This window comes from Coffea arabica, chromosome 2c (genome assembly GCF_036785885.1).
Source record: "Coffea arabica cultivar ET-39 chromosome 2c, Coffea Arabica ET-39 HiFi, whole genome shotgun sequence".
Classification (NCBI taxonomy): Eukaryota; Viridiplantae; Streptophyta; class Magnoliopsida; order Gentianales; family Rubiaceae; genus Coffea; species Coffea arabica.
The window spans coordinates 40,144,294-40,216,382 of NC_092312.1; the positions used below are offsets into that span (position 1 = coordinate 40,144,294).

General features: G+C 38.3%; 1 protein-coding gene and 2 long non-coding RNA genes across 7 annotated transcripts; all 3 read right to left on the reverse strand.

Moving 5' to 3' along the window:
• Positions 1 to 5,555: 5,555 nt before the first annotated feature.
• On the reverse strand, positions 5,556 to 54,866 carry LOC140035335 (uncharacterized). Of its 4 annotated transcripts, none has more exons than XR_011839461.1 (3): positions 48,327 to 54,129; positions 6,485 to 6,545; positions 5,556 to 5,756 (listed from the first exon to the last, which is right to left on the reverse strand). It is a non-coding gene; the product is annotated as an uncharacterized lncRNA (long non-coding RNA). The 4 variants fall into 4 exon arrangements; XR_011839460.1 differs by lacking the exons at positions 5,556 to 5,756; positions 6,485 to 6,545 and adding exons at positions 28,180 to 28,591; positions 28,994 to 31,247 and having other exon boundaries at positions 48,327 to 54,141; XR_011839462.1 differs by lacking the exon at positions 6,485 to 6,545 and having other exon boundaries at positions 48,327 to 54,866.
• LOC140035334 (uncharacterized) lies at positions 35,966 to 42,731 on the reverse strand. Of its 2 annotated transcripts, none has more exons than XM_072075933.1 (2): positions 42,261 to 42,731; positions 35,966 to 38,839 (listed from the first exon to the last, which is right to left on the reverse strand). In XM_072075933.1, the coding sequence occupies exon 2, from the start codon at positions 37,710 to 37,712 to the stop codon at positions 36,345 to 36,347; it is 1,368 nt and encodes a 455-aa protein (XP_071932034.1). In that variant the 5' UTR covers positions 37,713 to 38,839; positions 42,261 to 42,731; the 3' UTR covers positions 35,966 to 36,344. The 2 variants fall into 2 exon arrangements, 1 of the variants encoding a protein (XP_071932034.1); XR_011839458.1 differs by lacking the exon at positions 35,966 to 38,839 and adding an exon at positions 39,820 to 40,097.
• An 8,012-nt stretch (positions 54,867 to 62,878) lies between the features above and the next one.
• On the reverse strand, positions 62,879 to 66,941 carry LOC140035336 (uncharacterized). The gene is made up of 2 exons (XR_011839463.1): positions 66,056 to 66,941; positions 62,879 to 65,868 (listed from the first exon to the last, which is right to left on the reverse strand). It is a non-coding gene; the product is annotated as an uncharacterized lncRNA (long non-coding RNA).
• Positions 66,942 to 72,089: the final 5,148 nt, after the last annotated feature.

The following is a 72,089-nucleotide window of genomic DNA, read 5'->3' on the forward strand; positions in this document are numbered from 1 at the left end:
GAGAGACCAATTAGTTTGAGTGACCTCTTTTAATTCCGAGCACTCTTATTTTATAGTTCGAATCACCAACAATCTAGTGTATGTCAAAATTTTAGGAAACATACACTGCTGAATTTTCAAATAGGAGGTTGAAAAATCTCAATTTAGTCTTATTTCTTAAAAATTCATCATGAAATCTCCAATGAGCACAATAAAGAATGAAATGTACATGATTATATACAAAACAATAATTGTCTAAAAAGTTTAAAACAAAATTTCTTATTCAATTATAATACAAATGAAAAGAGAAAACTTCTAAAGAGCTCCACATATACACACTTTTTGTCTACTTTTCTTTTGGAACAAAAATGTATTAACAAATCAAACAAATAAAATTTTTCTTTGCTTTGAAAAACAATTATGAAGTCTCTTAGAGGCTTTAGCCTAGCGTTTCCAGATAGACCCTTCATGTTTTCATTTTAGGGTCTGCCCAAGAATCAAATAATACTTGTAATTTTCAAGCTTTATTAGATCAAAATTGTTATCAGATATAGAAAAATATTTTTTTTCCTTATTAAGACATCTTTTATAAATGTAGGGGAGAGGGAAAAATAAAAGAAAAACATACCCAGAGTTAGTAAGCAAAATTGTAAAATCGGTATGCATGTCTTATGGGGGAGTCCTTTTATGCCAAGGGTTGGTTTAGAATGAAAACGCAATCCTCTGGGGTAGGCACTATACAATACATGATGAATTCGATCGACTGATTGAGTGAAAAATAATTTGAAAATTTGACTAATTGGAGTGAGAAGAGACATTTTTCCAACAAAACGAGGACCAAGTTCGAATGGATTGGTTACTTTGACTAACACATAAAGTGACATGTGAAAGAGCCATGTCTCAACTAGATTTTCAGTGAATCTTAGATCGAAACCCTAAAAGAGAATAAACGGGTCAAGTGGATCGGATAAAATTGATGATTTATTCAAGATTGACTAGATTACCTTTAAAAGGGTAAACTGGTCAAATTGAATTCAAGAAAACTTGATAATTTATTCAAAATTGACAGGATCACCCTAAAAATAGGTGGATTGGTCCAATGAATGAAATGGAATTAATGATTTATTCAAAAATGATTAGATTGTCCTAAAAATTGAATGAATTGATAAAATGGATTGGGATGAAATTGATGAATAAAATGGTCCAATGAAATTGATGGTTTATTCAAAAATTGATTGAATTGTCTACCTATTGCTAGTTTCAAAAAAATTATTGCGATGCATTAGTCTATGAGCCTGCTAAAATCAAGATTTGGCCTCAATATATTTATCGTCTTAACAATGAGGAATTATTTGTGAATTTTTTCAAGTTAATGTCCTTTAACCAAGGAATTTTTACCAATTTCGTTTAAAATGACCAAAAGATGATTGTTAGATGCTCATATTCTAATATGCAAAAATTGCTTTGCCATTTTCGAAAAGATCGGATCCTACCTTATCTCGTGCACTACCCCTTCGGATGTTACAGGAAATATAAACGTGCAAGTCTTATTAAATTATTTATCCGAGACACAGGACGGTTTATTCCTAAAACGGGATTCCCTAAATGGCATTCCCTTCTAAGGTAGATGCATGATGTCAGTTTATTAAAACAATAAAACATGCAATTATATCATGACAAAAAAGGACCCTTTGTATGCCAGGGTAGGCCTAGAATGATGTGAACCTACAAATGCAATACATTGAAATTTAAACGTGCAATAATCTATCTAAGAGGGTAGGTTCTAAAAGAAAATCATGTCAGATCTCTTATTTTCTAGCGTTGGTGAATGCAAAAGATAAGAAAACAAGAAAATATTAGTCCCACACATAATCACATAACACCGTTGGGTAATTAAATGATATAAAAAGCAAAAAAGATAAATAAGGAAAGAGGGTGAAGTCCCTCTCCTCGTGCCTAGTGTCCCTAATTCAAGATAAGATCGACTTTACTCTAAGGTATTTCTAATTTGGATGCATGAGGTTTGGCTCACTAATGCATCTAGACTCGATTAGGCTTCCGGCTCCCAAGCCTTTAGACAAAGAGGTGAAGGGTCATCAATCCTAAGGCCCTTGGCCGGTGGCTCGAGTGATCCCTTAGGCATCGCTATGGGTGCAGTGCACACCATCTGTCAACCTAATAAAATTGATCCTAATCCTACAGGGAGATGTGGGATAGCGCCCACAATAAAGAAAAAATAGGGTAAATCAAATTATGCATGCACGTATGAGGTGCTTTTCTTTTGAGGGGAGGGATTATACCATCAAATGCGGTCGACGGTTCTAAGGTGACCACCTCTTACCCAAACAATGCAAATGCGATACAATTAAAGTAAAGAAGTAAATAAACCATCTATTCATCACATACGCGGTGTGCGAGGAGTGATTAAGCGCGCGTGCAAATGCAAAAGACCCTAAAAAGAGGAAAATAGAAAAAAAAAACGAATGCAACAAAAACTTCCAAATGTGATAGATAAGAAGGTTAGAAAAAGAAAATGATTGACTAAATCAGATGCTCGGACTCTCAAAGTCCCCAGTGGAGTCGCCAACTGTCGCGCCCCATTTTTTATAATAAAGAAAAATGAATTTTTGGATTATTTTTGAATGAAAAATGAGTTTTTGATTTTTTTAGAAAATAAAAAATATGGGTCTAAATGAGACTTGAAAATGCGACGATTTGACCCAAAATATAGTTTAAAAAGGATTTTTTTGAATGGAAAATAGAGTCGGCACTTAGTATTGAGTTAAGATGTACCAAGTCACCTAAAAATAAATTTTAGATAAAATTATGGAAAATCCTTTTTAAACGACTCCTACGTCTACGAAAATCAGAGAAAGTGTTTGGGAGTCACATGTGAAGAAAGGGAAGGTAAGAATAAAAATCCGAGGCACCCTTTCGACTTAGCCAAAACTAGTTGCGTGATTTAGTAAAAAATTTTCTTATTTTAACCTAAAAATTTATCACATTTGGATGTACTATACAAATGCAAACCCTAAATCTAAGAGGGTATTGGGGGGCAAAATATCTCTTCAAAACTTAATAGGTGCCAATCATATTAATTGTGATGTCTAATAGGGACTCTTTGAAGATGTCACAAATAATGCAAAAATATCATACTCTAAGAAAAGAAAAAGAAAATAATAATATACAAATATACATGACCTAAAGGGATGCATCATAACGGGTACGGGAAACTAATGTTAGTGACTCAATTTTTCCTTTAATAGAGGAAATACGAGCGTGCTAAGGTTACAAAGCCAAACTCGTCCATATTCCATATCCATGGGGTTGTTTTCCTAATCTAATCAAGCAAGTGTACTAGCCTATCTAATGCTTAAATGAAATACAAGTCTAATGTCATGTTTCATATAAAGGAATAAGTAATATACATAAAAGGGAAAATATGGGGGAAGGGATAAACGTATAAGGAAGGATGTCATGCAAAAAATGATAAAATACCCTAAAAAGTGAAAAATATGCATGAGAATGTAATGTTGTCATACAAACATGATCTAGCGTAGGAGGTCCCTAAGAGTTTAGCATTGGACTAGCCCTATATCTACAAGTTCCTACTAGCATTGGACTAGTGGAGAAATGAGGGAAAAGGCCACGACTAGCGTTGGACTAGTGTGGAATTGAAAATCAAGGCCACAATTAGCATTGGACTAGTGTGGTGACGTCATGCATTCATTATAATTATATAAAACATAATAAAAACATATAAACACATAAGTCACATATAACACATAACACATTAGCACGATATCTAGATGTAAGGCCCTAAGAAAGCGGTAACACATATCACATAGGCATACAAATCACACAAAGCAAAATAAAACAAATAAATCCCTAACTATTACATTTGGGGGGGCCCTAACTACAATCTAAAAGGGAAAATAAAATGAATAAATAAATACCTAACTATTACAATTTTGGCATTTAAATGCCTTTTAAATGATCAAAATTGAAATAAAATGAATATACAAAAAATTGGAACAAATAAAGTGAATACATAAATAAATAAATAAAATGAAAAATATTCAAAGGAATCATGCAATTAAGCACATAAATCACATAAAGGCACATAGGGTCAAGTAAATCAGAAATAAGGGATAGAGTGTACCTCTCTTAAGTTGAGGTCCTAATAAAATGAAATTACTTATTTACCCTCCAAAAACAAAGAAAGGGTCAAGGCATCACGTTAATTAACAAACAATTATAAAAGATGAAAATGAATTGTGAAATTGAATCAATTAAATCATGTAAACAACCTACACTTAAGAAATAAAAACAATCAAGGATGTAATTGCAAAAATTAACAAAGTTTTAGGGGTTAAATTACAATTATCACAAAGGTTCGGGGTCACAATTAAAGAAAAATAAAGTTTAGGGACCTATTTATAATTAAATTAAGGACCCGATTGAAAGAAATTAAAAGTTTTTAGGGCCACGGTGAAAATACTCAAAAGTTAGAGGACTGGAATGAAATTTCGTCATCAAACTTCTTGACTTAACAAGCCATTTGCCCTTTTCTTTATTTGTTTGGGCCAAAAAACAGATGGGTAGCCTGATTGTTTTTACCAATTGAATCCAATTTTAAAACCCAATCACATTAATCAAAACCCAACCAAAAGTGTTAGATGTCAATCTCCTAAGCTCAAGTCAAAAACCCAAAATATAAGCCAACAACCCATTTCTAAAACCCAAACAAAATAGCCCAAATTTTTATACCAAAACCAAACCAAACAAAACTCAATCCAACCTTCCAACTATTTATACTAAACCCAACAATAAAAAAATCTACTAAAATTTATTGAAGACTGATTATACTCTAAGTTCCAGAAATTATTTGCTCAAAAATGGATTTGAAATATGAAAAAGAGGATTAGATCTCAATAGGGGTAGAAATGGTTCGATTGTAGAAGTATTCGGGCCATAGTGAAATTATGCAAAAGTTGAAGGACCAAAATGAAATTTCAAAAAGATCATACAAATCAGAATCGAAGCTTTCTTCTTCATTCTACATTCTGCAACTTCCAAACATGCAAGATTCAATAGCTTTACATGGCAAAACACCACACTATTGCAAGATACAAGAACTGCAAAAATGGACGAAATCAATTTCCAAAAGTTCATGGCCATTCTTCCTCTTGTGACGCCCCACTTCTCCCTAAGGCGAACCAAAGGGTATCTGCGAGATGCCTGCCCAACTCTCGCCAGGAATCACTACAATCCACAATTCAAAAGTTCGGAATACTTCACATAACTTCAATACATAATTAAAGTACTCCAAAATATCTCACACTTACAATTAATCGGCTCCCAAGCTTAATACAACCCAAAAGAATATTTACTACAGCCATATGCTATAATGCAATTTTAAATTTTCAAAGAAAGCTATCTAGTACCTGTGACGGCCCCACCTCCCCATGGGCGAACCAAAGGGTTCGGCGGACCGCCTGCCCAACTCTTGCCAGAACTCACTCAGGCACTCACTCATAGTTCAAGCAAAATAACGTGCATCCATAGAAAATGAATAACATATCCACTTCAACTTAATATATACATTGATGCTCAAATCCAGATACAAAGTTTCTACACACCAAAAAAAAACTTCAAAGTGTTTACATTTCGAGTACAATCAACCCTAGTCAGGTACTAGCGTGAGTACAAAAAACAAAACTCAAAACAACTAGACTACGTTAATCTGTACATGTCTCATGCCTCGCTCGTACCCCCTGTAAGGAAAATAAATGGCGTGGAATGAGCTAAAAGCCCAGTGAGGTTCCAAATAACAAATTGACCATTTTAAAAGTACGAATATCAACGTAGCAAGTCAATGAGCATCAAAAGTTCATAAGAGTGAACAATAACACTTCAAGTAGTAAATTTCAAAGTGAGCGAGTGTAAAAGTTTTCCAAAAGAATCAATAATCCAATAAGCAATAATCATTCCAAAACATAAGGATACGGATGGCTCTCAAGAGCCAAATTCCCAGTGCATCACCAGAGCTTGATCAAGGAATAGTTGACACTCCGTCAACCTTCAAGTAAGTAACCAATCCAGTAGAGCACCACTTACACTACTCTCCGTCCACCATTCACACCCCCTACTGGGCCCAAAATCCTCAGTAAACACGGGTGGTAATACTCAAGTACACCGATTAGTCGAGGAGATATCACTCCATTCGACAAAACAAGAGACCTAAGGTTTGTTACTCAATCGACCAAGCCCTGGCCGGCCCGACTTAAGTAACTCGCCACAGGGTTTCTGGAATTCCAAGAAGTGCGCACCTCATAAACAAGTATATCAAATCAATTGTAACAATAAACAAGTATATATCACGTAAGGGCAAGTGCGATAAAGTACACTCTCGCCCTAACAATTCACGTATATAACATGTAATCATATTGGTCACGTATCAAATACAAGTATCAAGTTCAATTCGGTATTTGAAAGCACTCACCAAAAGATATAGTGCCTTTATTGGTCACTTTCAAGTTGTGCTCCGAGTTCGGAGTCTAAATCTGCAATAAAACTCAATTTGAGAACTTTGAAACATGACTAAGATTCGAAACTTAGACGTTTCGTTCAATAAGAATCAAGAAATAGAAATTCACTTGGAGAATATTCGTGAAACACTCGCTCGCTTTTCAAACTATATATCTTTGTATTATTTATACTTGGAAATGCTATTTGAGTCGAAAGTACCAAGAAAATGTATTCCTAGTAGTCATGATTGTAATTCTCAAGGGTACAAGTTCGGCCAAATCCTCACTGATATATCTCGATAAAAGAAGATGCAAATATCCTAGATAGTTCAACTAATAATCGCTCTTAACCCTTACTCAAGTAGCAAGTACATTTCTCTAGTCCTCGAGCGGAAATTTGGGCAGCATGCCCTTTGTATTTTCCTATTTCCAGCCATTTATGGCTTCATTATTTCCTCAATCAACCCAAAGTTACACACAACACAAATTCATTTCAATAGCCGTTCCATAGGCTCAAGACAATACAAGGATAAAATTTAAACTAATAACAAGTGCGGAAATGAACTTAACAAAAGACAGATTTGACGGGTTTTTTGCGGAATGGACACATCTGAGGTTACGCTTATCGGATTGAAGTGCATCTTATACCATTTCGAAGCTAAGACGAAGGCCTACAATTTTAATGAAGATCATTTAGTCAAATTTCCAGTGTAACCCAGTCAAATTCCCAGTTCACCGAACCAGGTTCCAACAAATCGACTAATTAACCGTACTACATTTAAATGGTCATATCTCAGGCAACCAAAGTCCGTTTAAGCCGTTCTTTAAAGTGTTTAAAAGCTAAGATAGAATAATAAAACTTTCATGTTTTGGCAAATAGCTAAATCAGCATGGATCATAGTGAACAGATGCAGTCAACTAGATGAACTGTCTAAAACGGGTCACTGGAAATATCCTAGGGTAGCGAGGGTATTTTGGTCTTTACATAGGCTACATTGCTCCGATTGAGGTGAAATTTTGTAGGAACCTATAAAATGTCATTCTCTACAACTTTTATGTTTTATGGTAAGCCTAATTCGTCCTCTAACATGATGCAATAAAACCGGACAGAACAAGGCTGAAAATTTCCAGAAATCAGGAAATTTTGGGATTCAATGAAACTTTCTTCATTTCTTGCCTCAATCCACCACCACAACCTCCTATATAAGCTTAGATACAACATATATCCTCCATATAGCAAGTATAGGAAGAAATCATCAAACCCTAACTTACATATATCACCTTAAAAATCATCACAACAACTTGTATCACAACTAATCTAACCAAAACATGAATTATATAACATCTTAATCAAAAATAAAAGAACCAAAGCTATGGGTTAGACCTTATACCTCAACAAAAGAAGCTTGCAAGAGTAATACTTCAACTCCTCTTGAAATTTTTGGTTCCCCTAGCTTCCCAAAGTCACAACTCACAAATTAATCGGTTTAGAATTTTGTTTCCTCACTTGGATGGCTCAAACTCAAGATGAAATGGTGAAACTCTTGCTCTCTCTTTCCCTCTCTCTTGTCTCGGCCAACCAGCAGAAAAATGGAGTGAAAATGAAGCCAACAAGATGATAAGAAGGTTGGACTTGGCTTGGTCAAGGAGCCATAAGGGTGTGACACTTGTCACCACCAAAGCCAACAAAATGTTTTTTTCTTTCCTTGCATTTTTAGCCCTAAATTTCGGTCAAAACCAGCTGGAAATAAGGAGATATTTTGCTCAAATATTAATGATCTTGTATGGTAAGAAAGTGATGGTCAAGTGGTGCGTTCAATCGGTAGTGCATGGTACCCGTCAGTTCGTAACATTTTTCCGTAAATCACACGTACTAGGGTTTTTACTTCCTATTCACAAACATTTTATCATTGCTCCTAATCACACATTATTTCTCACCCAAAAGTCACTCTTAAGCACCAAATTTGATCCTCGCTCCGTACCGGATAATTATACTACAGATACACGTGAAAACCCTAACTTGCTCCAACTTGGAAACGAAAAGTGAAACCCTACTTTCTAGGTTCATTTGCACTTATTGTGGAATGATTGGGTAGTAGGGCTATAGTAAATGAATAATTCCCAAATAAAAGGGCATTTTTAAGAAAACGTGAGGGATTTTACAATTCCATAAATTGAATTTAGGGTTTCGATTGAAATATGAGAAATTTGAGAAAACGGTCAGTCACAAATGAAATTAGGGTTTTTATTAGACTTTATTTCTAGAATTTAGGGTTTCTAGTATGTAAAACAAAGCAATAAAATAAAGAAACCTTAATATTCCTTTTGAGGCTAACAAAAAATGGTCCTAAAAGTTAGGGTATCACAGTACTATTCACGAGCACTCTTGGTTTCGAACCCTGTTAAAGAAACAAAAAACGTGGGATGATCTACACAGCCCAATGAGCTTTCAAGACACTCTAGCAATTCTAATAAGTCAAGTAATTGAGTATATCGCATGTATGGTTCAGGGTTGCACGTTGACATATGAACATGAGACAATTATCATTCTACGAATAATTTGAGCATATCACAGGTATAGCATATTTGCATGAAACTGTTATCATTATATAAAATAAACACACATTGAAGGATAGGGTGTTTCATTGGAACTATGTCGGTCAACTGCACCTTATAACTTCCAGATCCCCATGATTTGTCTGGCCATCACCTTATCCCTCCAGTAGTAATACTCAAGTATACTGAAACGGTAGCCCAGGGTTCCAACCTACCCGACCGAACCTAGTCTTGGCTCAAGTAGGTCAGTAACCAAGGGCAGGGCCCAAGTTCAGCTCGAGCTTACAACGTACACAAGTAATCCAATAACTTGGTGAACGGCAAAATTTATTCTTTTGGTAGGTCGAGTGAGATAAAGTACATACTCCCCATAAAATGGTGGACAATTTCATATGAGCAATTACTAGCAACAATTAACACATAAACACATAAGCAATATTTGATAATTTCATGTGAACGTGTAATTTACGGTAATCAAGTAATCAACTACCAGGTAATCAAATAGATAGGAAAACGGTAAGTAATTACGGCAAACGGTTAACGATTGACAGTTAACGGTTAACGGTTGACGGTTAACGGTAGTAATCACGGTTGATTGGTAGACATTAGTCATTTTAATAGGCCGCCATTGGCCGTTTCTCACTTTTCCCACTTAAGAGTCGAGGAGGTTCAGTTCAACCGACTTATGCAGCCATAGCAGAATTAATCATTTAAACACTTCACGTAAATATACAATTCAAGTACTTCATGTCGAGTAATTGAAGTATATACACTTCAAGTATTTCATGTTGAGTAATTCAAGTAGTCACGTAAATATGCGCTTCAAGCATTTCATGTCGAGTAATTCAAGTATACCTTACTTAAATATGTATGAGTGTGGTAAATACTTAACATGTAGCACTTAACACTTGACAATCATGGAATAAGCATGTCATAGACTTATTCAAATTACGTACTCCTATATGGAACACTCACCTAGTCAAAACAAGTGAGTAAGTGCCAAAACAAGTGTTTAGGCGTCCGTTCCGAGTCTTTCTTGAAGGTCCCCTTGAGTGCTTGAACAAATAACCATCAATTATTATATACTATCACTTAGGACCCCTACTTATCAAAGAAAGTTGTACTAGTGTACAATCTAAGGAAAATTCATGAATTGAGCCTTAATTATTTATAATCGAGGCTCGGAAATGGGTTTAAAAACACAAGAGAAATCTTATTTTCGCCTTTGAAATCAAGTGTAAAATGGTCTAGCAATATCGGAGGAAAATGGAGAGTTTGAAACCCTCAATTTCCTTTAAGTTCGGAAATTTCAGATTCGATAAGCAAATTTTGAAAAATCAGATCTCACTCTCTGTGAGTCCAAAATTAGAAAACTTGATACCGTTGGAAACTACTTTCAAAGTGCTAAAAGTTTCTAGAAGACACTTTTCCATGATTCCAAACGGAAGGTATTCAAAATTTGTCTCAAAGTTACTGTTTTGGCTTGTGAGACAGTTTAGGGGTTGGTTTTCGGCAAAGTTTGGAAATTCAGCAAAATTCACACAATGTGAACCAGACTCTAAAATTTGGAACTCAATTAGACCCACAAACAAAGTTTAAAACATAACAATCAGAACAAGAATCGAAGTTTTGAGCACCAAGATATAGCAGCTCAAATTTGCTGAAAAATTGAAACTTTTAGGCAATTTCTAGGTTCAAATCACAAACTTTGGGACTTTGGTTAAGCATTAAAACAGACTCGGAATGGCACTGAATTAGGCAGTATTACACTACCATATAAGGGCTATTCCTCTGTTGAATTTCATCGAAAAATATGTATGGGAAGTCAGTTAACAAAGTCACGAAAGTTTCTAAATTTTCAAGGCAAAGCTGCCTTGTGCTACCATTTCCTTTTTCTAAATCATTTGGCTAATGAAATATTTTCAAACATAGTTCATTTGTGTATACAATGTCTAAGTAACATTCAAGATACATTTTCTTAGGTGATTAACACCAAGAATTTCGAAATAACAAGTCCCAAGTCAAGATTGGCCATTCAGCTAAGAGAAAAGGAAAAGTTTTCCAGATTCGAAGATCAATTTCGAGACATCATTTGCATATCAAAATGATCTTAGAATATCACCAAAATTTGCACAATTAAACCTCCATATGAGGACTACTCCTCTATCAAATTTTATTTGAAAATTCACACGGAAAGGTAGTTAACTAAACCATCAAAATTCAAGAAATTTCCAAAGGCAAAACTGTCTTTTAGCTCTTCTTTCCTTTTTAAACATTTTGTCCAATGCAGCCAACCCAAATCTGGTTTATTTGTGAAAAAAGTCTAAGGAACATCTAATATAAAGTTTGGTAGATATTGGACATCAAAGTTTCCAAAACAACAAGTCCCAAATCAAGTTAGGCCATTTAACTAGCCAAAAGGGGATTTTCAAGCAAAAATCCAGGTCTGTAATTTGGCCATATCTCACTCAATTCAACTTGGAATTGAGCGTAGTCGGTGGCATTGAAAACTTGATTCATAAGGTTACAATTTCTCAGAAGAAATTGTTTTTTAAAATCTGTCCACAACTAACTCATCTTTGAGCATCAAGTTGCAGCTCAAGACGTGGACTCCAGTGAACCAGCGAAACATGACAGTCATGTTCAAATGAGTGGTACGGTTCACTCAAGTGTAGTATGGATATGAATTTTATACCATTGGAAATCTGGGAATGTCTAGTTTCCAATGCCACAAAAGGCACTCGATTTCGATATTGGAGTAAAAAGTTATGGCCGTTTGAAAAACACTGCCAGGGCAGTGACGGGAAAATTTCCAGATTTGCCGAACTTCCGAAATCACAACGTTTGGCCAACCAAATCATGTTATTTTTCAATGAAACTTTCTGCACAATCCATATAACATGTATACATCATAAACAAGTCATTAGAATTTCAAAAATTTGCACTAAAGTGCACGAACATGGCAGGGGTAAAACTGTCACTTTTGTCCATTACACCTTCTTTGAGTTTCCTTTGATCAATATAATTTACATCCACTAATTTAAGCACTAAACCAATATTAATCACATCAAAACCCATAAAATCAATCCTCAAGTCATTGTGGGAGTTCATAGAGCTCACACACCAAAATCCAACATAAATAAATCTACCCACATGGATATATGAGTTCACAAGTGCAATATAACTTCCATAAACTAAAATTCAAGGGGTTGATCGTCATTACCTCCTTAGATGATCAAGATCAGAAAATTTTGGTCACTTTGAGCCGCAAGAAAACCGTGGAAATGAAGCTTTCTTCCTAGTGTAAGTGAATCTCCAAGTTGTTTGCAAGTTGTAGTTAAATTTTGGAGTGATTTGGGTGAGAAATGAGGGAGTTGTTGAAGAAGAATTTTTGTTGTCTTCTTCCTTGGGGTGATGCACGGTTGGTAGAGGAGAAAAGAAAGGTTGTTCCAGCTGCAAAAGCTTCTTGAGGAAGCTTAAGAATGTGTGGCTAAGAATACTCCAAAAGTCAACCAAGACTAGTGCGCGTACGTGCGCGTTTCGTACTCGTTTCCTCTCGGGTTTCTTTCATTAGTGCACTAAACCTCCAATGCACTTGTATTCATACTATTATTATTCACTCTTAATAGTCTAGAATAAATTCCTTAATTCTCCGATTAACCGCTCCGACTCGATATACGCGAATTTTCGATTTATACGCGCTACGGTGAAGCCTCTAAGAAATTCTTATAACGATAATACTACTAACTAATACTTGAGTACTTAAACATAAAAATACCTATTTTTAAGACTGATGTATAAGTTTCCAATTTTTCAAACTCACTGTATCCCCAAATCGATCACTGTCTCGAAAACGCGTATTCACTATTCTCACTAAACGAGCTTCCAAAAATTAATTTTCATAACAAGTCATTTTAAAAATACACGTAAGTTATAGTTCTATGTAATTGGGTCTAAAAAGGTTAGAAAATAATATTCGGACAAACAGGCAATTAAATATTTAAATAAACTCGTAACAGGAGTTTAAAATAAATAAATTTTGTGAGTCCTCACGACTTTTCTTAATTCACTATTGATCATTCTTACTTTTTCCAAAATTAGTACACCTTTAATTCAAATATAGTCTCGAAAAATGTGTACTTGTTGTTCCAAAATAAACGAGTTTTCGAAAAGTAACTTTTCTAACAAAATGCCTTAAAAATATAAGAGATGTGTTTTTCCATATAAATGAATTTTAAATAGTCGAATTAAATAATTAATTAAGCCAGTAAAATAAAATAAAATAAGAAAATTTTTGGATTCTCATAACCTCCCATCCTTAAAAGAATTTCATGCTCGAAATGCACACTTACGATAATATCGTACCCCTTATTTGTCAGGTTCACTAGATCTACCAAAATTCACTGCTTCTATAACTTGCACTAATAATTAAGTACTGATTTTTTCATAGGACTCCTACCCTCCAAACTATAGGGCAGCAATCACACTTTACTTGTACCACTCATGAAAATAGGGTTTTCACAAGAATAGTCAACTCCAGGGTCAATTAAAAGTCTAGTTAAATGATTCCATCTGGTGGTTCGAAACTCGAATAGGAAGATATATTTTCAATAGAAAACTAACTTTACCAAAATTTTTGACTCAATTTGTCCAAAAATCATTTACTGGCATTCGATCTCCAAAATTAACAATTTTAGAAATAACCGAATTTCTTTGGTCCCAAATGACCACTCAAATTTTTGTTCAAATCAAGTCAATCATAATATGTAAGACAAAAATGAGGTTGTTTTTTTTTATATATTTCGAATATGTATGTGGCAAAATACGATTCACAATTTCAAAATTAGTGTTAAAAGATACAAACCTTTCTTCATGGTCTGAAACTAAGTTTTCTTAGTAAGAAACTTCAGGTAATGTTTTTGCCACCGTCATTAATACATATTTCAAATTCCTCAAATACATTTAAGAAGATTAATCATGCGACTCAATGCATGGGTATTAAAGAGCATATACAATGAAATAACATATAACTGAAGGATGTTTCAAAAATTTCATCAAAGTTTCGAGTTAAGAATTGCGTTTGAATAAATATATATTCTAGAAAACGCTTTTAAGAGAGAAAGTGTTTTTTTTAAGTACAATAGATAAATAATGAGTTCAAGTCACTTCACAAATAACCAATGAAATACTTCGAAAGTTCAAACATTCATAAAAGGTTGAAACATGTCCACAGGACCAACCACAAGATACAGTAGAACAATTATTAAAATTGAACAGGGGAGAACCTCTCTAGGTACCCAACTAGATCAATCTTTTATATCACTCGTAAGTCTAATCTTTTCGTTCATTTCTGATTCATATCTATCACTAACAACCCATTGGATTACATAAGACCGGCCATCATTCTTTCTCAAGAGTGCGGGTTACCAAAACCCACACCACAACTCATTCATTGTCCTTGCCGAGCCATACTTAATATAAGTTTATAGGCGTAAGAAAAGGAATAATTAGGTATAGAAGAACTTAAAGCATATACAAGTTACAAATACATTTAGAATTAGGAGCATGATTCTTTATATATATCAAAAGTCATAATATGAATCAAGAGGTCACAAACAAACCAAGTAAAGTATATATCAAATCAAAGTCAATAAACAAAAATGAACAAGTGATTATCAAAAGTGCATCCATCTCTAAGGCACAAACTCTTAAGTTCTACTCCCATCGTCCCACTACGAAAGATCACAAGTAGTGCTTCACTAGATTAATTGAAACTAAATGATTCCCGTTTCCTAACATGTTCAACTTCAATTCCAACATAAGGATCTTGGGCTACGGTTTTCTCCGCGTCCTACTCTTAATTATTGTACTGTCATAACTAAACAATTATTGATTTCCTGTAACTATTCACGTAAAATATCGATTCATTCTTATTCCCCACAAATGGAGATCTCAAGTCCTTAGGATTGCCCTAAACTCTCAAGTATTCAGGTACAAGAATCCGAAATAAGATAATTCACAACTCAAGCCGGCCGGTCCCAAGCGTAAATCACCACTTTTGAGATTCTTACCCAACATACATATCAAATTTCCTCAAATATCAAGATAAAGGGTTATACCTATCACATTCATGATTTACAGTTTACATTTCCAGAAGAACACTTAAACTTTTACTTATTCACATCATAAGGACCATAACACCATTTGGCCCAAACTCACCCCACGCAGAGATCACGCGAAACGGCTCTGATTTTTATCCCTACAAATAGTCACTTAACTTTCAAACCAGTACCACAGTTCACCACCCTAAACTTTTAAGCTTAGGATACACTACAAGATCTAAAGCCTAAACTCTGATACCAACTGTGACGCCCCACTTCTCCCTAAGGCGAACCAAAGGGTATCCGCGAGACGCCTGCCCAACTCTCGCCAGGACTCACTACAATCCACAATTCAAAAGTTCGGAATACTTCAAATAACTTCAATACATAATTAAATTACTCCAAAATATCTCACACTTACAATTAATCAGCTCCCAAGTTTAATACAATCCAAAAGAATATTTACTACAGCTATCTGCTGTAATACAACTTTAAATTTTCAAAAGAAAGCTATCTAATACTATTCACGAGCACTCTTGGTCTCGAACCCTGTTAAAGAACAAAAAACGTGGGATGAGCTACATAGCCAAGTGAGGTTCCAAGACACTCTAGCAGTTCTAATAAATCAAATAATTGAGCATACGACATGTATGGTTCAGGGTTGCACGTTGACATATGAACATGAGACAATTATCATTCTACGAGTAATTTGAACATATCACAGGTATAGCATATTTGTGACAGCCCCACCTTCCCCTAAGGCGAACCAAAGGGGTTAGCGGACTGCCTGCCCAGCTCTCGCCAGGACTAACGGTGCAGTTTACGTCGGTCTATTATGTTCCGGAACATAACAATGCGCGCAAACAAGTCAAAAACACAAAATAAAAAAAAACAAAAATTGAAGCCGGAGTGAACAGTAGAAGACACGTCAGAATCCGGCCGGATTCTCGGCCGGATACAAGGCCGAGAGCAAAACCAAGAAATTCAATTTTCCCTCGCAATCCGGCCGGCAATCCGGCCAAGATTCCGGCCGGATTGTCTGGCCGGATACCGGCCAGTGAGCAACTGGCCGGATTTCCAAATTTTCACAGGCAATCCGGCCTTCAATCCGGCCAGTTTCTGGCCGGATTCCTGGCCGGATTTGGCACTGTTCATCTGCGGCAAAATTTTTTTCCGTTTTCGTTTGAAGTCGTCTCGATCTGAAAATTATCCGAATCACAGCCAAGCATATAAATACATTGGAAATCAACATTTACAAGCCAAACGGCGTACAAGCTATCCCATTAGTTCATACCAATACCATTAGGCCAACACAAGCCCTTCATTAAAGAAAGCTATACACTTAGGGTTATCACCCTCAAGGAGCTAAACAAAATTACATGTACAAGAGCTCAACTTGTCATCCAACTATCAAAATCCTTTCCAAAAGTTTTCATTTTCCTGTAAGGAAAACAAATGGCACGGTATGAACTAAAGCCCAGTGGTATACTACCCAATAAGCAATCACAGTCATATAAAATGAACTTTCATTTAAAGTGCACAAATAAGCAATGAAGCAAAACGGTAAAAGGATACGGTCGGCTCTCAAGAGCCCATTTCCACGCTTGAAATCTTGATCCAACCTCATTGACTCTCCGTCAATGTTAAAAGTACCAAACCGTAGACCACCCTTTACTTCCAATCCTTCCACCTAACATACCCCAACCGGGCCCGCACTTCATTTCAGTAGTTTTGGTAATACTCGAGTTTACCGGAACCAAGGGTCTCATTACCACAAGGTTCCCCAGTACAGTCCCCGTGGCAATTCAATCTTCACGACCAAGCCCTCGCCGGCTCGATTCGATTGACTACCAAACGGGGTTGAGCTCAGTAATGCAGTAAGGCCGTTGGACATCGTCCAAACGACATCAATTCAGTTTCCATGAAATGGAATCCACCAACCAATATATCAAGTTCAATAATGCAATAAAACGGTAGCCAATCAATGACAATATCAAAAGAGGTGAGGGCGGTCAAGTACACCCTCACCTTAATCAATTCCAATATGCAAGTAAGCCTTCAAGGCTTCACATAAGCATTTAGCAAAGCCACATAGTAACCATTTAGTGAGTAGTATACTCACCAAGTGAGAAAGTGGTGTTTCATACACCGTGGTCACCAGGACGTCGTGAGCTACCGTCACGCCCTAAAACATGTAACACATACAATGAGACTCGAGAACGAGTCACCAAACAATGCTAAACACAACCCCAATAGGGTTTCATACGCATAAATGAACACGATAGCAAACCAGAAATTAAAATTAGCAATAGTCTTGGCCCCGATTAGGAAAAACTGTTTTACACTTATTATGCGGTAATGGCGTCAATTTCACTACGGTTATCGGATGGGGGTGTAAGACCCACCGTTTCGAAGCCAAGGAACAGGGTTACAACATTGTAGAAGGTCATTCAATCCAGTTCCTAACACAACTAGGTCAAATATACGAAATACTATACCAGAATTCCCAAAACAGGTTTGCAAAACGCAGAAAACTGTAATCGGTATATCTCAGTCCATACAAGTCCAATTGCCGAAATTCCAAAGGCATATGTTAGCTAAGACATTCAGCTACATTTCATCAGAAGACACCAACTTCAAAATCCAAACCAATTCCAGTCAAAAAGGCCAATTACTATCGCAGTTTTCACATTCTGCTCCATGCAGAACAGCTACAGTAGAAACGGCATAACTCACTCCACACTCATCCAAATGACCTGAAATTTTACAGACACCTTAAACACATCAATACCTACAACTTTCATGTTTTGAGAAAAGTCCAATTCGGCCTCCAACCCAGTGATCTAAAACCGGACAGAAATGGGATTCTATGAACCCTAACTTTTCAATTTTCACACCAAATCCAAAATTGATTGCATTTTCCTATCCAATACACCTCATAGAGTCATTATCAACCATTACAATTCATCATACAAGGCCACAACATCCCATTCATATTAAACCAGAAAAATTCCCAATAAAATAAAAACTTCTCCAAAACTCCTCAAATCAAGAAACAAATCATATATTTCAACACCCATGCCACCATTAAGCACAAAATAACCATCATTAACTATAGGGGAGAGGTTGAAGCATCACTTACCAAGAAACAAGAGAGTGGAGGATGTTGGACACCTTAAACCTTCAAACAAAGTTCACCAAACAACTTACTAGCTCTAGAAGGAAGAATTTTATGGAGTGAAATGGATGGAAGCAAATGTTTTTGGTTGATTTGCACCAAGTAGAAGCTTGAAAATTGAAGAAATCTCCTTCCTTTCTTGCTCAAGGTGGCCGGCCAACAAGGAGAGAAAAATGGTGAATTTTGTGCCATTTTTTGGATATTTAACCTTTGGTCAAAAAAGTCAAAATTGTGAATAGTAATTCTTAAAAGGCATCCAATAGGAAAGTGACACTTGTCACCTCCATTAATGCCTTCTTATCTTTCTTTTCTCTCTCACATCAATCACTTCACACACTCTACTTATCACTTAACACCCGATAAATTTTACATAGTATCCGAAACTTAACCTTATTGGCCGAATTTTTCCGAACTTTTCGCACTAGTGGGTCCCACGTCCAATATATATTCTTAATTTTCTAAAAATTCTCCAATACTGGAAAAATCATCTAAAAACTATAATTGCTCATAAAATCTACCAGGAAAATATTTCTAAGCCCGAAAATGCAGAAAACATGCAATTAAGGGGAAATAAACCCTAGGGAAAATATTAGGGTTTTACGGGTTCTCACACTCTCCCCCCCTTAAAAGAATTTCGCCCTCGAAATTTCTCACCTTAATTCTCGAAAAGGTTTGGATATTTATCTCGCATTTCCTCTTCCATCTCCCAGGTAGCTTCCTCCACTCCGTGGTTTCTCCATAGCACTTTCACTAATGGAATCTTCTTGTTTCGGAGCTCTTTGACTTTTCGATCGAGTACTTGAACCGGTTTCTCTTCATAGGCAAGCGATTCATCTACTTCGATCTCTTCCGGTTGCAATACATGGGATGGATCAGGATGGTACTTCTTTAGCATCGAGACGTGGAATACATCATGGATTCGAGAAAGACTAGACGGTAGTTCCAATCGATACGCGACCGCTCCAACCCTCTGAAGGATCTTGTAGGGTCCGACGTACCGCGGTTGAAACTTCTTTCCTTTCCCCGCTGTAAGACTTCGTAAGGGTGTGATTTTGAGAAATACATGGTCTCCAATTTCAAATTCCAAATCTTTTCTTCGATTATCCGCGTAGCTCTTTTGTCGACTCTGAGCTGTTTGAAGTCGTTGCCGAATCAACTTGACCTTCTCCTGAGCCTCTTCCATCCATGGAATGGTTGCCGGGTCTAGCGCTTTCTTTTCACCAACTTCATCCCAGTAAATCGGTGAGCGGCACTTGCGTCCGTAAAGAGCCTCGTACGGAGCCATTTGAATCGACGAATGGAAGCTATTGTTGTACGCAAACTCTACTAAAGTCATGTGCTGACCCCAGTTGCCTCCAAAGTCCAGAATGCACGTTCGTAGCATGTCCTCGAGAGTTTGAATTGTCCGTTCTGACTGGCCATCCGTCTGAGGATGATAGGTAGTGCTCAAATTGAGTTTAGTCCCCAAGGTTTCTTGGAATTTCTGCCAAAATCGTGATACAAACCGTGGATCCCGATCGGAGACGATGCTCACAGGCACTCCGTGTAGTCTTACAACCTCATCCATGTACAGCCGAGCCAACTTGTCCATTGAATATTTCATGTTTACCGGCAAGAAATGGGCCGACTTGGTTAATCGATCAACGATCACCCAAACGGCATCGTGTCCCCTTTGCGTCCTCGGTAAACCGGAAACGAAGTCCATTGTGATGTTTTCCCACTTCCACTCGGGTATCTCCAAGGGTTGTAATAGACCCGATGGTTTTTTATGCTCTGCCTTCACTTGCTGGCAAATAAGACATTTCTGCACGTATTGAGCTATTTCCCTCTTCGTATTATCCCACCAATAGGTCCCTTTCAGGTCTTGATACATCTTGCTGCTACCCGGATGGATTGTATACTTGGACCGATGAGCTTCCTCCAGAATTTCCTCTTTCAACACCTCTTCCTTCGGTACTACGATTCGGTTCCGATACTTCAAATGACCCTCAGGACTCAAATTGAAGTCCGTTGTTTCTCCCTTTTCCAATTTCTCTCTCCACTTCCGTACCATCAAATCCTTGCTTTGCGCCTTTTTTATACGTTCCAGTAGAGTGGAGGTAACCCTAACATTGCCAAATATCACCTTATGGCTCCCTAGACAGGGTTTCCACTCACACACGGATTCTAGCAAATCCCACTCCTTAATCATTAGTCCCGCTACTTGCACCTTACGACTCAAGGCATCTGCTACCACATTTGCCTTTCCCGGATGGTAATTGATCGTACAGTCGTAATCTTCCAGAAATTCCATCCATCGCCGTTGCCTCATGTTCAGTTCCTTCTGGGAGAAAAGATATCTAAGGCTCTTGTGATCCGAATATACTTCGAAGGTCACCCCATATAGGTAGTGCCTCCACTTTTTCAGAGCAAACACAACTGCGGCCAGTTCCAGGTCGTGAGTCGGATAGTTCTGCTCGTGAAGCTTCAATTTCCTAGAAGCAAAAGCTATCACATTCCGGTTCTGCATCAAAACACATCCCAATCCCTCTCGCGACGCGTCCGCATATACTGCAAACCCGTCCACTCCATTTGGCAAGACCAGTACTGGAGCCATGGTCAATCTTTTCTTTAATTCCTGAAAACTCGTTTCGCATCGGCTGTTCCAGATAAACTGGCCATGCTTCTTTGTCAAGTCAGTTAAAGGTCCTGCTAGTTTGGAAAATTCCTTAATAAACCTTCGGTAGTATCCAGCTAGCCCTAGAAAGCTGCGAATCTCCGTGGGGGTTTCTAGCCTCTTCCAATTTGTCACGGCCTCAACCTTCGCCGGGTCCACCGAAATACCTTCGTGGGAGATCACGTGCCCTAGAAACGCTACTTTCTCCAACCAGAACTCGCATTTACTAAATTTGGCATACAGTTGATGTTCCCGTAACGTCTGCAGTACCACTCTCAAATGCTCCTCGTGCTCCTCGCGTGTCTTAGAGTAGACCAAAATGTCGTCAATAAACACCACGACAAATCGGTCCAGGTAGGGTTTGAAAACCCTATGCATTAGGTCCATGAAAGCGGCGGGAGCATTAGTCAGTCCAAAGGGCATAACAGCGAACTCGTAATGCCCGTATCTTGAATTGAAAGCAGTTTTCGGAATGTCCTCCTTCCTAATCAACAACTGGTAGTATCCCTGTCGGAGGTCCAACTTGGAGAAGACCACTGCTCCTTGCAACTGGTCGAACAATTCGTCGATGTGGGGCAGTGGATACTTATTCTTGATCGTTACATTATTTAGACCCCGATAGTCAATGCACATCCTCAAGGTTCCATCCTTTTTCTTCACAAATAGAACAGGAGCTCCCCAAGGAGACTCACTCTCGTGAATGAAACCGCACTCCAACAGATCTTGCAATTGCAACTTAAGCTCCTTAAGTTCTGCAGGCGCCATTCGGTAAGGGGTTTTTGAGATAGGTGCAGTTCCAGGTAAAAGGTCAATTCGAAATTCTATCTCTCTTTCCGGCGGTAGGGCTACTAACTCGTCAGGAAATACATCCGGAAATTCCCTCACTATGGTCACATCTTCTACCTTTAACTTATCCGTAGGGGTATTAATTAAGAAGGCCAAAAATCCTTGCGCCCCTCTACTTATCAATTTCCTAGCTCGAATGCCCGAAATGAGAGCAGATGAGGCTAACCTACCCCTTATATCTAACCTTAAGGTTGCCTCGCCAGGAATGCGAAATTCAACTATTTTCGTTTTACAGTCCAGTTGGGCGTTATATTTGGCTAACCAGTCCATACCCAGAATTACGTCGTACCCCTTAATGGATAAGCTAATCAAGTCCCCTAAAAACTTTCTTTCACCTACCCATACATCGCAATCCTTATAAACCATACTAGTCACCAAACGTTGATTCCCCGTAGGTGTACTGACCTCTAGGTCATATGGTAAGCTAGCAGGTTTTATATCGATGCCACACATGAAATCAGGGTTAACAAACGAATGAGTGGCACCAGGATCAATTAAAACTTTGGCAAAGCGGTGGAAAATAGGGATCGTACCTTCCACCATCTCGGAAGACTCTGGGACCTGATGGGGCTCTAAGGAATACACCCTAGCTGGCACCTTTGGTTTGGATCCGTCTCCCTTGGCTGGTCCAGTATTGGTCCTCGACGGTAGCTGACTTCCCTTTCCGTCTTGTTTCAGGACCGGGCATGTAGCCAGTTGATGGTCCGCACTTCCACACCGCAGGCACTTACCCAGTTTCCTCCAGCAATCATCTTCGGTGTGGTTTGCTTTCCCACAGTGCCCACAGGGACCGCGAGGTGCCAAAGCCGAGCCACTCCGAGCGTTTCCCCTTTGTCCTCGCCCAGCTTGGCCGCCCCTGAACGGAGTCCCTCTGCCTGATCCAGATTGTCGACCACCTCCCGTGACTCGTCCAAACTTAGAGGGAGTGCTCTTCTCACCCTGTCCAGATGTACTCCCAGGAAAACCACGCTTTTTAGCCTGGAAGTTTCGGACCTGAAGCCGTGCACTCTCAACCCGTTGGACCTTCTCCATTGCCTCGCTAAATGTAGTGATTTGAGCCGCCGCGAGGTCTTTCTGGATCTCCACATTCAAACCCTGAATGAAGCGCCTCACCCGTCGTTGCTCAGTCATGATCAGTTCAGGCGCGAATTTGGACAGGCGGGTAAACTGGCTCTCGTACTCCGCCACCGTCTGAGCCCCTTGTCGGAGCCGGATAAACTCGTCCTCCTTCCTCTCCTGGACTAAGGGAGGGAGAAACTTGGCATTAAATTCCCGGATGAAGTTCACCCAAGTCCTCGGTGTCTGCTCCCGTTCCCATTTCTGTCTAATTACGTTCCACCAGGAACGGGCAGCCCCTTCAAGTTGAAACACGGCAAAAGTGACCTGCCGTTCGTCCGGGGAGTGTAGGGCCGCGAATATATCAACCATTTTCTCAAGCCATTTCTCAGCCACATCAGGGTCGGGTTCCCCAATAAACTTTGGCGGAGAAAACTTTTGAAACCGTTCTAACGCTCTATCTTCACTCTCGACATGATGGCCAGGGTTTCCAGGGTTAGGGTTTGGGTTTTGGCCCTGTTGTTGCACTACCTGTGCGGGTAGGTTGGTCATTTGCTGCATAGCAGCAGCGATTTGCACATTGGGGTCTAATTGCGGTCCAGGGTTAGGTCCAGTAGAAGCTTCCCCCGTTTCCCTAACCGGTGTGGGTTGCCTACCGCGCCCGCGTCCCCGACCACTTCGTGTTCCTTCCCTAAGTTCACTCGGTCTAGGCAAAAGTACTAAACCAAAGCAGGTATGTAACACATAAACTTTCACATAACACATATTGATACATTTCACACAGGGTCACAAGCACACATATATACACGCCAAACATATATATACAAGCAGTCAGTCAAGTACGGCCAAGGCACGTACGTACATAAACAATCCTTCCGAGGATAGGCCTATCAAAAGAAATTTACACGTAGCTAACCCTACATCCAAAACGGTTAGCTAAGGCTCTATCCCTATCCGCCCTATACACAAGACCAAAACTATCTATAACAACTCTAGGAGTCATAACCTAGCCCGAAGATGAGCTATGAGACCTACTCGACGGAGTGGATCCAACCCTAGTCTCAGACCCCGCACAGGAGTCCTTATCGCTCACTCCTTCCACCACCTCGGCACAGAGGTTTAGGATTGCAGCGGCTCGAGTCCTCACATTCTGAGCCCTCTTAGACTCGCGCTCACGCGCCTCCCTCAGCTGGGCACAGAGGTCATCGACTCTATCCTCCGCCTCTAGTACATCGTACTTCAGATCCTCTATCCTTTTGGCTTGCCCCTCATTGGCCGCCTTTAACTGATTTACCTCAACCTCAAGCTTGGCATTAGCTTTTGCCAGCTCCTTTCTTTCCTTCACAACTGCCAAAACGAGGGCATTCGGGTAAGCATACTTCTCTTTACACGCGCACCGCCGAAGACGGTTAGACCGGCTCCAACGAATAACGGCCCCCTTTGGCCGGATCCGGTACTTAATCATCGGGAGCGCTACACGGGGTCGCTGGGCCGCAGGGCCATCACTAGGTCCACTGGAACTGTCCATCCTACACCAAAAGTGTAAAAATAAGAATCAATAAGCTTAAAAACCATAAACAATAAACCCTCAGATCAAGCATTCCTATAACACCCAGGCTAACTCAAACCTAGGCTCTGATACCACCTGTGACAGCCCCACCTTCCCCTAAGGTGAACCAAAGGGGTTAGCGGACTGCCTGCCCAACTCTCGCCAGAACTAACGGTACAGTTTACGTGGGTCTATTACGTTCCGGAACATAACAATGCGCGCAAACAAGTCAAAAACACAAAATAAAAAAAAAACAAAAATTGAAGCCGAAGTGAACAGTAGAAGACACGTCAGAATCCAGCCGGATTCTCGGCCGGATACAAGGCCGAGAGCAAAACCAAGAAATTCAATTTTCCCTCGCAATCCGGCCAAGATTCCGGCTGGATTGTCTGGCCGGATACCAGCCAGTGAGCCACTGGCCGGATTTCCAAATTTTCACAGGCAATCCGGCCTTCAATCCGGCCAGTTTCTGGCCGGATTCCTGGTCGGATTTGGCACTGTTCATCTGCGGCAAAATTTTTTTCCGTTTTCGTTTGAAGTCGTCTCGATCCGAAAATTATCCGAATCACAGCCAAGCATATAAATACATTGGAAATCAACATTTACAAGCCAAACGGCGTACAAGCTATCCCATTAGTTCATACCAATACCATTAGGCCAACACAAGCCCTTCATTAAAGAAAGCTATACACTTAGGGTTATCACCCTCAAGGAGCTAAACAAAATTACATGTACAAGAGCTCAACTTGTCATCCAACTATCAAAATCCTTTCCAAAAGTTTTCATTTTCCTGTAAGGAAAACAAATGGCACGGTATGAGCTAAAGCCCAGTAGTATACTACCCAATAAGCAATCACAGTCATATAAAATGAACTTTCATTTAAAGTGCACAAATAAGCAATGAAGCAAAACGGTAAAAGGATACGGTCGGCTCTCAAGAGCCAATTTCCACGCTTGAAATCTTGATCCAACCTCATTGACTCTCCGTCAATGTTAAAAGTACCAAACCGTAGACCACCCTTTACTTCCAATCCTTCCACCTAACATACCCCAACCGGGCCCGCACTTCATTTCAGTAGTTTTGGTAATACTCGAGTTTACCGGAACCAAGGGTCTCATTACCACAAGGTTCCCCAGTACAGTCCCCGTGGCAATTCAATCTTCACGACCAAGCCCTCGCCGGCTCGATTCGATTGACTACCAAACGGGGTTGAGCTCAGTAATGCAGTAAGGCCGTTGGACATCGTCCAAACGACATCAATTCAGTTTCCATGAAATGGAATCCACCAACCAATATATCAAGTTCAATAATGCAATAAAACGGTAGCCAATCAATGACAATATCAAAAGAGGTGAGGGCGGTCAAGTACACCCTCACCTTAATCAATTCCAATATGCAAGTAAGCCTTCAAGGCTTCACATAAGCATTTAGCAAAGCCACATAGTAACCATTTAGTGAGTAGTATACTCACCAAGTGAGAAAGTGGTGTTTCATACACCGTGGTCACCAGGACGTCGTGAGCTACCGTCACGCCCTAAAACATGTAACACATACAATGAGACTCGAGAACGAGTCACCAAACAATGCTAAACACAACCCCAATAGGGTTTCATACGCATAAATGAACACGATAGCAAACCAGAAATTAAAATTAGCAATAGTCTTGGCCCCGATTAGGAAAAACTGTTTTACACTTATTATGCGGTAATGGCGTCAATTTCACTACGGTTATCGGATGGGGGTGTAAGACCCACCGTTTCGAAGCCAAGGAACAGGGTTACAACATTGTAGAAGGTCATTCAATCCAGTTCCTAACACAACTAGGTCAAATATACGAAATACTATACCAGAATTCCCAAAACAGGTTTGCAAAACGCAGAAAACTGTAATCGGTATATCTCAGTCCATACAAGTCCAATTGCCGAAATTCCAAAGGCATATGTTAGCTAAGACATTCAGCTACATTTCATCAGAAGACACCAACTTCAAAATCCAAACCAATTCCAGTCAAAAAGGCCAATTACTATCGCAGTTTTCACATTCTGCTCCATGCAGAACAGCTACAGTAGAAACGGCATAACTCACTCCACACTCATCCAAATGACCTGAAATTTTACAGACACCTTAAACACATCAATACCTACAACTTTCATGTTTTGAGAAAAGTCCAATTCGGCCTCCAACCCAGTGATCTAAAACCGGACAGAAATGGGATTCTATGAACCCTAACTTTTCAATTTTCACACCAAATCCAAAATTGATTGCATTTTCCTATCCAATACACCTCATAGAGTCATTATCAACCATTACAATTCATCATACAAGGCCACAACATCCCATTCATATTAAACCAGAAAAATTCCCAATAAAATAAAAACTTCTCCAAAACTCCTCAAATCAAGAAACAAATCATATATTTCAACACCCATGCCACCATTAAGCACAAAATAACCATCATTAACTATAGGGGAGAGGTTGAAGCATCACTTGTAACGCCCCCACTTCTCCCTAAGGCGAACCAAAGGGTATCCGCGGGACGCCTGCCCAGCTCTCGCCAGGACTCACTACAATCCATCATTCAAAAGCTCGAAATACTTTAAGTAACTTCAATACATAATTAAAGTACTCCAAATATCTCACACTTACAATTATGCAGCTTCCAAGCTTAAATACAACCCAACGGAAAAGGGTACAATAGCCATCCGTTATAATATAACTTAAAGTTTTCAAAAGAAAACAATCTAGTACTACTCACGAGCACCCTTGGTCTCGAACCCTGTAAAAGAAAACCACAACGTGGGATGAGCTACACAGCCCAGTGAGGTTCCAATACACTCTAACAGTTCAAATAAATCAAGTAAGTTGGGCATATCATATGCATGGTTCAATGTTACACAATGGCGTGTTATCATGAGGTGATAATCATTGTACGAGAAATTCGAGACATTTATCATGGTATGAGACATTTATCATGAGACAGGTATCATGATATAAGTACATTGGTCAGGTAACAGGTATGGAGCATATCACAGGCATAGTTCAGGATTTCATGTTGACATTTTAGCATGAAACAATTATCATGATACAAGGTAAACATATACGGTAGGATACGGTGTTCCAGTGGAACTCTGTCGGTCATCTGCACCTTATGACTTCTGATCCCCACGGTACGGTCTGGCCATCGCCTTATCCCTCCAATGGTAATACTCGAGTATACCGAAACGGTGGCCCAGAGTTCCAACCTACCCGACCGAGCCCAGTCCTGGCTCGAGTAGGTCAGTAACCAAGGGCAGGGCCCAAGTTCAGCTTAGAGCTTACAACATGCACAGGTAACCAAGTAATCCGACAAAAGGTAAAATTCATCATTTGAGTAGGTCGAGTGAGGTAAAGTACACACTCGCCTAATAATGATGGATAGCTTCATATAACATGTGATTCATGATAATCAAGTAATCAGGTGGTCAAGTAACCAAGTAAGTTGGTGATCACGTAAGCAGATAACCAAGTAAGCAAGTAACCAAATAGATTAGAAAACGGTAAGTAAACACGGTTAACGGTAAACGGTAAACGGTTAACGGTAGTAATTACGGTTAATTGGTAGACATATGTCATTTCAATAGGCCGCCATTGGCCGTTTTTCACTTTCACCACGTAAGAGTCGAGGAGATTTACTCCAACCGACTTATGCTTCCATAGCATAATTAATCATTTAAACACATCATGTAAATATGCTCTCCAAACATTTCATATCTAGTATTTCAAGTAATCACATAAGTATGCTCTTTAAGCATTTCACATCGAATAGTTCAAATATGTGACGGCCCCACCTCCCCCTAAGGCGAACCAGAGGGTTCGGCGGGCCGCCTGCCCAGCTCTCGCCGGGACTCAGTCGCTCACTACAATCCTCAAATGAATTACAAGAATAAACCTCAAAATTACATCAAATTCTCCAATGATTACATATTACAAATGCAGCGGAAACTGATTCCAATCGTGGAACGTATACTTACATCCATATCAATTTCAAATATTTATACAAGACCAACTCGTACATCAAATAGATCCAAACTTAAACTATACACGATATAAGCCATCCAGTCACGTGAATAAGCACTCCAAGCTTTTCTTCGCCTTGAGCCCTGCGGGGGGGGGGAAATAAAACATTTTTGGGTGAGCTAGAAGCTCAGCGAGTAACCATTAAAATCAGTAATCAATTCAGTTTTACAGTCGTTCATTTCAGTGATGTCATGATTTCAAGATCAACTGTACATTTATTGCTCTCATGAGCCAGCGAAATCGTTGTACTGAAACACCCAACGCTCCAAACAAACATTAAACAGTAAACAGTCAGTGGGGGAGCCATTTGCTCCAGATGAACAGTACACAGAGGTGGAGACGTTGGTGTTCAGCATACGAATTCCAAGTACTCATTTAAGCCAAAACATGTCATGGGCCACATGCAAGCACTCATGATATGCAATCAAGTAAATAGTGCAAGAAACGGTTCATAAGAACTTTGGAAACAGTTTAGGGTCACTCACCTCCACGGCTCAGAAACCATCCATCATGTATCATTGCCTTGCTCAACTCCAAGCCTTAGATCACAAACCCAATGCAAACAAGTCCCTTCAAAGTTCGGACAACACTTCCCTTACATTTGCTAACTTTTCCAGCCATCATGGCTTCATTATTACTCCAGCCAGTCCCAAAGTCACACAAATAAGTTCATCTAATATCCATTCAGCAAGCTCCAAGTAGTACAAAGACAAGTCAAGCTAGGGAAAAGTCCGGAAATGAAGGTTAAGCTCAAAACCAGAAAAACAGTTTTGATGTCATAATGCGGTAATGACACAACTCTCACTACAATTATCGGTTGGGGGTGTAAGACCCACCGTTTGGAAGCTATGAAACAGGGCTACAACAATGTAGAAGGTCACTCAATCCATTTCCTAGCCCAACTAGGTCAAAAATGCCAAATACTATACCAGAATTACCAAAACAGGTTTGCAAAACACAGAAAACTGTAATCGGTATATCTCAGTCCATACAAGTCCAAATGCCGAAATTCCAAAGGCATAAGTTAGCTAAGTCATCCAGCTACATTTCATCAGAAGACACCAACTCCAAAATCCAAACCAATTCCAGTCAAAATAGCCAATTACTATCGCAGTTTTCGCATTCTGTCCAAAGCAGAACAGTTACAGTAATTTCGTCATAACTCATTCTACATTAATCCAAATGACCTGAAATTTTACAGGCACCTCAAACACATCAATACCTACAACTTTCATGTTTTGAGGAAAGTCAAATTCGGCCTCTAACCCTATGATCCAAAACCGGACAGAATTGGGGATTTAAGAACCCTAGCTTTTCAATTTTCACACCAAATCCAAAATTGGTTGCATTTATCCACATTTCACATCCACTAGAGCCATTATAGTCCATTGCCAATCATCACAAACAACCACACCATCATAATCCAATTAAACCAGAAAAATCATCATGAAATGGAAAACTTCACCAAATCACTTCAAACCAAGATTAAAACCAGAAATTTCAGCACTCTTATCACTAATAAGCACAACATAAGCATCATTAGGTGTAGTAGGGTGTTTCAAGCTTCACTTACCAAGAACCAAGAGAGAGGAAGATGTTGGGCACCTTAATCCTTCAAACAAAGTTCACCAAACAACTTACTAACTCTAGAAGGAAGAATTTTATGGAGTGAAAACTAAGTTAAGCAAGTGGTTTAGTTGATTTGAGCTAGGAGTTTGCTAGAATGTTGAAGAGTTTTGTCTTTCTTCTTGCTTAGAGAGGGCCGGCCATAAGGAGGAGAAAAATGGTGAATTTTGTGCAATTTTTGGATATTTAACCTTTGGTCAAAAAAGTCAAAATTGTGAATAGTAATTCTTAAAAGGCATCCAATAAGAATGTGACACTTGTCACCTCATTAAATGCATTCCTATCCTTTCTTTCTTCTCTCACATCAATCATTTCACACACTCTACTTGTCTATTAACACCCGATAAATTTTACACAGTATCCGGAATTTAACCTAATTGGCCGAATTTTTCCGAACTTTTCGCACTAGTGGGTCCCACGTCCAATATATATTCTTAATTTTTTAAAAACTCACTAATGCTAGAAAAATCATCTAAAAACTTTAGTTGCTCATAAAATCCACCCAGATAATATTTCTAAGCCAGAAATGCAAAAATTATGCAATTAAAGGAACTAAAACCCTAGGAAAATATTAGGGTTTTTACGGGTTCTCACACTTTTTTTTTTCGGGGCGTCACAATCTCCCCTCCTTAAAAGAATGTCGTCCTCGACATTCCATCTTGTACTAATCAAGTCAAGTCAACCCGCAAGAATCACTAATATTTCAAACCAAGCCCACAGTCCGGCATCCTAAACTTCAAGCCTAGAATACACTACGGAGATCTGAAGCCTAAGCTCTGATACCAACTGTGTCGGCCCCACCTCCCCCTAAGGCGAACCAGAGGGTTCGGCGGGCCGCCTGCCCAGCTCTCGCCGGGACTCAGTCGCTCACTACAATCCTCAAATGAATTACAAGAATAAACCTCATAATTACATCAAATTCTCCAATGATTACATATTACAAATGCAGCGGAAACTGATTCCAATCGTGGAACGTATACTTACATCCATATCAATTTCAAATATTTATACAAGACCAACTCGTACATCAAATAGATCCAAACTTAAACTATACACGATATAAGCCATCCAGTCACGTGAATAAGCACTCCAAGCTTTTCTTCGCCTTGAGCCCTGCGGGGGGGGGGAAATAAAACATTTTTGGGTGAGCTAGAAGCTCAGCGAGTAACCATTAAAATCAGTAATCAATTCAGTTTTACAGTCGTTCATTTCAGTGATGTCATGATTTCAAGATCAACTGTACATTTATTGCTCTCATGAGCCAGCGAAATCGTTGTACTGAAACACCCAACGCTCCAAACAAACATTAAACAGTAAACAGTCAGTGGGGGAGCCATTTGCTCCAGATGAACAGTACACAGAGGTGGAGACGTTGGTGTTCAGCATACGAATTCCAAGTACTCATTTAAGCCAAAACATGTCATGGGCCACATGCAAGCACTCATGATATGCAATCAAGTAAATAGTGCAAGAAACGGTTCATAAGAACTTTGGAAACAGTTTAGGGTCACTCACCTCCACGGCTCAGAAACCATCCATCATGTATCATTGCCTTGCTCAACTCCAAGCCTTAGATCACAAACCCAATGCAAACAAGTCCCTTCAAAGTTCGGACAACACTTCCCTTACATTTGCTAACTTTTCCAGCCATCATGGCTTCATTATTACTCCAGCCAGTCCCAAAGTCACACAAATAAGTTCATCTAATATCCATTCAGCAAGCTCCAAGTAGTACAAAGACAAGTCAAGCTAGGGAAAAGTCCGGAAATGAAGGTTAAGCTCAAAACCAGAAAAACAGTTTTGATGTCATAATGCGGTAATGACACAACTCTCACTACAATTATCGGTTGGGGGTGTAAGACCCACCGTTTGGAAGCTATGAAACAGGGCTACAATAATGTAGAAGGTCACTCAATCCATTTCCTAGCCCAACTAGGTCAAAAATGCCAAATACTATACCAGAATTACCAAAACAGGTTTGCAAAACACAGAAAACTGTAATCGGTATATCTCAGTCCATACAAGTCCAAATGCCGAAATTCCAAAGGCATAAGTTAGCTAAGTCATCCAGCTACATTTCATCAGAAGACACCAACTCCAAAATCCAAACCAATTCCAGTCAAAATAGCCAATTACTATCGCAGTTTTCGCATTCTGTCCAAAGCAGAACAGTTACAGTAATTTCGTCATAACTCATTCTACATTAATCCAAATGACCTGAAATTTTACAGGCACCTCAAACACATCAATACCTACAACTTTCATGTTTTGAGGAAAGTCAAATTCGGCCTCTAACCCTATGATCCAAAACCGGACAGAATTGGGGATTTAAGAACCCTAGCTTTTCAATTTTCACACCAAATCCAAAATTGGTTGCATTTATCCACATTTCACATCCACTAGAGCCATTATAGTCCATTGCCAATCATCACAAACAACCACACCATCATAATCCAATTAAACCAGAAAAATCATCATGAAATGGAAAACTTCACCAAATCACTTCAAACCAAGATTAAAACCAGAAATTTCAGCACTCTTATCACTAATAAGCACAACATAAGCATCATTAGGTGTAGTAGGGTGTTTCAAGCTTCACTTACCAAGAACCAAGAGAGAGGAAGATGTTGGGCACCTTAATCCTTCAAACAAAGTTCACCAAACAACTTACTAACTCTAGAAGGAAGAATTTTATGGAGTGAAAACTAAGTTAAGCAAGTGGTTTAGTTGATTTGAGCTAGGAGTTTGCTAGAATGTTGAAGAGTTTTGTCTTTCTTCTTGCTTAGAGAGGGCCGGCCATAAGGAGGAGAAAAATGGTGAATTTTGTGCAATTTTTGGATATTTAACCTTTGGTCAAAAAAGTCAAAATTGTGAATAGTAATTCTTAAAAGGCATCCAATAAGAATGTGACACTTGTCACCTCATTAAATGCATTCCTATCCTTTCTTTCTTCTCTCACATCAATCATTTCACACACTCTACTTGTCTATTAACACCCGATAAATTTTACACAGTATCCGGAATTTAACCTAATTGGCCGAATTTTTCCGAACTTTTCGCACTAGTGGGTCCCACGTCCAATATATATTCTTAATTTTTTAAAAGCTCACTAATGCTAGAAAAATCATCTAAAAACTTTAGTTGCACATAAAATCCACCCAGATAATATTTCTAAGCCAGAAATGCAAAAATTATGCAATTAAAGGAACTAAAACCCTAGGAAAATATTAGGGTTTTTACGGGTTCTCACACTCTTTTTTTTCGGGGCGTCACAAAATATACCTACTTCAGGTGTTTCATGTCGAGTAATTCAAGTATACATTATTCAAATGTGCATGAGTGTGGTAAATACTTAATGACCATGGGTTAAGCATGTCATAGACTTATTCCAATTACGTATTCCTATATGGAACACTCACCTAGTCAAAACAAGCGAGTAGTTCTTAAACAAGCATCTTAGGTGTCCGCTCCGAGTTCCTCTGGGAGATTCCCTCGAGTGCCTGAGCAAACAATAATCAACTATCACTCAAAATCATTCTGATTATCGAGGAAAATTGTATACTAGTACAATCTAAGAAATTAACGCAGAGACAAGTCTAAGAGTTCGTGTAACTCGAGGTTCAAAAGTGGGTTTTAAAATACAAGACAAATCTGATTTCCATCTTTGAAATCAAATGTAAAACGATCAAATGATATTGAAGGAAAATGGAGGGTTTGAAACCCTTAGTTTCCTTTAAGTTAGAAAATTCTGCAATCCAAGAGTATAACAAAACAAGCGGAACGAGAAACGGAGTTTCGAGCACCAAGATATAGTACCTCCAAGTTGCTGAAAAAGTTAAGACTGTTGGGCTATTTTCCAGGTTTAAAACTAGATTTGAAATATCATTCGGTCATCAAGTTGGCATTAGAAATACATCAAACTTGGTACACTAAATCTTCCATGTGTGAACAACATTTCTACTAAGTTTCGTACAAAAACTCTCACGGTAAGGTAGTCATTAAAACAACCAAAGTTTATGAAGAGTTTCAAGGCTAAACTACCTTCTCACTTTTCTTTCGTTTACAAACTTTTTGTACCATGAAATCAGTTCCAAATCTCTCCATTATTGAAACCAAGAGTTCATAAACATCCACTGAGCAATTTAAAGACCATTGACATCCAAATTTTAGAAATAAAACTCTCCAAATCAGATTTGACCATTTGGCTAAGAGAAAACGAAAAGTTTTCCAGATTCGATGAGCGAATTTTGTGACATCATTTGCATATCAAAATGGTCTTAGAATATTACCAAATTTTGTACAATTAAACCTCCATATGAGGATTAATCTTCTATCAAATTTCATTTGAAAATTCACACGGGAAGGTAGTTAACTAAACCATCAAAGTTCAGGAAATTTCCCAAGGTAAAACTGTCTTCTAGCTCTTCTTTCCTTTTTAAACATTTTGTCCAAAGCAACCAACCCAAATCTGGTTTATTTGTGAAACAAAGTCCAAGGAACATCTAATCTAAAGTTTGGTAGATGTCGGACATCAAAGTTTCCAAAACAACAAGTCCCAAATCATTGTTAGTTACAAATCTGTCCAAGTGGAAAATTCTATCACTGTAGCAGTTTCAAACTTTGGCCACAACTCACTCCATTCAACTTGGAATTGGGCGTGGTTGATGGCGTTGGAAAGCTCTCTTCTAAAGCTGAATTTTCTCAGAAGAAACCATTTTCAAATTCCATTCACAAATAGCTCGTTTTTGAGCATCAAGAAGCAATTTCTGTCCTGTCTCCTGGAGAGCAACGAAACAGGACAGTGATATTCAATCGAATGGTGTGGCTCACTCAAGTGGAACCAGAATGTGAAATTGGTACCGATGGAAAGCTAGGAATGTCTAGTTTCCAATGCCGCAAACGGCACTTGATTTCGACATCGGAACAAAGAGTTATGGCCGTTACAAAATGACTGCCTGGGCAATACGGGATTCATTTTCCAGTTTTGCTAACTTTGGAAATCAACTCATTTGACCAACCAAATCATGTTATTTTTCAATGAAATTTTGTACACACTTACAATAATAGATAAACAACATAATCAATTCATTAGAATCTCAAAATCTGGCACGAAAACGGTCGGACAAGGCAGGGGTAAAACGGTCACTTTTGCTCCAAGCACCTCCTTTGATTTTCTACCAACAATACAACATTAATCTACTAATATAAGCACTAAACCACCATTAATTTCATCATCCAACATCAAATCAGCAACAACCCAAGAGTGGGAGTTCATAGAGCCCACTTTCACATTTTATACCATAAACAAGACTACCCACATGATTATATAACCTTATATGTGCAATAAATCTTACAAAAACTAAGATCTATGGGTTGGATGATTTGCTACCTTCTTGGATGATTAGATCAGAAATTTTGGTCACTCTTTGCTCCAGAAAACCGTGGCTTTTCAGCTCCCTTTTGCAGCTCAAAATACTCCTCAAGTGTTAAGCTAAGTGTAGTTCGAATTTGGAGTGAATTGGAAGAGGTTTGGTGAAGATTTGATGGAGGAATTGGAAGAACTCTTGAGCTGTTTTTCTTGCTTTGTTGTTCGGCCAGATGAGGGAGCAAGAGAGAGAAATTGTGGTCTGAAATGAGGCTTCCAAAGGAAGCTTAATGACTAAGGATTGGGTGCACAAAAGTCAACCGCAAAAAGTGCGCGCACGCGCGCGTTTTGTGCTCGATTCCTCTCGCGTTTGTTTCACTAGTGTACTAAACTTCTAATGCATTTATATTCATATAAATATTATTCACTCTTAATTGTCCCAAAATAAGGGTCTAAAGTTCCTCAATTTAAATTGCGCGTGTGAAAACGCGTATCTCCAATTTAAGCGCAATAACGCGAAACTTCCGAGAAATTCTTATAACGATAGTACTAATAACTATCACTTGAGTATTTAAACATTAAAATGCCTAATTTAGGTCCATTGTACATGTCTCCAATATTTCAAACCTATTGTACTCTCAATCGATCAAGATTTCCAAAGACGTGTTCACTATTTTTACAAAACGAGCTTCCGAAAATTAATTTTTGAAACAAGTCATTTTAAAAATATAATGAAACTATATTTCCATGTAATTAGGTCTCAAGAGCTTAGAAAATAATATTCGGAGTAAAAGACCAAATAAATAATTAAATAAGCTAGAAATAGGAGATTAAATAAGTAAATTTTACGAGTCCTCACAACCTCCCCTCCTTAAAAGAATTTCGTCCTCGAAATTCATACCTTCTGTAATCTCAGACAACTCTGAACCGTGTGGTGTGTTCATGTCATGCGTTCTTTCAGATGCCATTGGTCGGTTTCTCCTTCCATTGACTTGTCGAGGAACAGTTCCATTTCCTTGTTGAGCAGTAGTTTCTCGTGGATACCTCCTTGGACAGTCATGAACTTTATGATTGGTACTCCCACATCCCATACACTTTCGTCCCTTTAGCCAACAGTTTTCTTCAGTGTGATTCGTCCTTCCACAATATCCACAAGTCGGACGAGGTGTTGTGACCTGACTTGCTTGCGAGGTTTTCTTTGATCGTGTTTGTCCTACTGAAGTCCCTCGTGACATAGTTCCTTTTGGTTCCTTTATCATGAGTGGTGCAGGAAGTAACAGTCCTACTTCATCCACTTCTTTTCTAACTTTGGGTGGTGGTCCATTTTTTCCTAGTGTACTGTCAGATGTATCTCTTTTCCTTTTTTGAAAAGCTCTCAGTTGAGATTTTGTGCTTTCTACCCTTTGCGCTTTTTCAAGAGCGTCACTAAATGTTTCAACCTGTGCTGCGGCAAGGGCATCTTGGATTTCCAAATCTAATCCTTGGATAAACCGTCTTATTCTCTTCCGTTCAGTAGCCACCAATTCTGGGGCATATGTAGATAACTTCGTAAAGCGTGTTTCATACTCAGCTACGCTTAAAGTTCCTTGACGAAGCTTTATAAAATCATCTTCTCTCTTTTCTTGGACAAGTGGAGGAAGAAATTTCTCATTAAATTCACGCACGAAGTTTATCCAAATTCTCGGAGTTTGATCTCTTTCCCACTTGTTTCTTATAACATTCCACCATGCTCGGGCTGCTCCTTCAAGTTGAAATACAGCAAATGTGACTTGTCTCTCCTCTGTGTAATCCAAGGCATCGAATATATTTCTTATATTTTCTAACCAATTCTCAGCCACCTCTGGATCAGGCCCTCCAGCAAACTTGGGCGGAGAGAATTTCTGAAACCGCTCTAAAGCTCGATCCTCCCCTATCTCTTGGTTTCCACGTTGGTTTCCTTGTCCAACACCTTGACCTTGTTGAGCTACCAAGAGCTCTAGGATATCCGTCATGCGAGTTAAAACTTGTCCTATCTGGTCATTTCCTCTCCCAGCACTTAGCTCAACGTTTTGATCGATATCGGACCCATTAGCTACTCTTTCATTTCGGGGTTGTCTAGGTTGACGTCCCTTTCGTTGTCCTCTAGTTTCCATGTCCACAACTAATCTATACGCACATGCATAACCCTCACACTTAGTTAAAATTGAACTACACTCATATACCAGTAGCAACATTTAAAGAGGATGAAGACACTTTCACAAATAACATTATCACTATGCAAGTAAACACAAACTAGAGTTCATTAAATCATAACACAAATTATGGCCAAGTAAAGTTCATGCCAAGTCAAAGTCAATAACAAAAATAAACAAGTGATTATCACAAGTACATTCATCTCCAAGGCGCAAACTCTTAAGTTCTACTCCCATCGTCTCACTATGAAAGATCACCAGTAGAGATTCACTAGATTAATTGGAACTAGACGATTCTCGTTCCCTAACATGCTCGATTTCAATCCCAACACAAGGATCTTTTGGGTTACGATATTTTCCATCTTCCACTCTTAATTATTGTACCATCTTAACCAAACAATTATTGGTTTCCTGTAACCATTCACATGAAATATCGATTCATTCTTATTCCCCACAAATGGAGATATAAAGTCCCTATGGTTGCTTTCCACTCCCAAGTACTCGGGTTCAAGAATCCAAAATAGGATAATTCACATCTCGAGCCGGCCGGTCCCAAGAGTAAATCACCACATTCGAGATTCCTACCCAACATACATATCAAATTCCCTCCAATTATCAAGATAAAGGTTTTACAACCTATAACATTCATGATTCACAACTTACATTTCTAGAAGGGCACTTAAGTCTTTACTTAATCACATAGTAAGGACCAAACACCACTTGGCCCTATCTTGCTCCTTTGTAGAGACCACGTGAAGTGGCTCTAAATTTCATCACTACAAGCAATCATTTAACTTTCAGAATAGTCCCACAGTCCGGCATCCTAAACATTTAAGCCTAGGATACACTACAAAATCTGAAGCCTAAGCTCTGATACCAATTGTAACGCCCCCACTTCTCCCTAAGGCGAACCAAAGGGTATCCGCGGGACGCCTGCCCAGCTCTCGCCAGGACTCACTACAATCCATCATTCAAAAGCTCGAAATACTTTAAGTAACTTCAATACATAATTAAAGTACTCCAAATATCTCACACTTACAATTATGCAGCTTCCAAGCTTAAATACAACCCAACGGAAAAGGGTACAATAGCCATCCGTTATAATATAACTTAAAGTTTTCAAAAGAAAACAATCTAGTACTACTCACGAGCACCCTTGGTCTCGAACCCTGTAAAAGAAAACCACAACGTGGGATGAGCTACACAGCCCAGTGAGGTTCCAATACACTCTAACAGTTCAAATAAATCAAGTAAGTTGGGCATATCATATGCATGGTTCAATGTTACACAATGGCGTGTTATCATGAGGTGATAATCATTGTACGAGTAATTTGAGACATTTATCATGGTATGAGACATTTATCATGAGACAGGTATCATGATATAAGTACATTGGTCAGGTAACAGGTATGGAGCATATCACAGGCATAGTTCAGGATTTCATGTTGACATTTTAGCATGAAACAATTATCATGATACAAGGTAAACATATACGGTAGGATACGGTGTTCCAGTGGAACTCTGTCGGTCATCTGCACCTTATGACTTCTGATCCCCACGGTACGGTCTGGCCATCGCCTTATCCCTCCAGTGGTAATACTCGAGTATACCGAAACGGTGGCCCAGGGTTCCAACCTACCCGACCGAGCCCAGTCCTGGCTCGAGTAGGTCAGTAACCAAGGGCAGGGCCCAAGTTCAGCTTAGAGCTTACAACATGCACAGGTAACCAAGTAATTCGACAAAAGGTAAAATTCATCATTTGAGTAGGTCGAGTGAGGTAAAGTACACACTCGCCTAATAATGATGGACAGCTTCATATAACATGTGATTCATGATAATCAAGTAATCAGGTGGTCAAGTAACCAAGTAAGTTGGTGATCACGTAAGCAGATAACCAAGTAAGCAAGTAACCAAATAGATTAGAAAACGGTAAGTAAACACGGTTAACGGTAAACGGTAAACGGTTAACGGTAGTAATTACGGTTAATTGGTAGACATATGTCATTTCAATAGGCCGCCATTGGCCGTTTTTCACTTTCACCACGTAAGAGTCGAGGAGATTTACTCCAACCGACTTATGCTTCCATAGCATAATTAATCATTTAAACACATCATGTAAATATGCTCTCCAAACATTTCATATCTAGTATTTCAAGTAATCACATAAGTATGCTCTTTAAGCATTTCATATCGAATAGTTCAAATATACCTACTTCAGGTGTTTCATGTCGAGTAATTCAAGTATACATTATTCAAATGTGCATGAGTGTGGTAAATACTTAATGACCATGGGTTAAGCATGTCATAGACTTATTCCAATTACGTATTCCTATATGGAACACTCACCTAGTCAAAACAAGCGAGTAGTTCTTAAACAAGCATCTTAGGTGTCCGCTCCGAGTTCCTCTGGGAGATTCCCTCGAGTGCCTGAGCAAACAATAATCAACTACCACTCAAAATCATTCTAATTATCGAGGAAAATTGTACACTAGTACAATCTAAGAAATTAACGCAGAGACAAGTCTAAGAGTTCGTGTAACTCGAGGTTCAAAAGTGGGTTTTAAAATACAAGACAAATCTGATTTCCATCTTTGAAATCAAATGTAAAACGATCAAATGATATTGAAGGAAAATGGAGGGTTTGAAACCCTTAGTTTCCTTTAAGTTAGAAAATTCCAGATTTAACAAGCAATATTTGAAAAATCATATTTCACTCTCCACAAGTCCAAAATTGGAAACCTTGGTACTGTTGGAATCCTCTTTCAAAGTACTAAAAGTTCTTAGAAGACACTTTTCCACGAATGTAAGTGAAAGGCACTCAAATTTTGGCTCAAAGTTGGTAACTTGAATTACCAAGACAGATTTAAGTTGGTTTTTGGCCAACTTTAGAAATTCGGCAAAAATTCACTTGTTTTGAACTAACCTTTGAAATTTGGAAATCAATTAGTGTTGCAATCCAAGAGTATAACAAAACAAGCGGAACGAGAAACGGAGTTTCGAGCACCAAGATATAGTACCTCCAAGTTGCTGAAAAAGTTAAGACTGTTGGGCTATTTTCCAGGTTTAAAACTAGATTTGAAATATCATTCGGTCATCAAGTTGGCATTAGAAATACATCAAACTTGGTACACTAAATCTTCCATGTGTGAACAACATTTCTACTAAGTTTCGTACAAAAACTCTCACGGTAAGGTAGTCATTAAAACAACCAAAGTTTATGAAGAGTTTCAAGGCTAAACTACCTTCTCACTTTTCTTTCGTTTACAAACTTTTTGTACCATGAAATCAGTTCCAAATCTCTCCATTATTGAAACCAAGAGTTCATAAACATCCACTGAGCAATTTAAAGACCATTGACATCCAAATTTTAGAAATAAAACTCTCCAAATCAGATTTGACCATTTGGCTAAGAGAAAACGAAAAGTTTTCCAGATTCGATGAGCGAATTTTGTGACATCATTTGCATATCAAAATGGTCTTAGAATATTACCAAATTTTGTACAATTAAACCTCCATATGAGGATTAATCTTCTATCAAATTTCATTTGAAAATTCACACGGGAAGGTAGTTAACTAAACCATCAAAGTTCAGGAAATTTCCCAAGGTAAAACTGTCTTCTAGCTCTTCTTTCCTTTTTAAACATTTTGTCCAAAGCAACCAACCCAAATCTGGTTTATTTGTGAAACAAAGTCCAAGGAACATCTAATCTAAAGTTTGGTAGATGTCGGACATCAAAGTTTCCAAAACAACAAGTCCCAAATCATTGTTAGTTACAAATCTGTCCAAGTGGAAAATTCTATCACTGTAGCAGTTTCAAACTTTGGCCACAACTCACTCCATTCAACTTGGAATTGGGCGTGGTTGATGGCGTTGGAAAGCTCTCTTCTAAAGCTGAATTTTCTCAGAAGAAACCATTTTCAAATTCCATTCAAAAATAGCTCGTTTTTGAGCATCAAGAAGCAATTTCTGTCCTGTCTCCTGGAGAGCAACGAAACAGGACAGTGATATTCAATCGAATGGTGTGGCTCACTCAAGTGGAACCAGAATGTGAAATTGGTACCGATGGAAAGCTAGGAATGTCTAGTTTCCAATGCCGCAAATGGCACTTGATTTCGACATCGGAACAAAGAGTTATGGCCGTTACAAAATGACTGCCTGGGCAATACGGGATTCATTTTCCAGTTTTGCTAACTTTGGAAATCAACTCATTTGACCAACCAAATCATGTTATTTTTCAATGAAATTTTGTACACACTTACAATAATAGATAAACAACATAATCAATTCATTAGAATCTCAAAATCTGGCACGAAAACGGTCGGACAAGGCAGGGGTAAAACGGTCACTTTTGCTCCAAGCACCTCCTTTGATTTTCTACCAACAATACAACATTAATCTACTAATATAAGCACTAAACCACCATTAATTTCATCATCCAACATCAAATCAGCAACAACCCAAGAGTGGGAGTTCATAGAGCCCACTTTCACATTTTATACCATAAACAAGACTACCCACATGATTATATAACCTTATATGTGCAATAAATCTTACAAAAACTAAGATCTATGGGTTGGATGATTTGCTACCTTCTTGGATGATTAGATCAGAAATTTTGGTCACTCTTTGCTCCAGAAAACCGTGGCTTTTCAGCTCCCTTTTGCAGCTCAAAATACTCCTCAAGTGTTAAGCTAAGTGTAGTTCGAATTTGGAGTGAATTGGAAGAGGTTTGGTGAAGATTTGATGGAGGAATTGGAAGAACTCTTGAGCTGTTTTTCTTGCTTTGTTGTTCGGCCAGATGAGGAAGCAAGAGAGAGAAATTGTGGTCTGAAATGAGGCTTCCAAAGGAAGCTTAATGACTAAGGATTGGGTGCACAAAAGTCAACCGCAAAAAGTGCGCGCACGCGCGCGTTTTGTGCTCGATTCCTCTCGCGTTTGTTTCACTAGTGTACTAAACTTCTAATGCATTTATATTCATATAAATATTATTCACTCTTAATTGTCCCAAAATAAGGGTCTAAAGTTCCTCAATTTAAATTGCGCGTGTGAAAACGCGTATCTCCAATTTAAGCGCAATAACGCGAAACTTCCGAGAAATTCTTATAACGATAGTACTAATAACTATCACTTGAGTATTTAAACATTAAAATGCCTAATTTAGGTCCATTGTACATGTCTCCAATATTTCAAACCTATTGTACTCTCAATCGATCAAGATTTCCAAAGACGTGTTCACTATTTTTACAAAACGAGCTTCCGAAAATTAATTTTTGAAACAAGTCATTTTAAAAATATAATGAAACTATATTTCCATGTAATTAGGTCTCAAGAGCTTAGAAAATAATATTCGGAGTAAAAGACCAAATAAATAATTAAATAAGCTAGAAATAGGAGATTAAATAAGTAAATTTTACGAGTCCTCACATCACTTACCAAGAAACAAGAGAGAGGAGGATGTTGGACACCTTAAACCTTCAAACAAAGTTCACCAAACAACTTACTAGCTCTAGAAGGAAGAATTTTATGGAGTGAAATGGATGGAAGCAAATGTTTTTGGTTGATTTGCACCAAGTAGAAGCTTGAAAATTGAAGAAATCTCCTTCCTTTCTTGCTCAAGGTGGCCGGCCAACAAGGAGAGAAAAATGGTGAATTTTGTGCCATTTTTTGGATATTTAACCTTTGGTCAAAAAAGTCAAAATTGTGAATAGTAATTCTTAAAAGGCATCCAATAAGAAAGTGACACTTGTCACCTCCATTAATGCCTTCTTATCTTTCTTTTCTCTCTCACATCAATCACTTCACACACTCTACTTATCACTTAACACCCGATAAATTTTACACAGTATCCGAAACTTAACCTTATTGGCCGAATTTTTCCGAACTTTTCGCACTAGTGGGTCCCACGTCCAATATATATTCTTAATTTTCTAAAAATTCTCCAATACTAGAAAAATCATCTAAAAACTATAATTGCTCATAAAATCTACCAGGAAAATATTTCTAAGCCCGAAAATGCAGAAAACATGCAATTAAGGGGAAATAAACCCTAGGGAAAATATTAGGGTTTTACGGGTTCTCACAATATTTGCATGAAACGGTTATCATTATATAAAATAAACACACATTGAAAGATACGGTGTTCCATTGGAACTATGTCAGTCAACTGCACCTTATAACTTCCGGATCCGCTCGGTTTGTCTGGTCACCACCTTATCCCTCCAGTGGTAATACTTGAGTATATCGAAACGGTGGCCCAAGGTTCCAACCTACTTGACCGAGCCCAGTCCTGGCTCAAGTAGGTCAGTAACCAAGGGCAGGGTCCAAGTTCAGCTTAGAGCTTACAACATGCACAAGTAATCAAATAACTTGGTGAATGGTAAAATTTACTCTTTTGGTAGGTCGAGTGAGATAAAGTACACACTCGCCTTAAAATGGTGAACAATTTCATATGAGCAATTACTAGCAACAATTAACACATAAACACGTAAGCAATATTTGATAATTTCATGTGAACATGTAATTTACAGTAATCAAGTAATCAACTACCAGGTAATCAAATAGATAGGAAAACGGTAAGTAATTACATTAAACGGTTAACGATTGACAGTTAACGGTTAACAGTTGACGGTTAACAGTAATAATCACGGTTAATTGGTAGACATTAGTTATTTTAATAGGCCGCCATTGGCCGTTTCTCACTTTTACCACTTAAGAGTCGAGGAGGTTCACTTTAATTGACTTATGCAGCCATAGCATAATTAATCATTTAAACACTTCAGGTAAATGTACAATTCAAGTATTTCATGTCGAGTAATTAAAGTATATACACTTCAAGTATTTTATGTCGAGTAATTCAAGTAGTCACGTAAATATGCACTTCAAACATTTCATGTCGAGTAATTCAAGTATACCTTACTTAAATATCCATGAGTGTGGTAAATACTTAACATGTAGCACTTAACACTTGACAATCATGGAATAAACATGTCATAGACTTATTCAAATTACGTACTCCTATATGCAACACTCACCTAGTCAAAACAAGTGAGTAAGCGCCAAAACAAGTGTTTAGGCGTCCGCTCCGAGTCCTTCTTGAAGGTCCCCTTGAACGCTTGAGCAAATAACCATCAATTGTTATAAACTATCACTTAGAACCCCTACTTATCAAAGAAAGTTGTACTAGTATACAATTTAAGGAGAATTCATGAATTGAGTCTTAATTATTTATAATCGAGACTCGGAAGTGGGTTTCAAAAATACAAGAGAAATCTGATTTTTACTTTTAAAATCAAGTGTAAAATGGTCTAGCAATATCGGAGGAAAATGGAGAGTTTGAAACCCTCAATTTCTTTTAAGTTCGGAAATTTCAGATTCGGCAAGCAAATTTTGAAAAATCAGATCTCACTCTCTATGAGTCTAAAATTGGAAAAGTTGGTACCGTTGGAAACTAATTCCAAAGTACTAAAAGTTTTTAGAAGACACTTTTCCATGATTCTAAATGGAAGGTATTCAAAATTTGTCTCAAAGTTGCTGTTTTGGCTTGCGAGACAGTTTCGGGGTTGGTTTTCGGCAAAGTTTGGAAATTCAGTAAAATTCACACAATGTGAACCAGCCTCTAAAATTTGGAACTCAATTAGAGTCGCAAACATAGTTTAAAACATAATAATCAGAACAAGAATTGGAGTTTTGAGCACCACGATATAGTAGCTCAAAGTTGATGAAAAATCAAAATTTTTAGGCAATTTCTAGATTCAAATCACAAACTTTGGGACTTTGGTTAAGCATTAAAACGGACTCGGAATGGCACCAAATTTGGCAGTATTATACTACCATATAGGGGCTATTCCTCTGTCGAATTTCATGGAAAAATATGTACGGGAAGTCGGTTAACAAAGTCACGAAAGTTTTTAAATTTTCAAGGCAAAGCTGCCTTGTGCTACCATTTCCCTTTTCTAAATCATTTGGCTAATGAAATATTTTCAAACATAGTTCATTTGCATAGACAATGTCTAAGTAACATTCAAGATATATTTTCTTAGGTGATTAACACCAAGAATTTCGAAATAACAAGTCCTAAGTCAAGATTGGCCATTCGGCTAAGAGAAAAGGAAAAGTTTTCCAGATTCAAAGAGCAATTTCGGGACATCATTTGCATATCAAAATGGTCTTAGAAAATCACCAAATTTGGCACAATTAAACCTCCATATGAGGACTACTCCTCTATCAAAGTTCAAGAAATTTTCCAAGGCAAAACTGTCTTCTAACTCTTCTTTCCTTTTTAAACATTTTGTCCAATGCAACCAACCCAAATTTGGTTTATTTGTGAAACAAAGTCTAAGGAACATCTAATATAAAGTTTGGTAGATGTTGGACATCAAAGTTTCCAAAACAACATGTCCCAAATCAAGTTAGGCCATTTAACTAGCCAAAAGAGAATTTTTAAGCAAAAATCCAGGTCTGTAATTTGGCCATATCTAACTCAATTCAACTTGGAATTGAGTATAGTTGGTGGGGTTGAAAACTTGATTCATAAGGTGTCAATTTCTCAGAAGAAATTATTTTTTAAAATCTGTCCACAACTAGCTCATTTTTGAGCATCAAGTTGCAACTCAAGACGTGGACTCCAGTGAACCAGCGAAACAGGACAGTCATGTTCAAATGAGTGGTATGGTTCACTCAAGTGGAGTCTAGATATGGATTTTATACCATTGGAAAGCTGAGAATGTCTAGTTTCCAGTGCCGGAAACGGCACTCGATTTCGATATCGGAGCAAAAAGTCATGGCCGTTTGTGAACTTCCGAAATCACAACGTTTGCCAACCAAATTACATTATTTTTCAATGAAACTTTCTGCACAATCATATAACATGTATACATCATAAACAAGTCATTAGAACTTAAAAAATTTGCACTAAAGTGCACGAACATGCCAGAGGTAAAACTGTCACTTTTGTCCATTACACCTTCTTTGAGTTTCCTTTCATCAATATAACTTATATCCACTAATTTAAGCACTAAACCAACATTAATCACATCAAAACCCATAAAATCAGTCCTCAAGTCATTGTGGGAGTTCATAGAGCTCACACACCAAAATCCAACATAAATAAATCTACCCACATGGATATATGAGTTCACAAGTGCAATATAACTTCCATAAACTAAAATTCAAGGGGTTGATCATCATTACCTCCTTAGATGATCAAGATCAGAAATTTTTGGTCACTTTGAGCCCCAAGAAAATCGTGGAAATGAAGCTTTCTTCCTAACTTAAGTGAATCTCCAAGTTGTTTGCAAGTTGTAGTTAAATTTTGGAGTGATTTGGGTGAGAAATGAGGGAGTTGTTGAAGAAGAATTTTGGTTGTCTTCTTCCTTAGAGTGATGCACGGCTGGTAGAGGAGAAAAGAAAGGTTGTTGCAGCTACAAAAGCTTCTGAAGAAAGCTTAAGAATGTGTGGCTAAGAATACTCCAAAAGTCAACCAAAACTAGTGCGCGTACGTGCGCGTTTCGTACTCGTTTCCTTTCGGGTTTCTTTCGTTAGTGCACTAAACCTCCAATGTACTTGTATTCATACTATTATTATTCACTCTTAATAGTCTAGAATAAATTCCTTAATTCTCCAATTAACCGATCCGACTTGATATACACGAATTTTCGATTTATGCGCGCTACGGTGAAACCTCTAAGAAATTCTTGTAACGATAGTACTACTAACTAATACTTGAGTACTTAAACAAAAAAATACCTATTTTTAAGGCTGATGTATAAGTCTCCAATTTTTCAAACTCACTGTATCCCCAAATCGATCACTGTCTCGAAAACGCGTATTCACTATTCTCACTAAACGAGCTTCCAAAAATTAATTTCCATAACAAGTCATTTTAAAAATACACGTAAGTCATAGTTCAATGTAATTGGGTCTAAAAAGGTTAGAAAATAATATTCGGGCAAGCAGGTAATTAAATATTTAAATAAACTCGTAACAGGAGTTTAAAATAAATAAATTTTGCGAGTCCTCATGACTTTTCTTAATTCACTATTGATCATTCTTACTTTTCCAAAATTAATACACCCTTAATTTAAATATAGTCTCGAAAAACGTGTACTTGTTGTTCCGAACTAAACGAGTTTTCGAAAAGTAACTTTTCTAACAAAACACTTTAAAAATATAAGAGAAGCGTTTTTCCATATAAATGAATTTTAAATAGTCGAATTAAATAATTAATTAAGCCAGTAAAATAAAATAAAATAAGGAAATTTTCGGGTCCTCACACCTCTTCTCGCCTAGCAAACGCACAGACTCTGGCCAGCTTTGAGCTGGCCCGGTTTTCCTTTGAATCGCATACAGAAAATACCCACAACTCATTCTTTTTGGTTCAAACTTTTCATTCGGACATTTTATCAAACAACTAACGGGCATGGATAATTTCAGCAATTGCTCGCTCAAATGATATAAGTCAGAGCCCAAAATTTATCAGCAACACAAAGGAACACAGTCCAATCAACATACAAAGCATGTGTATTCAAAAAAAACATGAACGATCAACATGAAATTGAAGCAACGTGCTCACGGCAGACCACGGCAGACACGCTTTGAAATCTTTCAGAGCTTATGTTGGAACAAAAATTGGATTGTGAAGGAGAAAATTAACTTACAATGGCCTCTTGCAGTGAAAAGTCGTGGATGACAGTGGCGGATTCCGATGAGGTAACGGCGAGTGGCGGTGGTTCCGATGGCTCTTCCGATGGACTTTCCTTGTTTTCCTCCGCCACCAGTAGCTATCTTTTTCTTTCTTCTTGTTTCTTGCCTTTTCGTAGCTGAAGCTTTTTCTTTCCTTTTCTTCGTCTACCTCTCTCTGACTTCCTTGTCCGTCGCTCCTCTTTTCCTCTGTTCTTGCAACTCTGTTTTCCTTTGCTCTATTTTTCTTTTTCATCCGAAGCCTCTTGCCCTCTGTTTTCCTTCTTTCCATTTCAACCCGATGCCCATTTCTTTGCTTTTTTTTGTTTTGCTCCTGCCTTGCTCTGTTCTTCCGCCAAAGCCTTCCTCTCTGTTTTTTTGTTTTGCCCGTAAATTTTTCTCCTTGCTAATCCTTGTCCGCCGCCTCTTTTCCTCTGTTGTTTCCTCGTTTCCTCTCTGGCTCTGTTTTTCTTACCCACCGCTGAAGCCTCTCTCGATTCCCCTTTTAGTTTCCGTCGTTTTTCCTTTGCTCTGTTTTTTTTTCTTTTCCTTTGCTATCAGACCAAGCTCCCTATTTTTTTTTCCCAAAAGATCTCTCTTCAAAACCTAGTCGTAACCCCTTTTTTTGTTTTTGATTTTTGTTCTCCCAAAATTACCTAAACCAACCAAGTGTCCCAACACCTCACCTTCTAGGTGTTGTGTTGTCAAAAACACAAAGGTACACTTGTCCCATATGCAAATTTACACCTATTCACACATTTTTCCTTATTATTATTTTTTATTTTTTCTTTCAAAAAATTAATTTAAGTAAAGAAACAAAATTATATATATTTTTCAAATTGAATCGAAAATGATTAAAACAACTTTTTGTGAAAATTTTCTTTTTTTGAAATTTAAATACTAAAAATGTCTTAAAATAAAAACTAAGAGACTAAAAATGAATAATAATAAACATTTAATCAATGAAAATAAAAATAATAGTAAATAAAACTAAATTAAAAATTTGGTGTCTACAGTGGGTTTTCTTGACAAAAGGGGGTTAGGTTTTTTTTTTTGGGTATCTTACTGTAAAACGGTTGAAACTGTTTCCCTTCATTTTCTTGAAGTTCTTGTTAAACTTACCTTGTTCTTGGAATTCTTGACATATCTTGGGATACTAGGATTGCTGACGAGGGTTTCTTGAATTCTTGAAGCAAAGACTCTTGATACAAGTTCTTGTTTCTTGAAACCAAAATAGTGGCTGTGGTGTGCATAACCCAACCTGTTCTTGAAACTTTGAGTTTGATCCGAATAGACAAAGGAATAAAAGAACAAATCTGTTTTGCGTTTGAAAAAAACAAAGAGAAGAAACACAAGAAAAAGAAAATAGATTTGAGTGAAGAAAGGTGTTTTGGTTTGGGAATCCTAGTTGGTTTTGGGTTTGACAAAAACAATTCTAGCCACCATCGAAGACTAACAAATCTGATGTCGCGCCCCATTTTTTGATAAATAAATAAATTAAATGGTTTTAAAAAAAAATGTATTTTGTGATTGGAAAATGAATTGTGATTTAAAAGAAAGATGGGTCTAAATGGGACTTTTGAAAATGCGACGATTTAACCCAAGAAAAATAGTTCAAAAAGGATTTTTTTTTTATGAAAAATGGAGTCGCCACTTGGTATAGAGTTAGGGTGTACCAAGTCACCCAAAAAGTGAATTTTTAAGGAAAAAAGTAAGAAACCCTTTTGATCGACTCCTAGTCCACGCAAACAAAGAAAAAGGTTCGGGAGTCACATTTGACGAAGGGAAAGGCAAGGATAAAAATCCAAGGCACCCCTTCGACCAAGCCAAGGCTAGTTGCGTGATTTAATCAAAGATTTTCTTGTTTTAACCAAAGAATTTATTACATTTGGATGTACTACATGAATGCAAACCCTAGACCTAGGGGTATTGGGGGAAATTTCCCTTCAAAGGTTGAGTGGTGCCAATCACATTAATTGTGAAGCCCAATAACGATCCTTTGAAGAAGTCACGAATAATGCGAGTGGGATGCAAATGAATGGAGTGCATGTATGCAATGTGAGGACATGAGTTTGAAAAAAAGTAATAAAAGGCAATAATATGTAAGTGAAAATGTGCACGTGAGTGGGCAAGGTGCGGTGTGTGAAATGATAATATGAAGTACATGTGTGCAAGTGATGATAAAAGTGTTCGTGTGTAAGTGAAGGGATAAAAAGGTGTACGTGTGCAAATGAGAGAAAAAGTGTTCGTGTGTAAGTGAAGGGATAAAAGGTGTACGTGTGCAAATGGAGGGATAAAAGGTGTACGTGTGCAAATGGTAGGAAAAAATGAAAGTGTAATGATAGAGTGGATGCATGAACCTAGGGAATTCATGCATAATGGGTACGGGGAGACCTAAATCGTGACTCAATTTGCCCTTTGATAGAGAGGATACAAGCGTGCTAAGGCTTAGAAAAAAGCCACACTCGTCTATATCCCATATTTAAGGGGACTCTCAAGCAAATGAACCCTATAACTAGCATGAAATGCAAAAATCCTAAAATGGAGGGAAAAGGGGTTCGAGGTGCATGCCAAATGATAAAACTAAGAAAAATGCATGAAATGAAGTGAAACATGCAAACATGTACTAATGAGGGGAAATCCCTAAGGGTCTAGCGTTGGACTAGCCCATTCTATGAATTCCGACTAGCGTTGGACTAGCGGAAACGGAACAATGAACCACAACTAGCGTTGGACTAGTGTGGCGACGGGAAAGGGGGCCACAACTAGCATTGGACTAGTGTGGTGACGTCCATTCATCCATCACATTCATTCATGACTATAAAAAGCGAGTAGACATGCGAATCACTTATAAACACGTAGCACATAACACTTAGCATGCTTGACTAGATGCAAGGACCTAAAAAGGCGATTAAACACGTAACACGTAGGCATGCAACCAAGCTAATGAACTTACTACATTCACTAACTAAAACAAAAGGGGAAAAGGAAAATGGACCAAATTGCTCGCCACAGCCCTATCTATTACAAGCCAAGAGGTGTACACATACCCCATTTAAAAGAATAATTTAATAAAAGCAAGAAGGAATGAAATAATGGAACTAAAGAATGGTAAGGAAAGCAAATTAGGCATGCGATTCACACTTAGCACATTGGATCACATAGGAGAGACAAAAGGGATAAAAGAAATTATACCTCCCTTGAAATGAAGCTCTAATGGAGTGAAATCAACTTATTTACCCTCCAAAATAATAAAGGAGTCAAGGTGCCAATTTATTTGACAAATAATCACAAATGACAAAAAATAAACATGAATTTGAATCAATTAAATCATGTCAACAAACCACATTTAAGAAGTCACAAGAAGAAAGGACTTGATTGCAAAAATTAATAAAGTCTTGGGGTCAAAATTACAGAAAAATAAAGTTCAAGGACCTAATTGCAATTAAAGTAAGGACCGAATTCAAAGTAGTTGAAAATATCTAGGGCCACAGTGAAATTAAAGAAAAGTACAGGGACTGATCTGCAAATGCATTCTCTGGTTTCTTAATGGACCAGGCCATGGGGCCATTTATTATTTGTTTGGGCCAAAGCTTCCCAGCCCAATGGAAATTCAGAACAAAAAGGGAATGGGCCATTTTATTTGTTCGTTGGGGCCAAGCTCTTCCTAGCCCAACCGAAAAACCCAAGCAAAAACAGATGGGCTAGCTTTCACTTTCCAGCAAAGCAAATCCAACCAACAGAGTGGGCTTCACCTCTTAAACCCAAACCAGAAATCCAAACAAACGAAATTAAGCCCACTTTTCAAACCCAACCAAATATTATTACCCAAAAAAACCAAATCATAAAACTAAACTCAACAAGATTAGCAAATCAAATAAAATTATCAAGCCACAATTATGATCTAAAATCAAGAATTAATCCACCCAAAAGACGACTTGAAAAATGAAAGGATAATTAAAGTCTAAAAGGGCAAAATTGGTTTAATTACCCAAAGGTTTTAGGCCATATCAGAATAGGGGAAATTCAAGGGATTCAAATGCAACCAAAGCAGGGACCTAATTGAATGAATTATAGCAGCTTGGGGGGGGGCAAAATGTAATTTTTCCTTTTGATTTCATGCATGTATACGTAGAAGGACCAATCTTTTCTTTACTTTGAGCTGCAAATGAAAGCTGGAATCTGCAAATTTCTGCCGCAAACTTTGGCAGCTTTGAGCCATGCGTATTTCAAACCAGAAAAGAAAGGAAAAAACATGCAAATGCTGGAGAATTCAATGCAAAATGGCTCGACAATCCTGCTCTGCATTTTCCAGCAAACATTCATGCCAAATTCTGGAAAATCATGCAAAACATGTAAAGAAAAAAAGAAGAGAAAAAAAAACAAAAGGCTGCTGCAACTTTTTTTAAGATTCCTACACCATTTCTGCCATGACTTTCTCTCCATCTCATCAGGCAAACAGGTTCACTAGATATTTGGATTTAACTCTCAGCTATCAACTAAAACAATAGCTAAATTTTGTTGCAGTTTTAAAGCAAGAAGTCTAAGCAGACCGACAGGGATAAAAGGAGCTAAACAGCAAAAGAATGGGAAAAATGCAGCAGGAATTTTTTCTACAACTTGCTGTGAAACATTACCAACAAAACATCAACTTTGAACCCAAAACAACCACAAGATGCAACCCCAATCATCAAACAAGCCAAATATTACACTTTATTGCAAGATTTCTGGTTGCTGGGTTTCTTTTTGCAAATTGCAGCGCATGAACTTAGATACATTTTCAGAGGAGCTGGTCGTATAAATGCCCTTTCCTTTCAAAGATGACATCTTGCTACTAAAATGCAGTCCAGGAACAAAAATAACAACGTCGAACAGATTTGGAACCCAACAAAGTATATCCCGTAACCTAGGAACAAAAGATCGCAGCTTTACGACTATCGGTAAGGAAATAGCTACTGTAATCCAGACTTTTCCATGCTCACGGACTCAAAATCAAGAGAGACAATCAAAAACACCAAGTAAACCCCTGATTTCATAGACACAGATTTAGTAACAAAGATTGTCCATAGGATAAAGTCAAGAAAGAACCTTACAGCGTTGTTTTTCTGATGAATTTTATCGGCAAAAACTTGAGTAGCAACCCTCTTCGTTCTTTTTGATTTGACCAGAGACCTCAAAGCTTTGCCCAGCCGTGACCTTCTTGGTTCTCCTCCTCCTTCAAGCTTTCTCAGCCTTCAAGCCCTCTAGTGTTTTTCTTTTCCTCTCGCTGCTGTTTTTATCTAGCCCGATGTCCGATCTTCCCCTTCCTCATCTCTTTTCCTCTTGCGGCGCCCCTTTTCTTTTCTTTTGCTCTCAGATTTCTCCCTTCCTCTCATCCAGCCATCATAAACTCCACTCTTAGCTTCCTCTCGAAACTCCCTCAGCTATCCTTCTCTCACTCTATCTATCCCCTTTCCCTTTTTTTTCAGCCCCGGATTTTCAATCCCTTTTTTATCCAGCCGTCCCCTTCAATCCCCTTGGTTCCTTTCTTTTCACTGTTAACCTTCCCTTTCTCCCAGCCGCAAGCCTTTTTTTTTTGATTTTCTTAGCCGTCTTCCCCCCTTTGTCCTCTCTTGCGACTTCCGTTTTTTTTTTCCTCAGCCTCCTACCCTAGCTCCCTTCTAGAATCCCCTTCTCCAGGTGTCCTAGACACCTGGCTTCTTATGCTAAGATTTACCCCCCAAAGGACCTCCTGAAATCTGGTTTGCAAGCTGCGGCAAAACGCAGCTTGCATGCTGCGTATTTTTTTTTTTTTTTTTTTGTTTAACAAAATGATAATGATAAAATTAAAAAGAAAAACAACAAATTAATTAACATTGGCTAGCAATAAATAAACTAAAAACAATAAACAACAAAAACAATTGCAATTTTTCATTTTCCTTTCTTCTTTTCTTTTTCGTTTTTCTCATTTTCTCATTTTTCCTTTTTTCCCTTTTTTTTTCAAAAAAAAACAGTGAACTTAAAAATGAAAACAAACAACTAAAGCGTATTTTTGAGTGCCTTTTCCATTTTCCAAATTTTATGTTAAAATTCTTATAAAATAAAAATAAAAATAAAAAAAAACGAAATAAAGCTAAAATGAAATAAAAATGCTATAAAAATACTAGAAAAATATCCAACACTAAAAAATTAAATAAAAGTAGAAATAAAATGGCTCAAAATTTTGGTGTCTACAGTTTGCCCCTCTTTGTCTGAGTTTTGGAAAAACTTGAGACAAAGAAGTAGACACCAAATACTTACCTGCTTTATTCGGTGGCGAACGTCACGAACGGTGGACGTTTTAGAAATGGGGACTGACCCCTTTTGACAAAAACTTAAAATGGAATTGACTTAGACGGGAATTTTAAAGCGGGACTGACCCGAAAGAAATTTAAACGGGACTGACCCGAACAGAATTTAAACGGGACTGACCCGAACAGGAATTTAAACGGGACTGACCCGAATAGAAATTTAAACGGGACTGACCCGAACAGAATTTAAACGGGACTGACCCGAACAGAATTTTAAACGGGACTGACCCGAACAGGAATTTAAACGGGACTGACCCGAACAGAAATTTAAACGGGACTGACCCGAACAGAATTTAAACGAACAGAATTTAAACGGGACTGACCCGAACAGGAATTTAAACGGGACTGACCCGAACAAGAATTTAAACGGGACTGACCCGAACAGAAATTTAAAATTGGGATAGACCCATGGGATAGACCCGGACAGAAATTTAAATGAGACGAATTGAAGTGAGATGGAGTATTGGTGGGGTTGACCCATGTTTATTGGTGATGCAAATGAAAGAAGCGAAATGTAGTGTTAATGGGACTGAGCCACGTTCCAGTGGCTGTGAAACTGAAATGTTCACTGGCGGGACTGACCCACGTTCCAGTGGCTATGAAAATAACATGCTTTGACAATCGGACAGTGGGATCAAACCCGAACCTGCCGTGATGAACTTGATTTGATTTTTGATTTTGATTTTTTTTTGTTTTTTGATTTTTTTGATTTTTTTTGATTTTTTTGATGATTTTTTTTTTTGATTTTTTGATTTTTTGATTTTTGAGAAACTTTCCAAAGATAATTTGCCCCAGTATGATGAATTGGTCAGTGGGAATCGATCAGTGGTATAAAGCACGTTCAGCGGGATAAAACCCGGTCCTGACAAGATTGGCGGGATGAAACCCGGTCCTGACAAGATTGGCGGGATGAAACCCGGTCCCAACGAAGTAAGCGGTCAGCGGGATAAAACCCGGTCCTGCCGAAGTAATTGGCGGGATAAAACCCGGTCCCAATGTGATAAAAGCGGTCAGCGGGATTATACCCGGTCCTGCCGAGAGAATTGGTCAGTGGGATTATACCCGGTCCTGCCGAGAGAATTGGCGGGATAAAACCCGGTTCCAATGTGATAAAAGCGGTCAGCGGGATTATACCCGATCCTGCCGAAGTAAGCGGTCAGCGGGATAAAACCCGGTCCTGCCGAGGTAAGCGGTCAGCGGGATAAAACCCGGTCCTGCCGAAGTAAGCGGTCAGCGGGATTATACCCGGTCCTGCCGAGGTAAGCGGTCAGCGGGATAAAACCCGGTCCTGCCGAAGTAAGCGGTCAGCGGGATTATACCCGGTCCTGCCGAGAGAATTGGCGGAATAAAACCCGGTCCCAATGTGATAAAAGCGGTCAGCGGGATAAAACCCGGTCCTGCCGAAGTAAGCGGTCAGCGGGATAAAACCCGGTCCTGCCGAAGTAAGCGGTCAGCGGGATAAAACCCGGTCCTGCCGAAGTAAGCGGTCAGCGGGATTATACCCGGTCCTGCCATCCAATTGGTCAAGAAATTGAATTTGATTTGCCCAAAAACAATCAATCAAATTTGATTTTCCAAGAAACAAGAATTTGAACTTGATTTTTGACTTTTGAAATTTTTGAATTTTTCTGATTTTTTGTAAGAATCTTTTTCAAAAATAATTTGCCCCAGTGTAGGGCCCTTTTCCCTTTTTCTCTTTCTTCGGCATCGGCCTTTCACATCACCAGGTGCTTCTTCGTCGATTTCAACTATGAATACCTGCACAGGGGCTTACAAAAATATGACATGCACTTGAATTTCATGAAAAGAAACAGCGTGATTGATTTGAAAAATGCATTATTTGATTCTTGGACGAAATTCTCAATTGGACTAAAAAATATTTGCCCCTGTGTGGGCTTGTTTTCACGAAATCTCATAACAAAAATTTGCCCCAGTATGGGCCCATTTGATTGCAAAAATTGGTTTGGATGTCTCTCCATTTATTTGAACAGGGTAAGCAATTGCTTTTCCTAACATATCATGTGAAGAAAATTGAATGTCTTGCTTAAACTCATATAGCATATTCCATGATGAATTTCTTGAAATAATGCCAAATTACGAAAGATTCCTTCCCCATTTTAGCATCAATGCTTTGGGTGATGGGCCACCATTTCTGGTTAGTTCATCTTTCAGGCCCAATCAAGTGGCTTTATTTTTGAAATGACTAAGGAAATGGGAGGTCAGAATTTGTCTGGTTCTTGTGCCCAAAATTGTAATGCATTCAACATCACATCTTAGTGAAAGCAAAGAGTTTGTCACCCTTATTTTTCAAGAAAACTTAGTCAACATACAAGCTTTCTAGGCATGCAACGTATGGGCAGAAGTGATAGCTAAACATGTGGAAACGGGCTATACCCTTATGATCACAAATGATTTGATGAATTTCTTATGAGCATGATCCTCACTTTGGATTGTCATGAAGGAATAAGTCAACGATGGACTTTGTTAGCTTGTAATGTGGCTTGAAAATGATAGCTAAAGAATAAAACTTTCAAGGACATTGCACCGAGGATCGCATTTTCCAAAATTGCCCCTATTTTGAACTTGAAGATCCTGAATTTTGTTTGACTTTTTTCTCATCATTCACCAGGGATTTCAGAGTCGATATTTTTTTACATTTATTTTTCTTGCTTCGCTTTTTGCCTCTTTTTTCCCTCGAGCTGATGGGTTTCCTCATACCCGAGTAATTCAGAAATACAGCTAAAATTTTCAGCATCAGAAATTTTCTCGACAAGGCCATTGCAAAGAACAGAAGTCAGGACTTTCGGCTTTTGTAATGGGGTCTGGTGGGGTGTTTAAAAAAGTTAAGGCTTGAAGGCAGATTTCAAGAACGGTTTGAAAAATCTGAGATCGCATTGTTGCTCCAACCCCATTTTTAGGATTAAATCAGAATTTGCCAGAGCTTGTGCTCAATTGAGGCTTTTCCTCTTTCATTTTCTCTCTTCTTTTGATTTTTCGGCATTCTGCCATCTTTGAACTTTCACAAAATTTGCTCCAGTTTATTTTTAAACTGAGGTTCTCTTTTCTTCCTTTGCTTTTGATTTTGCGACTTTTCACTTTTTCACTTCTTGAAGTTTTTCCTTTCTTTTGCAAACTTGCCCCAGTGTGGGGTTTGCGATTCTCAGGGGTTGCCAAACGAAGTATTTTATTCTGAAGGCTCAAAAGGGATAACTAGGGATAGAATGCTTGATCGGAAAAAGAAGATGGCCTGACTTGTATTCCGTTCCTTACAATAACTCTGAAAGGAAACTTTCATTAATGGGAAATCTTTGGCATGTATCTGAATTAACTGACTGAGGAAGACCCTTGTTCATCCATATTTGTGAAACGTAGGCGGTCCGTGCGGACAAATCTCTTCCTTTTCTTTTCCTTTTCTTTTTTTTCTTTTTTCCAAAATTGAAACCCAAGTGGAATCAAATTTCCCCAATTTGCGGTTCCCTCCTTATTCTAGCATTTTTGCTTTTCCCTTTTTCTTTTTCAAAATTCCCCAATCTCCTTCCCCAATGTGGGGTGCGATCATATGTGCACTCGAAAAGAACTGCCAAATTTTGGCTCAAACGGGGACACAAGGGATGAATGGTGTTTAGATTGAAGAAATGATGGCCAAAGCATCATTCTTACACTTCATGACAATCAACGTAACACAATGCTCATTGAAAATCCACTCCCCTTTTTGATATTTGAAAATTTTCCAATATAGGGTAGTGATCATCAAGGCGCTTATTTGAAACGAAATTATTCTTTTAAAGGCTCAAATGGTAGAGCAAATGATAAAATGTGTATGGGTAGAGAAAAGAATGCTCGAAGTATCATTCCAAATTTTTAAAACAAACAAGAATAATGCACATTTTTGCTTTCACTTAGATGTGAATTGAATCGGTTACACAATGGATATTTTCAAGCAAAGGTGGCCCCAATTTGCAATCAATCAATGTGACTGGTTTTATTTTGGAGTCAATAGAAGTGGGCAAAAATATGAATTGTACAGTGAAAGAGAAAAGGTATTTCATGAGGCCTTTTGAGCGACCTCTTTCAATCTTGAGCACTCTTATTGTGTAGCTTAGATCACCAATCTAGTGTATACAAGAGTTAGAAAGCATACACTTGCGAATTTCCAGGCTGGAGGTTGAGGAAATCTCAATTTAGTCTTATTTTCTTAAAATTCATCATGAAATTTCCAATGAGCAAAAAGAATGAAATGTACATGGATATACAAAACAATAATTGTCCAAAAATTTTATTGCTGAAAGAGTTTGAAACAAAATGCTCATTCAATTGTAATACAAATGAGAAGAGAAAACTTCTAAGAACTCCCCATACACACATTTCTGCCTCTTTTGGGAACAAGAATGTATTAACAAATCCAATATACAGAGTCTTCTTTGAAAAACAATTATGAAATCTCTTAGAAGCTCTTAGTCTAGAACTTTCAGATGGATCTTTCACGTTTCCATTGTAGGATCTGCCCAAGAATCAAATAATACTTGTAATTTTCACACTTTATTAGATCAGAAATGTTATCAAATGTAGAAAAATATTTTTGCCTTATTGAAACATTTTTTATGAATGCAGGGGAGGGGGAAAACAAAAGAAAAATACCCAGAGTTAGTAAACAAGAATATAAAATCGGTATGCATGTCCTATGGGGGGAATCCTTTTTGTGCCAAGGGTAGGCCTAGCATGAAAATGCAATCCTCTAGGGTAGGCACCATACAATACCTGATGAATCCGATCAGTTGATTGGGTGAAGAAAGAAAAAAAAAATGATTTGAAAAATTTGGCCTCCAATTGGAGTGAAAAGACACATTTGTCCTAAAAATTAGGACAAAGTCCGAATGGATTGCTTGCCTTGATTGACACAAAAAATGACGTGTAAAAGAGATTGCAATGTTTAGACTAGGTCACTCAGTGAACCTTAGACCGAAACCCTAAGAGAGGGAAATCTGGTCAAATGCATAGGATGAAATTGATGGTTTATTCAAAAATTGACTAGATTACCTTAAGAAGGGTAAAATGGTCAAATGCATTGAATGAAATTTGATTATTTATTCAAAATCGAATGGATAACCCTAAAAAATGAATTAAATGAATCAAATGAACTAAATGAAGTCAATTGATCAAACGCATTGAGTGAAATGATGATTTATTCAAAATCGACCGTATGACCCTAAGAAGGGTAAATTGGTCAAATGAATTGAATGAAATTGATGAATTGACCGAACGACCCTAAAAAGGGTAAATTGGTCAGATGAATTGAATGAAATTGATTTATTCAAAAATTGACCGAATGACCCTAGAAAGGGTAAATTGGTCAGATAAATTGAATGAAATTGATTTATTCAAAAATTGATCGAATCACCCTAAAAAAGGGTAGATTGGACAAATGGACTAAATGAAAACTTGATTTATTCAAAATTGGTTCGATTGCCCTACCAATGGGTGAATTAGCCAAATGAATGAAATGGAAATTGATAACTTATGCAAAAATCGACCAAATCACCCTAAAAGGGTAAATTGGTCCAATGAATTGATGACTTATCCAAAGATCGGCTGGATGACCCTAAAAAGGGTAAATTGGTCAAATGAATGGATGATTTTTCAAAAATTGACCGGATGACCCTAAAAAGGGTAAATTGGTCAAATGAATGAATTGGTCAAATGATGAATGAATTGACAAAATGGATTGGATAAAATGGATGATTTATTCAAAAATCGACCGAATCGCCTTCAAAAAGGGTAAAATGGTCAAATGCATTTATTCAAAATTGAATGGATAACGCTAAGAATGAATTAAACTAATCAAATGAATTGAATGAAGTCAATTGATCAAACAGATTGAGTGCAACGATGATGATTTGACCAACTCGCCCTAAAACTAGGCAAATCGGTCCAATGGATCGAATGATTGATTCAAAATTGACTAGATCACCCTAAAAAGGGTAAACTAGTCAAATGAAATCGGATAACTTATTCAAAATTGATTGAATTGACCTAAGAAATGAGTAAATTGGTCCAATGAATAAAATGGAGATTGTTGATTTATGCAAAAATCGACCAAATCACCCTAAAAGGGTAAATTGGTCAAATGAATTGAATGAAATTGATTTATTCAAAAATTGACCGAATGACCCTAAAAAGGGTAAATTGGTCAAATAAATTGACGATTTATTCCAAATTGACCGGATGACCCTAAAAAGGGTAAATTGGTCAAATGATGATTTATTCAAAATTGATTATAAATTGACAAAATGGATCGATTGAATCGGCCGGCCATTGGTGGTTTCAGAAAATTAGTCTATGAGCCTTCTAAAATCACGATTTGGCCTCAGTTTATTAACTGTCTCAATGATAAGGAATCATTTGTAAATTTCTTCAAATTAATGTCCTTCACGCAAGGGATTTTTACCAATTTTTGATAAAATGGCCAAAAAGTTATTATTAGATGCTCATATTCCAAAGATCACCCTATGAAAATGACCGGATCCTACCTTACCTTGTGCACTACCCTTTTGGATGGTACAAAATGTAAACGTGCAAGTCTCACTGGATTAAGTATCCGAGACACAAGGTGGCTTATTCCCTAACACGGGATCCCCTAAATGGCATTCCCTTCTAGGGTTTATGCATGATGCCAGTTTATTAAAGCGATAAAACATGCAATTTGAAATGAAATCATGACCTAAAAGGACCTTTTATACGCCAAGGTAGGCTTAGAATGCTATGCAATTATTAATCTATGAATGCAATATACCAAAATTTTTAAACGTGCAATAACCTATCTACGAGGGTAGGTTCCTAAAAGAAGGTCATGCCAGACCTCTTATTTGCTAGGGTTTGTGAATGCAATGGGGACATAAAATCAAGAAAGGTTAGTTCAGGCAGAGAAATACACATAACACATTGTAACAACAAGATAAAACAATCAATACAAAGCAATAAAAGGGAAAAAAAGGGGGTTGGACCCCTCCCCTCGTGAATAGTGTCCCTAGCTCAGGATAAGGCCGACTCTACCCTAAGGCAATTCTAAAATGGATGCATGAGGTTAGGGTTCGCTAATGCATCTAGACTCGATAAGCTCAGGTCCCCGAGCCTTCAGACTTAGAAACCAAGGGTCATCAATCCCAAGGTTCTTTGTCGGTGGCTCGAGCGATTCCCCAAACACCGCTACGCACACATCGTGTCGCGGCTACGTGTTTGAGTGAATCTATCAAAATCCTCAACCTTCGACTAAAAGCTAAAGGCTATCAAACCCATAGCTTAAAGCGGAAGATTGAGTGACCCATTGGATCGTGCTACACACACATCGTGTCGTGATCACATGTCCAAATGGGTCACCTAATCCTAGTAGGGTGGAGTGGCGTGACAAGCCACTAAAAGAAAAATAAAAAGGGATAAATAATAAAGCGAATGCACGTATGCTAGTGCTTGTTTTGGAGGGGAGGGATCAAGAACCAATCACAAGGCTCTAGGGTGTATTCCCCACCCAAATGCAATGCAAAGCGCGGAATCACATAAATCATCCATCCATCAAAACAATCGTAGGCGAATGTAGGAGGAAGTGGGTTGATACGCGAAATGCAAAAATCCTAAAAAAAAAAAAGAAAAAATGCAACCCTAAACATCCAATGTGATAAATGAAAAGGTTAAAAGGAGAAAAAGGTTGATTAAATCAAATTTGCTCGGACTCTCAAATGTCCCCAGTGGAGTCGCCAACTGTCGCGCCCCATTTTTTGATAAATAAATAAATTAAATGGTTTTAAAAAAAATGTATTTTGTGATTGGAAAATGAATTGTGATTTAAAAGAAAGATGGGTCTAAATGGGACTTTTGAAAATGCGACGATTTGACCCAAGAAAAATAGTTCAAAAAGGGTTTTTTTTTATGAAAAATGGAGTCGCCACTTGGTATAGAGTTAGGGTGTACCAAGTCACCCAAAAAGTGAATTTTTAAGGAAAAAAGTAAGAAACCCTTTTGATCGACTCCTAGTCCACGCAAACAAAGAAAAAGGTTCGGGAGTCACATTTGACGAAGGGGAAGGCAAGGATAAAAATCCAAGGCACCCCTTCGACCTAGCCAAGGCTAGTTGCGTGATTTAATCAAAAATTTTCTTGTTTTAACCAAAGAATTTATTACATTTGGATGTACTACATGAATGCAAACCCTAGACCTAGGGGTATTGGGGGAAATTTCCCTTCAAAGGTTGAGTGGTGCCAATCACATTAATTGTGAAGCCCAATAACGATCCTTTGAAGAAGTCACGAATAATGCGAGTGGGATGCAAATGAATGGAGTGCATGTATGCAATGTGAGGACATGAGTTTGAAAAAAAGTAATAAAAGGCAATAATATGTAAGTGAAAATGTGCACGTGAGTGGGCAAGGTGCGGTGTGTGAAATGATAATATGAAGTACATGTGTGCAAGTGATGATAAAAGTGTTCGTGTGTAAGTGAAGGGATAAAAAGGTGTACGTGTGCAAATGAGAGAAAAAGTGTTCGTGTGTAAGTGAAGGGATAAAAGGTGTACGTGTGCAAATGGAGGGATAAAAGGTGTACGTGTGCAAATGGTAGGAAAAAATGAAAGTGTAATGATAGAGTGGATGCATGAACCTAGGGAATTCATGCATAATGGGTACGGGGAGACCTAAATCGTGACTCAATTTGCCCTTTGATAGAGAGGATACAAGCGTGCTAAGGCTTAGAAAAAAGCCACACTCGTCTATATCCCATATTTAAGGGGACTCTCAAGCAAATGAACCCTATAACTAGCATGAAATGCAAAAATCCTAAAATGGAGGGAAAAGGGGTTCGAGGTGCATGCCAAATGATAAAACTAAGAAAAATGCATGAAATGAAGTGAAACATGCAAACATGTACTAATGAGGGGAAATCCCTAAGGGTCTAGCGTTGGACTAGCCCATTCTATGAATTCCGACTAGCGTTGGACTAGCGGAAACGGAACAATGAACCACAACTAGCGTTGGACTAGTGTGGCGACGGGAAAGGGGGCCACAACTAGCATTGGACTAGTGTGGTGACGTCCATTCATCCATCACATTCATTCATGACTATAAAAAGCGAGTAGACATGCGAATCACTTATAAACACGTAGCACATAACACTTAGCATGCTTGACTAGATGCAAGGACCTAAAAAGGCGATTAAACACGTAACACGTAGGCATGCAACCAAGCTAATGAACTTACTACATTCACTAACTAAAACAAAAGGGGAAAAGGAAAATGGACCAAATTGCTCGCCACAGCCCTATCTATTACAAGCCAAGAGGTGTACACATACCCCATTTAAAAGAATAATTTAATAAAAGCAAGAAGGAATGAAATAATGGAACTAAAGAATGGTAAGGAAAGCAAATTAGGCATGCGATTCACACTTAGCACATTGGATCACATAGGAGAGACAAAAGGGATAAAAGAAATTATACCTCCCTTGAAATGAAGCTCTAATGGAGTGAAATCAACTTATTTACCCTCCAAAATAATAAAGGAGTCAAGGTGCCAATTTATTTGACAAATAATCACAAATGACAAAAAATAAACATGAATTTGAATCAATTAAATCATGTCAACAAACCACATTTAAGAAGTCACAAGAAGAAAGGACTTGATTGCAAAAATTAATAAAGTCTTGGGGTCAAAATTACAGAAAAATAAAGTTCAAGGACCTAATTGCAATTAAAGTAAGGACCGAATTGAAAGTAGTTGAAAATATCTAGGGCCACAGTGAAATTAAAGAAAAGTACAGGGACTGATCTGCAAATGCATTCTCTGGTTTCTTAATGGACCAGGCCATGGGGCCATTTATTATTTGTTTGGGCCAAAGCTTCCCAGCCCAATGGAAATTCAGAACAAAAAGGGAATGGGCCATTTTATTTGTTCGTTGGGGCCAAGCTCTTCCTAGCCCAACCGAAAAACCCAAGCAAAAACAGATGGGCTAGCTTTCACTTTCCAGCAAAGCAAATCCAACCAACAGAGTGGGCTTCACCTCTTAAACCCAAACCAGAAATCCAAACAAACGAAATTAAGCCCACTTTTCAAACCCAACCAAATATTATTACCCAAAAAAACCAAATCATAAAACTAAACTCAACAAGATTAGCAAATCAAATAAAATTATCAAGCCACAATTATGATCTAAAATCAAGAATTAATCCACCCAAAAGACGACTTGAAAAATGAAAGGATAATTAAAGTCTAAAAGGGCAAAATTGGTTTAATTACCCAAAGGTTTTAGGCCATATCAGAATAGGGGAAATTCAAGGGATTCAAATGCAACCAAAGCAGGGACCTAATTGAATGAATTATAGCAGCTTGGGGGGGGCAAAATGTAATTTTTCCTTTTGATTTCATGCATGTATACGTAGAAGGACCATTCTTTTCTTTACTTTGAGCCGCAAATGAAAGCTGGAATCTGCAAATTTCTGCCGCAAACTTTGGCAGCTCTGAGCCATGCGTATTTCAAACCAGAAAAGAAAGGAAAAAACATGCAAATGCTGGAGAATTCAATGCAAAATGGCTCGACAATCCTGCTCTGCATTTTCCAGCAAACATTCATGCCAAATTCTGGAAAATCATGCAAAACATGTAAAGAAAAAAAGAAGAGAAAAAAAAACAAAAGGCTGCTGCAACTTTTTTTAAGATTCCTACACCATTTCTGCCATGACTTTCTCTCCATCTCATCAGGCAAACAGGTTCACTAGATATCTGGATTTAACTCTCAGCTATCAACTAAAACAATAGCTAAATTTTGTTGCAGTTTTAAAGCAAGAAGTCTAAGCAGACCGACAGGGATAAAAGGAGCTAAACAGCAAAAGAATGGGAAAAATGCAGCAGGAATTTTTTCTACAACTTGCTGAGAAACATTACCAACAAAACATCAACTTTGAACCCAAAACAACCACAAGATGCAACCCCAATCATCAAACAAGCCAAATATTACACTTTATTGCAAGATTTCTGGTTGCTGGGTTTCTTTTTGCAAATTGCAGCGCATGAACTTAGATACATTTTCAGAGGAGCTGGTCGTATAAATGCCCTTTCCTTTCAAAGATGACATCTTGCTACTAAAATGCAGTCCAGGAACAAAAATAACAACGTCGAACAGATTTGGAACCCAACAAAGCATATCCCGTAACCTAGGAACAAAAGATCGCAGCTTTACGACTATCGGTAAGGAAATAGCTACTGTAATCCAGACTTTTCCATGCTCACGGACTCAAAATCAAGAGAGACAATCAAAAACACCAAGTAAACCCCTGATTTCATAGACACAGATTTAGTAACAAAGATTGTCCATAGGATAAAGTCAAGAAAGAACCTTACAGCGTTGTTTTTCTGATGAATTTTATCGGCAAAAACTTGAGTAGCAACCCTCTTCGTTCTTTTTGATTTGACCAGAGACCTCAAAGCTTTGCCCAGCCGTGACCTTCTTGGTTCTCCTCCTCCTTCAAGCTTTCTCAGCCTTCAAGCCCTCTAGTGTTTTTCTTTTCCTCTCGCTGCTGTTTTTATCTAGCCCGATGTCCGATCTTCCCCTTCCTCATCTCTTTTCCTCTTGCGGCGCCCCTTTTCTTTTCTTTTGCTCTCAGATTTCTCCCTTCCTCTCATCCAGCCATCATAAACTCCACTCTTAGCTTCCTCTCGAAACTCCCTCAGCTATCCTTCTTTCACTCTATCTATCCCCTTTCCCTTTTTTTTCAGCCCCGGATTTTCAATCCCTTTTTTATCCAGCCGTCCCCTTCAATCCCCTTGGTTCCTTTCTTTTCACTGTTAACCTTCCCTTTCTCCCAGCCGCAAGCCTTTTTTTTTTGATTTTCTTAGCCGTCTTCCCCCCTTTGTCCTCTCTTGCGACTTCCGTTTTTTTTTTCCTCAGCCTCCTACCCTAGCTCCCTTCTAGAATCCCCTTCTCCAGGTGTCCTAGACACCTGGCTTCTTATGCTAAGATTTACCCCCCAAAGGACCTCCTGAAATCTGGTTTGCAAGCTGCGGCAAAACGCAGCTTGCATGCTGCGTATTTTTTTTTTTTTTTTTGTTTAACAAAATGATAATGATAAAATTAAAAAGAAAAACAACAAATTAATTAACATTGGCTAGCAATAAATAAACTAAAAACAATAAACAACAAAAACAATTGCAATTTTTCATTTTCCTTTCTTCTTTTCTTTTTCGTTTTTCTCATTTTCTCATTTTTCCTTTTTTCCCTTTTTTTTTCAAAAAAAAACAGTGAACTTAAAAATGAAAACAAACAACTAAAGCGTATTTTTGAGTGCCTTTTCCATTTTCCAAATTTTATGTTAAAATTCTTATAAAATAAAAATAAAAATAAAAAAAAACGAAATAAAGCTAAAATGAAATAAAAATGCTATAAAAATACTAGAAAAATATCCAACACTAAAAAATTAAATAAAAGTAGAAATAAAATGGCTCAAAATTTTGGTGTCTACATCTGACTTTTTCCAATTAGTTGCAGCCGTTAGAACTCTCCTATGCAAGAAAAAAAAACAAATTTGTGTCAAGAAAGGTGTCTTGGTTTTGGGTTTGACAAAAAAAATAATTCTAGCCACCATCAAAGACTAACAAATCTGAATTTTTCCAATTAGTTGCAGCCGTTAGAACTCTCCCAAGACAGCCGCCATCACATTCCAAAAACAAATCAGACAAGTGCAAGTGGGTCAAGTATTTCAAAGTTTCCAAAATTCTGCCGCACTTTTTTCTAAATTTCTGCAAACTATCCAGCCACAAACATGGGATTGTAAAGGTGTCTTTGAATCTCTATTCACAAAATATTTGTGTCAAAGAGGCCCCAAGTCAAGTCAAATTTTCCAGCTTGTTTAAATCAAATTTTCCAACCTGTTTAAGTCCTTTGAAATCTAATTGTCTGTCCAAGTCAAGTCAAATTTTCCAGCCTGTTCAAGTCAAAATTTTCAGCCTGTTTAAGTCCTTTTGAGCCAACCAAAATCAGCTATTATCTTCTAAACTTCCATCAATTAAACGCTACATTCTTGGTGTGACTTGGGGAGGAGTTTGAATAATACGCATTGAGTAATTCTACTTCTTCAAAAGGGATAATCTGTTACTTGAGAAGCTTTAAGACTCGACTTAAGATCTTGTGTGTCCGAAGTTCGTCTCCTTTGTGTTAGAATTCTACCGTGTGTGTTTCCTTGTTGTGTCAAATCTGTCTAGAATTTCGTTTGGTCTTCGTGAGTCCAATTTCTGTCCGTAGATGTGTTCTTGTTGCGTTGAATTCTGGTCGTGCTTTGTCAAGCAAGAAAAGAAAAAAAAAATTGGCTGCGGCAACTAGGGTTTCTTGATCTCCTTTGTCGCGCCTAGGGCTGCCTTGTTTTGAGTCGCAAATCTGTCCAAGCTTAACCGTGTGCCATCCAAGTTGTTTTACTTGTTTTCAAATCTGATTTTTGGTAAAACTTGTTGGTATTTGTGAATCTTGAAGAGAACCTACAAGAATCTTGAGTTTCTTGACCACAATCTTGAAGTTCTTGATACCTTACGTGGGAGTTCTTGAAGGATCTTGAGTATCTTGACCGTTTCTTGTGTGTTTGTTTGGCTGAACCAATTCTGGAATTTATTCCATTCGGCCAAGTTGTGTAGTGTTCGTATAAGTCAAAAAAAAAAAAAGAATCGCAAAGCAAAGAAAAGAGAGAGAATTCGGTGGGCAAGAAAACTAAACAAGAAGGGAAGTTTGAAACTTTTATTGCCAAATCAGTCACCAATACATATTGTTCCTAGCCAAATAGAAAAAAAAGCAAAGGGAAGAGATTCAAAAGTTTTGATCCACCACTTCTTGGAGTTCTTGAATATCTTGTTTCTTGGGAACTTGTTTCATCCTTCTAGTGTACAACTTCTTGTACTCTCTAGCGGTGGTGAAAGGCTTCCTTGGAGTTGTTGTTTCTTTCTTGGGAACATCTTGAGTAACCTATTGGGGGGGGAGCCCGAGGAGGGTTATTTGCATCACCTTGTGGAGTTTCCATTGTTTTGAGTGAAATCCAGAACTGGTTTGCTACTTAAACAAGAAATCCGAATTGCTCTTGTGTGTTGCAAGTGAAACTCGCATGGAAGGGGCTTTAGTAGCCTTCCAACCGACTTGAGTGAGAGTTTTTGGGAAGGAAGCAAAAATCTGATTTGTTACTTCTTGTTGGGAAAGAATTTGGATGTTACTAAAAGTTGTTTCAAGAAAAGGGTTTCTAGAGGTTTCCAAAAACTAACTTGTTTCCAAAAATCAATTAGGAAACTAAGTAGACAGCTTAGGTAACTCTTTTAATTCCACTTGGACAAGCTCCTACATTTTAGGAACTAGGGTTTCGTTGGCTTCATTTTCACACTAGCGCATATTCCATTGCTGTCCGTGTTAGGAAGTTTCCAAATCGAGCATTCTTGTCCCATTTTGCATCCGCATTTGTATCTTGCTTTCTTGGTTACTCTTGTGGATAGTTTGGTGAACAACTATTGGACTTTGTGCGGCATTTCTCAACTACTCAGACCAACAGGTAAGGAATCTTGGTAAGATCATTGAGTGTTTTGAGTGAAACACCAAGGGAGCGAAGTGAGATTATATTTTTGCTATCTTCCTTGTTCACTAACATTTTGCAGGGTAAGACGAAAGACATGGAGCAGGGTCATTCAACCCCCGATTACACTTTGATGTTCAATGCCATGAAAAACGAGCTTAAGAGGATTGGTGAGCAACAAATGGAGGAAATGCACAACCGCTTTGATGAACTCTCCAAGAGCTTCACGAGAGGCTCTCACTCTAGATTTTGCAACCGAAGTAACCATGGCACCAAAGGGGCAAATTATGAGGATTACTCTGCTAGTGAGAAAGATGAAAGAGCTGAGAGGCCTCAAATGGACACATCTAAGGACGAGCTCAAGGGACTTAAAATTCAAGTCCATACTTTCCAAGGCAAAAGTGACCCTGAGACTTACTTGGAATGGGAAGGCCGCATTGAGATGGTCTTCGATTGCTATGAGTATAGCGAGGAACAAAAGGTGAAGATTACCACTGTTGAGTTCACCGACTACGCACTAGTTTGGTGGGATCAAGTAAGGACTAATAGGATGAGAAATGGTGAACCATGAGTCCGAACTTGGCGAGAACTCAAGGTACTAATGCACAAGCGGTTTGTTCCAAGCTACTACAACCGCGATCTCCACTCCAAGCTACAAACCCTTACTCAAGGCAATATGAGCGTGGAGGACTACTATAAGGAGATCGAGATGACCATGATGCGGGCAAACATTCAAGAAGATAGTGAAGCCATTATGGCAGGGGTTCCTTAAAGGTCTAAACACTGACCTTCAAGAAGCCTTAGAGTTTCAACATTACTTAGACATGCACAATATTCTTGAACTAGCCACCAAGGCCGAGGGGGGGAAGAAATTGAGGAGGCGAGGCCGAACCTTCCAAACCTCCAATTCGAGTGCATGGAAGGGAAATCCACCAAGGAGAACCGCACATGAAACTGGAAATGCGGCTACACCAAGCCCTTCTAGCCGAACACCAGGTAATTTCTCTAACCGAAATTCTAATCCTACCCCTAATAAGTTTGTTGATGCATCCAGGTCCACTTCTAAAGCCCCTCAAGAAACTCCTAAGTCTAGCAGTAGAGACATCAAATGTTTCAAATACCAAGGATTCAGACATATCCAATCCCAATGTCCAAATCAAAGAATCATGTTAGTCACTCAAAATGGAGAAATCGTGTCTGATGACGATGATTGTGAGGAGATGCCACCCTTATCCAAGGATGACTACTTGGACCATGACTCGGCCGAGGAGGAGTGCTTCCCTACTCAAGGGGAAATCGATTACCTGGTGGCACGACGAGTGCTAACCGCCCGAGTCAAGGAGGACGAGCAGTTACAAAAGGAGAACTTGTTTTACACTCGATGCAAAATAAGTGACAAGGTGTGCAGCCTCATCATTGATGGAGGTAGTTGCACCAACGTGGCAAGCCTGCTAATAGTAGAGAGTTTGGGGCTTTCTACTACTAGGCATCCGCACTCGTATAGGCTACAATAGCTAAGTGAAAAGGGTGAAGTACGTGTCTACAAAAAAGTATGCCTTCCTTTTTCGATTGGCAATTACATTGATGAAGTGGTGTGCTATTTGTCCCTATGCATGCTACTCACGTCATTCTAGGAAGGCCATGGCAATTTGATAAGCACGTCACATTTGATGGTAGGGCTAATAAGTACACTCTATTGCACAATGGTAAACGCATGGTCCTAACACCCCTGACACCTGCACAAGTGTATGAGAACCAACTTAAATTGTAAAGGGAGTATGACTTGGACTGCCAAAAGAGGACACAAAAGGCGGCCGACCCTGGAAATTGCTCCACTACCACAAGTGAGCAATCAGCCAAGGGTCAAGTGAGCACACCTAGTGTAACACAAGATCATGCATTGATTAAATTCCACACTAGGAAGCAAAACATGATAATTAAGGCTAAGGATGTTAGGAAAATTGTGAATTCTGATTAGCCAGTGTTACTCATGATTTGCAAACATGTGCTTCTGAATACTGATGAGCTCTATAAGGCATTGCCTTCAAGTGTATTTGCTCTTTTGTAGGAATTCGAGAACGTGTTCCCTGATGAGGTCCCTGATGGCTTACCACTCATACGAGGGATCGAGCACCAAATAGACCTGATTCCTGGAGCACCACTATCCAATAATCCTGCTTACCGCATGGGTCCTGAGGAAACTAAGGAGTTTCAAAGGCAAGTTGATGGCCTACTAGGTAAGGGTTGGGTAAAAGAAAGTTTGAATCCTTGCGCTGTGCCTGTGATACTTGTTCCCAAAAAGGATGGTACTTGGCGTATGTGCACTAACTGTAGAGCTGTTAATACTATCACTGTTAAATACCGTTATCCCATTCTTAGATTAGATGATAAGCTTGATGGTGCTGTCATTTTTACTAAAATTGATTTGAGGAGTGGCTATCATCAAATTAGGATAAAAGAGAGAGATGAGTGGAAAACAGCTTTTAAAACAAAACATGGACATTATGAGTGGTTAGTCATACCCTTTGGTTTGACTAATGCCCCTAGTACTTTCATGAGATTGATGAACCATGTTTTAAGACAATTGATTAGGAAGTTTGTCATTGTTTACTTTGATGACATTTTGATTTACAGTCGCAACATGCATGAACACATGGAGCATTTGAGATTGGTACTCGATACACTTCGAAAGGCGCGCCTCTATGCTAATCTTAAGAAGTGCATATTTTGTACTAATGAACTTGTGTTTTTAGGCTATGTTGTGAGTTCACAGGGCATCAAAGTAGATGAATCCAAGATTGAGGCCATCAAGCAATGGCCAACACCAAAATATATCC

What these genes read in the sequence shown, in the direction of transcription:
- LOC140035334 (XM_072075933.1), bottom strand. Translation starts at nt 37,712, where the DNA reads ATGTTGCTACTGGTATATGAGTGTAGTTCAATTTTAACTAAGTGTGAG.